We start from the raw sequence: 72,089 nt of genomic DNA, 5'->3' as shown, positions 1-72,089 counted from the left end.
ATGAAAACACCAGAACTCACTTTAGTGGATTGGTTACCATAAGTGCTACTTAAAAATGAATTGAAGAGAACCAACTTTATTAGATGAAATATGAATTGAAACAAGTTTACAGAGAACAGAAAGCATGGAAACTTTTGACGATTGCAAGTGAAAGGTTGTCAATTCTTCCCTTGGGCTTCGTTAGAGTTTGTCAGACTCCGGGGCGGATCCTCTACTCAATCTTCTCGTTGTATCTTCGTTATAGGGATGCGGACGGCCTCTACCAAAATGTAAACTAATAAGACCGAATCTAAACGCTACTGTGTTTGTAATTATCTTATAAACAATGTGTGTACACCATATTGCTTTTTACAGAATCGAACTCTAATCTCTGACTCATTTCTGAGTCAGAGTTTCTACATAAACTGTGCTCTAATCTAACTCTCTCAATATTACATTACATAACATAACATAACATGTTACATAACATAAAAACAACAACAACAACTTTTCTCTCCATATCAACTCTTTATTTATAGATGTTGAAGGGTTGTGATTGAAGTGATGTGTCCTTTGTGAAGAGTTGTATCCGTTGTGAAAGGACGTCTTTATCCACTTGAACGAACGCGTTTCTTGGATTTTCAGCATGTGTTAAATGCTCTTGGTGAATTTTCTGCACTTACCGAGGATAGTAATCCGCGGCCGTGAATGACGTAGCACTGAGCTGAGCAACGGACGAAGGGGAGAAAAGGTTATACCACGCGTGTCGCGGCCGCGGGTCTGGGATCCACTGTCGCGGTCCGGCAGGTTTCCTTTGTTCTTCGCTTTCGTTCGTGTCTTCGACTTGGTGCTTTCGATTTACGTCGTCTTTGACTCCTTTTGAAGAGTTTTTCTTCTGTTTTAGATCATTTTTCGTTCTTATTTGGATTTTACCAAATATTCAAGTACCTTGCAAGAAAGAAAGATATTCGAAAGTAAAAGTAATCTAAACAGATATAAATAACACAAATTCGTAATAAAAATGATGTAAATGTTAATGATATTTTAGGTATATTTTGGGAGTAACAAGTCTCCACACTTAATCTTTTGCTAGTCCCGAGCAAAATTTCACTGAATTTATTCCTTAACTAATCTCTTTATAAAAAATAAAACATATATCTTTGTGTTTACCTTTTAAATTAGTTAAGCCAAAAAGACTAGATTCACATGGCAAATTTATACGCAAAATATCAAACTAACTTAGTATAAATACGATATATCATTCGTCTTGTATTTCAATGTTTAAATTAAAGTATTCGGGACGATGTAAGCACGCATGTTATTGAGTTTTTCATCTCAAGGCATTTCAAAGCACCAAACTTCCTTTCCCAAACTTGAATTATTATATATGAGTATTTAGTTTAATTTACTTGCTTAGTTACGCCCGTGATAAGGGTGGTCTCGATCGTAACTTTATATGCATTTTACTTGTGTTCGCTTAAGAGGTACCGACCATGCCATGGGTGGACGCAATCGTTACTTTAAACTTTAAACACGCTTAATTTTTCTTATTTAAACGTTCCTTTCATACCTCGATTGTGATAAGGGTGGTCGCAACCGTGGCCAAAAGTAAACGGTACTTAATTTTTCTTCCCTTTCATACCTCGACTGTGATAAGGTGGGTCTCAATCGTGGCCAAAAGTTAAGAATACGATTTATTGATTAATTAATATGAATTGGGAAAAAGAAAGATAGCACATTCATCCTATATTGACTTAAAATTCAACATGTATTATGGCTAAAGTTTCCTTAAAAACTTCAATTGGTGTTAATGTAAGACAAAATCAAAACCGAGTTAAAAAATTGTTAGTTCAATTTAGTGCCTATAAACCTAATTGAAAATTTAAAATAAGATTTATTGTATCATGAATTGCATGATATGAAATAGAGATTAAAAATAAAGAATTTTTTACTTAAATACATTCACTCGAGACAATTTTCACTTAAAATCGTGTCGAAGATTTGTGAAAAATTTGAAAAATATTACCCGTATAGAAATATTATTTCTATAGATAATGATAACCTAAAAATAATCATAAGAAAAATGTTAAATAAATTGTGTTGCAATATATGTTGCATTTGCATAAAAGAAGTGTTGCATTTATAAATTATTCTTATTCGTTGCATTTATTCGTACTAAAAATGATATATGCAATATCTCCTCCCACACTTAAATTGGACCATGTCCTCATTGGTGCAAAATTTGATAAAACACGAAAAATGGTACGAAATAAGATATAGATATATGAAATTAAAGCATCCAACATAAGATATTAAAATTGAAAATTGTACCCAACTGAAAAAGTAAAGCAATATAAGAGATAAAATAATTAAGAAGAGATAAGATAAAACCTTTTCTTGTGAAGATGAATCCGGTGGAGATAGTGTGGTCACTACGCCTCGATGACGGAAAAATGATAATAACTGGCGTCGGGTTGACGTGTGTTCATTCCTTAAACTACTAAGGTTGGAATCCACCGAGGTAATTCATGAACACAAGTCTGGAAAGTTTGTACCAATATCATCTGATCATAAATTCATGTGCCGGTTCTGGTCATTCATTTGGATGAAATTTTATTGAAAATTAACGCAATCACCAACAAAGTGGTGCTCTTCCACAACATGCCATTTGTGCGTTGCTTCCTCTATATTGTCATCATCATAATGCAGATCGTCATCCCCACCAAAATAGGTCTGCTCATTACCATCCTCTTTAATACGAATCGCTTCATCCCCAACGCTACCCTTCTTATGTTTAGGCATGGTGTGGAAAACTGTGAAAGGTGTGGTTGGGAAAGAAGTATATTGGGTAGGTAAAAATTTGGTAAAAGTAAAGGTAATATGGTGTGGATTTAATTGTACGGGGAAGAGTATGGAGTGTGTAATTTGGGTAAAATGGAAGGTGATGTTAGGTTTGTGTAAGGGATAGGTACATATAGGGGTGAAATATAGGTGTTTAGGAGTTATTGAAGGAACATGAAAAAGTTGAAAAATTGTGCAAAATCGGAGCCTAATTCCGTCCTATAGATCGTGTGTCGTGACCGAGATTCATGACTCGCGATCGCTGAAATACGCGAACAAAACTCTGTTTGTGCAATTTTTTGAGTAAATATGTCCTATAAATGAAAACATGTATACCTGAAACTTAAAAGCACAAATGAAAACATTAAATTCAAGGTAAACCAAAGGTTTATCCTTAGGAAATTGGAGAAATGAAACAAATAAATGCCTTAACAGAGTTAATGTAGAATCAATGTTCATTAATTCACATAAGGTAAATTAATCTTCTAAAATATAATGAATGTAAATTCATATAGATATTTATTCATGCTTAAAATATGAACCTTATACAAAATAAGCCATCATTTAAATAATGAAACATTTAACCGTAGGCATTAACCTTATTCTAATTGATACAGGTTTATATGAAAAATTTGTATGTTTTATTTTAATAAGTTCATACTGATATATGCAATAATCAACACAATATAAGTTCATGATTTCATAATTAAATTTAAACTCAATGATTGCATGAAAATGAAAATTTATTAGCATGTGCAATAATTGATAATAATCATAATTTATTAGCATTAAAGTGATTCATACAGATTCAGGTGTTATCAGTGTAAAATCTGAATAGGCATAAATCAGAATGAAAAATTTTGATATATGAAATGAAATGAAGTTGTATTGCACAACACATGTGTACATAAATGAACAAAAACATATGTACAAGAAAGATTAAAAACAAACCTACATACAAAAACAAACAAATGAAAATGAAACAAATCAAATTATTAATCACTTATTTATATTAAATCTGAAACTTTGAAACTTATGTAGATGAATGAAATGATATACAGAGTCATTTTAACATCACATACACATTCATGTTTGAAGGTTATACTCACTCATTTTAATATTATATACAGAACCATTCTAATAACTTGCATAGTTAACATATACTAATCAAAAATAACCAAAGAATCAAAGTTGTATGCTATCAAAATTGAAAAATATATGTATAAAACAAAAATTAGAATTATCATATCAAATGAATGTTAATGAATTTGTTCAATATTTATTAATGAGTATACTGTATTAGTATGTAATATATATGAAAAGTCAGATTTTCAGAAACAGTTCTGAAATGAATACAGATTCATTAAAAATAATTGCAAATGCATGTTAAAAATTATATTGTTTCATTTAAACTTAAATTCGGATGTATTCGTATAACTTGATTGGTTAATGTATATTTAAGCAAAAAGAATCAAAGAATCAAACTTGATAATTTTATTAAAATTAGAAGACATATAAACTAGTTACAGAAAGAACAAACACAAAAACAAACCTATATACAAACGAAATATAACAAATAGGTTTATAATTTCTTCGTTCTTCATTATGTGTATGAATGGAAAACGGTGCACCATAGCATTCTGATAAATCAGGACGCTTGTTGCGTGCAGCAGTAATCTTCTTGGAAGATTTATGCTTGGTAGTTATGTGTTGGAAATAGGAAAACGTCTCTGGAACTTTTTGAAAGGTTTGAATAATTGAGAAGAAATCAGAATGGTTTGAAAGAGATGAAAAGTATGGAATCTGATTTGCTCTAATTATTTATAATGATGTTAGGAAGGATTAAAATGTCTGTTGTTGGTTTTGAAAGGAAAAAAAAGTTTCTGTAACTTAATTTTTAAATGTGTGATAACTGAGAAGAAATCAGATTTTGTTTGATAAAGATGAATAGAAAATGTAAGTAAAAAAATCTGATATTTTCCAATTATTTATAATCAATCCAAGACAAATCAATGTGTCTGTTGGGATTAAAAAGGTGTAAATTCACACCATTTGGACATGAAGAAACTTAATTTTTCAAAACTTTCAACAATGGTGCATGAATTTTTAAGGTACAGGTCTGATACACCCGTACCGCGACCGAGAATTCAGGAGCCGCGGTGGCGGCACGCTAATTTTAATTTTTTTTTTTGAATCGCTGAAGTTACCGAGAATTCTGATCCTTGGCCAAGGATTCTGATCCTCGGTAAGTTCAGAAATTTTTCTTTTCTCTTCCTTTCCCTTGAAATTTTAAAATCCTGAATTCTCAACTGAGAATTCAGATTCTCTATAAGTTCAGAAATTTTCAAGGCTTTGAAAGTAAAATTCTCAACTGAGAATTCACATTCTCAGTAAGTTCAGAAATTTATTTTTCTTCCTTTTGCTTGGACAAACTTAGAACATGACTTAAATAAATTTTTATTGATTTTAAACTCGAAAAAACTAAAAATTAAAAATCATAAACAAATGTAAATTAAATTTAAAACAAGTAAAGATAAAAATAAAACAACAAACAAGATTAAGGATAAACAACAAAAGGTTTAAAAACTTACCTGGAAATAATTTCAATTTGGAATCAAAAAGTAGAATTGCATCCCAAACTTTGAAATTATTTTTATATTATTTTTTTTTTCTTTTTGTTTTTCTATTTTTTTTAGCATTTTCTACTTTTTTAGCGCTTTCTTTTTTTTTCCTTCGTCTTCTCAATTTAAGGATCTAATGATTTCGGTTGAATGTCCGAACTTCTGGTTCAGCGCATGAAAAAAAACTACGCACATGAACCGAAACTTTCAAAACTATATTAAAAGTATACAATTCCTTCCTGGAGGATAAGGTAATTTCTTCCTACTTCCGGTATTTCTGTTGCGAAGATGTAGGAGTTTAAGGTAGTGATAAAAAGGAAATTATTTGGGTTTAGTGTAGGAATTAAATAAATTTCTTAACAAAGAGATAAGATTTTTGGTGAAGGGTTGAGTTTATAGAAAAGAGGTAAAGGTGTTTGGGAAAAGGTAAATTTTCTGGAAAAGTCATATGTCACGTCTGACATCCTGTTTCAAAAAATTTCTTTCCTCTCTGATGTATCTGCAAGCCGAATTTCTTTTCTATAGACTCCTTCTGTGAATATATTGATGATCAAATCTCCAGTTTATTGTTGAAAAGACTTGGATTTTTTATATCTGCAAACATCTAATTGCAAACGTTAAATATCAACGAGGATTTAGTCCTAGTGACCATCCTCAAAAACAAAATAAAAACTATAAAAATAAATAAATAGATGTATAAACCAAAATTCGAAATAAAACACGAAAAACATAAATTTTTGTTAAAAATTTGGCGTTCCCCGGCAACGGCGCCAAAAACTTGTTGAGGCAAAGTTGCGGGAACGGCACCATATACCGTATACTTAATTATTGTATCCCCGGCAACGGCGCCAAAAACTTGTTGAGCGATTTCCGCAAGTGCACGGTTTCGCTTATAGTAATAAAAAGATATCGATCCCACAGAGAACGCTTTTTAACGAAAAACTTATATTAATTCAGTTTAAATACAATTTAAGGTTTATAAAATAAATAAACGTTATTTGAAATTGGTTTGGTTTTGAAATTGATTGAACAAGAATTAGGGTAGAATGTGTAGAGTGTTAGAAATGTCTTCTGATTTAGGGATGAATTTACAAAACAGGAACATTTAGTTCTTTTTAGAAAGACGATTAAATGTATTCATTTACATTAAGCAAAGAAGTCAACTTTAAACTTTGTACATTATGAAAATGTAATATCATAAGCTTCTTCAATGTATTGGGCTTTGAACTGCTTTCGATCTTAATCCAAAGTATCGTGCCCTAATCAACCTGGTACTAATCTTTAACATTAAAAGTACCAACTCGTTTAGGTTGTTCAACAAAGTTTCCTTGTAATGATTTTGAATTTAACTACGTTTTAATGAAAACACCAGAACTCACTTTAGTGGATTGGTTACCATAAGTGCTACTTAAAAATGAATTGAAGAGAACCAACTTTATTAGATGAAATATGAATTGAAACAAGTTTACAGAGAACAGAAAGCATGGAAACTTTTGACGATTGCAAGTGAAAGGTTGTCAATTCTTCCCTTGGGCTTCGTTAGAGTTTGTCAGACTCCAGGGCGGATCCTCTACTCAATCTTCTCGTTGTATCTTCGTTATAGGGATGCGGACGGCCTCTACCAAAATGTAAACTAATAAGACCGAATCTAAACGCTACTGTGTTTGTAATTATCTTATAAACAATGTGTGTACACCATATTGCTTTTTACAGAATCGAACTCTAATCTCTGACTCATTTCTGAGTCAGAGTTTCTACATAAACTGTGCTCTAATCTAACTCTCTCAATATTACATTACATAACATAACATAACATGTTACATAACATAAAAACAACAACAACAACTTTTCTCTCCATATCAACTCTTTATTTATAGATGTTGAAGGGTTGTGATTGAAGTGATGTGTCCTTTGTGAAGAGTTGTATCCGTTGTGAAAGGACGTCTTTATCCACTTGAACGAACGCGTTTCTTGGATTTTCAGCATGTGTTAAATGCTCTTGGTGAATTTTCTGCACTTACCGAGGATAGTAATCCGCGGCCGTGAATGACGTAGCACTGAGCTGAGCGACGGACGAAGGGGAGAAAAGGTTATACCACGCGTGTCGCGACCGCGGGTCTGGGATCCACTGTCGCGGCCCGGCAGGTTTCCTTTGTTCTTCGCTTTCGTTCGTGTCTTCGACTTGGTGCTTTCGATTTACGTCGTCTTTGACTCCTTTTGAAGGGTTTTTCTTCTGTTTTAGATCCTTTTTCGTTCCTATTTGGATTTTACCAAATATTCAAGTACCTTGCAAGAAAGAAAGATATTCGAAAGTAAAAGTAATCTAAACAGATATAAATAACACAAATTCGTAATAAAAATGATGTAAATGTTAATGATATTTTATGTATATTTTGGGCTTAACAAAAGGCAATGTTCCATCTGTTAGATACTGGCGGATTGGCGATCGCCAATCGTTCTCCACAGGCATGAGTAAGGATACCATCTCCGAGGCGAATGTCGGGGCTGTTTTAACCTCAAACAGGCATTGCAGATCCGCCCAATGCTCTTTGCTTGAAGCCATTTTGGCCAGGTGATCAGCATCTGTGTTGGATCCTCGGGGTACATGGATTAACTCCCATTTGGTATCTTTAGCTTCGAGGTGATTTAGCAGTTTCTTAACCTCTTCAACATATTTGGCAAGAATGTCATCTTTGACCTCAAAATTTTTGATCACCTGGTTGACCATCAGTTTGGAATCGCTGTAGATCACGATCCGCTCAGGAGTGATCTCCTTTAGCAGGCGTAGTCCCAATATCAAGGCCTCATATTCAGCAGCATTGTTGGTTGCGAGGAAATCCAATTTTGCGGCATAGTGTCGCTTTATATATTGGGGACCTTTGATCACGATACCTATACCTGCGCCTTCTGTCGAAGAAGCCCCATCGGTGTACATTCTCCATTCCTCGACTTTAGTCTTGGGAAGATTCACTCCCTCTTCGGTGAATTCATTCACAAAGTCTTCCAAGACTTGGCTTTTCAGGGTTGTTCGGCTTTCATAACGAACATCGAACTCGCCTAGGCGGATTGCCCATTCCATCAACCTTCCTGAAGTTTCTGGCTTTTGCAAAACTTTCCTCATTGGTATACTTGTACGAACTATGACTGTATGAGCTTGAAAGTAAGGCCTGAGGCGTATGGAGGTGGTGACGACGGCCAGTGCCATTTTATCCAGCTTGGAATATCGGGTTTCAGCATCTTTTAATACTTTGCTAACGTAATAGATAGGATATTGCTGGCCCTCTTCTTCCCTTATCATGACCGTGCAAACAGCCTTATCTGTAATTGAAACATACATGTAGAGATTCTCACCTTTCAAGGGGCGACTCATAAGGGGTGGTTCCGTGAGAAACCGTTTGATCCCCTAGAAGGCTTTCTCGCAGTCCTCGCTCCATTCAAACGCCTTTTGCTTCTTGATTACTTCATAAAAGGGTTGGCATCATCGGGCTGAACATGAGATGAACCTGCCCAAGGCTACGATACGCCCATTAAGACGTTGCACTTCCCTAATATTCTGTGGCGCTTTCATCTCCAAAAATGCTTTGATTTTATCAGGGTTTGGGCTCACTCCCTTCTGGCTAATCATGAATCCCAAGAATTTTCCATACGTTGCCCCAAAGGTACATTTCTCCGGGTTCAATTTAATGTTGTGATGTCGGAGTACGCCTAGTACCTCCCTTATATCATCCGCATGCTTTTCTACAGTTGTACTTTTAATGATCATATCATCCACATAAACAGAAAAGTTATCACCTTTGCTTTCCTCGAATATTTTGTTCATCATCCGCTGATAGGTTACACCCGCGTTCTTGAGTCCAAAGGGCATGACTTTGAAGCAATAGGTGGCTTGGTGAGTCACGAACGAAGTTTTGATTCTATCCGAAGGCTCCATTTGGATCTGGTGATAACTTGACTTCACGTCAGTGAAAGAGTACATAGCGTGTCCTGCGGTCCCATCTACTAGGATGTCAATACATGGTAGGGGATAGTTGTCTTTGGGACAAGCTTTGTTGAGATCTGTGAAGTCAATACACATGCGGTATGATCCGCCTGCTTTTTTGACTAGAACCACATTCGCTAGCCACTGTGTATAAAGTACCTCTTCGATGGCGTCCGCCCGTTTAAGCTTGGCGATCTCTTCTTCTATCACCTTCTGCCTTTCAGGGCCATGGTTTCTCCGTTTTTGCGCTACCGGTACCGCGTCCTTGTCGATGTTGAGTTTGTGAGTGATCACATCTGGACTAATCCCGGGGAGAATCTCATCTTTCCACGCAAAGACATCTTCTGACTCATGGAGTACCTTGGTGATAGCTTCCTTAATTTCTCCCTTTAGCCCTTTAGTCATCCGTACCTGCTTTTCATCCGCCATGAGGTACATCTCTGTTTCACCTAAGGCCATTGTGACAAGCTCTTCCTCGTCCTTATCCTTAGACTGTGGGCGAATCATTAACGATGCTGAATACGTCTCCTGAGCCACTTTTTGGCTTCCTCTGATCATTACACCTCCCTTGGCCGTGGGGATGTAAAGAGTTAAGTGGCGTATGGAGATAAGAGCTGCTGCCTCGGAGATAAAGGGTCACCCAAGGATGATATTGTAAGCTAACTGGCCATCCAGGATAGAGAATTCCAGATCGCCTTTCCAGATTTGATCTTCATCTGCTAACTCACAGTCTAATGTTACCTGGCCCTTTATTTGGATGGTGTGCCCTGTTACTCCCAGAATGTCCACTATGGTGGTTTCCACTTGGATTGGGTCGACCATAAGCTTGGCAAATGCTCCTCTTGTGATGACATTGCACGAACTCCCGGTATCGATCATCACTCTTTTCATTTCCCAGCCTTCCACCATCATAGTAACGACCAGGGCATCCGCATGAGGAGAGATCTCCGGGCCGACATCTGCAAAAGGGCGATTAAGTGATGCCCTGTCTAGAGCAGTGGTTTTTTCCTTTTTCAACACAGGTTGGTACCCAGGTCCGCCTGCTATGACATTGATGGTCCCTTTTGCCTTATTCTTCTGATTATCTCTGGATCTATCACCATCTCCCTTCTTGCCATCATTTTGGACGAACCGGTCCAACTTTCCTCTCTCGATAAGCCTTTCTATCTCTCTAGCTAACTCCCAGCATGCGTCTGTGTCATGGCCATTTTTCCTGTGGTATTTGAAATAATTTTTGGGATTTTTCCCGGTGTTGGTGTACTCCCCCCCTTTTGGTTCGGGGTATGAAATGCTCCGCTTGTGTTGGCTGTTCTCAATCCACATTAGCACTTCGCTTTTAGAGGCATTGGGTGGTGTAAAGGACGACACAAATGCCGATTTGTTCTTAGAGCCCCTTTACCGGTTTCTAGAGGATGAATCCTGGTGCTTGTCCTTCTCTCTATCTCGATGGCGAGATTCGCCTTTATCCTTCCTAGGCGGAGACAGTGACTCTCGGCGAATGTCATCTACCTCCATAAAGTCTTTGCATCTTTCGATTAATTCTGCCATATCTCGGGGCTTCTTCCGAATTAAATCTTCTTGCAAGCTTTTGCACGTGGTGTTTTTCACTAGAGCTTCTACTGCTATGGAGACATCCACATCGACAATTCGTATACACAATTTGTTGAAATTGTTTACATATTCTCGGAGGGTTTCATTCGTCTTCTGCTTCAATTCAAAAAGCTTTCGTGATTTGACCACTAGAGGAATACATTCGACGAATTTAGCACAAAACTCCCTACTCAATTGATCCCAGCTGTCGATTGAGCCGGGAGGTAAAGATTGGAACCAATCATAAGCGGGGCCTCCTAAGGTGGTGATAAACATCCGGCATAAGACCGCCTCACTTGCAAGGTTAAGGCTGAGCAACATTCGGTACTTTCTTGCATGGGCCTCCGGGTTGTCCGCACCCATGTAAACAGGTATATTATGTATTTTAAAATGCCTCTCCGTTTCTTCAGCTTCGATCCATGCTGTAAAGGGCGAATCACGATTAGCGAATGGATTATGTCGAGCATTCTGTTCATTAATGCGGAGCACCGCAGCTCTAACACGATCATCAAAATTTTCCGGACCCGCCCTGGGGCGTCCGCTTCGTGGCGATCTACTCGGAGAAGATGAAGAGCTGGAGTCAGACAACGGATCTGATGGTGAACGCCCACCTCCACCACCCTGTCCTCCAGGAGGAGCTTGGCCGTTATCACCTCCGTGGTCTCCTGGAGGAACGCGTCTATCCTCTCCTTGGTTTGGTGGCGGTGGTGGCCTATCCGGACGCGGCGCCTCTACTGGCCACTTGCTTTGTCTATGACCAGTAGATGGGGGTGATCTGCCCATACGGAAAGATCTTTGTCTCAGGGGCGAAGGTGATTTTGACCGCCTACTTTTCCCCTTTCTCCGTTTTTTGTGCCTTCGACCTTCTGATCCGCCCTCCGGGAGACTCGACCGCGGTCGACTTGGGATACCTGATCCGCCCAGATTTATCCCCTGGCCTATGGATCCTCTAGGGATGATTTTGTCTACATAATTCCCGATTGATTGGTCGTTCTCCAAGCGGTAATGTGGTGGTCACCAAGGAGTCCGTAGTGTGAACTTGGAGAAATGAAGAGTTATGGGCATTCGATCCTACAGCCGCTTGCGGCCACTGAGATACCGTAGACGTGGGTGCCATGCTCCAAAGCGGAGGAATGATCATGAATGACCATAGGCGATTACCCATCTCAGGTCCAAACTCTCTTCCTATTGCTTCCGCACACATGTCGATGAATGCGTCCGGCGCCACACTCCCTTCAGCTTGCGTCGTAGGGGCACTTGAATCAGCGCGACCAACACTAGTTACAGGTTGGCTTGATGGTGTTACCAATGGCGTTTCAACCCCCGAGGTGGGGTTCTGTTCTCCATTCGTCATATCTTTTTAACGTGAATGAAAACCATTTATTTGATTAAGGAGTCCACGTTCACTGCACCAGTTGATGACTAGTGGATAATTTCCGATAGGTTTCCGTCTCTGTGGGGGCGTCGTTGGGTTCGACGGGGGGAAGCTCCGATGCCAAAGTCAGTATAGAAGAACAAGAGAGCAAACTGAATTGATAAAGGGTAAGTGAATGTGTACCTTGATAGCCTGAGATACAAGCTATATATAGTCATGAAGTTGTAACTTTTAGTAACTAGAAAGTCCCCATTAATGCTCCATTAATGGCGGTTACTGGTTTCCTTTAAGTATGTCGGTTAGCTTATTGATAGCTTATTAATGGTCTTTATTGCAGGATCGGCTCAGCTGTTTCAACAGCGGATTGAATGGTTATGGCGATTCGCCTCACAGGTTCGCCCGCGGATCTCTGGTGGTGAGGTGTTGGTGATCCGCCTGTCGGATCTCTTTGCTCAATACGCCGTGATACTCCGGTATCAAGTGATCAACACGTGGCGTTCTAGGTGAATATCCCTTTTGATCCTTGGGATAATATCACAATGTTATCAAAAGTCCTGTCTCTATAGCCTTCATTTACCAATCAAGTTCAAATTTATCAGTTAAATGGTTCATTCAAAGGTATATCAATGTTTTAGGGTTAATTACACTATGCTCAAATATCACGAATGGAATGTCAATGCAATAAAATTTAATTTAATATCATCAAAATTCATCTAACTTTCTTCTAGTTTATCCTATACTCCTTCCAGATTTTAACATTAACACTAGTACAATTATAGGAAGCAAACTCTTAAGACTTAGACTTGTATAGGAAGTCTTAAACCTATTTTATGTTGTAATCGGCTAGGTCTAACGTGTACTTGACCAAACCCATATTGTATAAATATGTGTGTAATCTTTATTGTTCAAACATCGAGATATATATTTTCCCCAATATTTACAGTGTTTACATGGTATTAAAACCAATTAGGATTTAAACACCAAATCAATATTATTTTTTTCTTCTTTCTCTTTCCCGGCTTCATAATGTCTTTTTCCTCTGCCACCATGAATTCGACCATATCTAATTCGATGAATTCAACTTCACACAACTCCTCGTCATCTAATTCGGATTTGTTCCAAGATAATCCCCTCACCTCTGCTTAATCGGGATCTATCACTCATAACCTAAACACAAAATTAACCTCCGCAAACTTCTTAATCTGGAAAACTCAAATCTCTCTAGTCCTTCGAGCCAATCGGATTCAACATCATGTTGATAAGAATCCTCCGGCTCAGGCAAGTGCAAAATTTAATGATTGGGAGTCTATGGACTTGAAGCTTGGGATATGCTTCATGAAACTTTTTCTTAGGGATCTCGCCCTCAAGTGAGGCATATTAGTCAGCAATTTGAAGTGTGAATCAGATTCTATTACTTCTTATATGACATGGGTGAAAGCTTTATTCAGTCAACTTGGTGTTCTTCAATGTCCCATGTCATAAGATGATTTTGTGGATTGCATCCTGGAATTTCTCGGGGTACAGGACATGGCAGACAACAAATAAGGGGCGTTCCTCTTTTCATCCACAAAATTTTCATTCTGATTATCAATCGCAACAACAGGGTTAGTCTCAACAGACTCAATCGACCCTGGTTGATTTTCTACTCTTATTTGTTATAACTACAAAGGTCGTGGTCATTATGCAAACAAGTATAGCTCACCTACCTTCCCATGCAAACAACGGTCTCCGTCGAACTTGGCATCGGGTTCAACTGGTCAGCAATGGGTCATGGACACAGGTCATACTCACCATCTAACCTCTGATTTGCAAAATCTCCAAATTCATTCTGAATATCAATGACCTAAACAAGTTCAAATTCGTAATGGTTCTCATATCCCTATCCACTCCATAGGTTCACTAACAGAATCTAACAAAAAATTTGTTGAATTATTTTATGATTCTTTTGTTATTAAGGATTTGGAAATGAGAGCAACAATCCTCAAGGGGTAGAGTAAGAATGGCCTATACTATCTTCTAGTGACCTCATCTTATCCAATTTAGATTAATTTTTCAACTCTTTCAACCTGGCAAGCATGTTTGGGTCACGTGGTAGCACCAGTAGTTAGGAAATTATTATCAAATAATGTTACTATTGCTTCAGATAATAAAAATCAAACTCTTTATGATACTTGTTGTTTAAGCAAAATTCACAAACTTTCTTTTGATAAATCATTGTTTGTGGCTAGTCAACCATTGTAATTAATTTGTTATGATGTTTGGGGACTTGCTAAAATTCAATCGCATGATGGATTTTCTTATTATGTGATATTTTTTTATCATTATACCACATATTCATGGGTTTATTTCTTTAAATGCAAATTTGATGCGTATGATATGTTTATCCGCTTTCGTACTCTTGTGGAAAAATTGTTTGGGTTACCTATTAAAACTTTTCAGTCTGATTGGTAAGGGCGAATTTCGTGCCCTCACAAACTACTTATCAGAAAATGGTATAGTTTAGAGGTCCTCATGTCCTTATACTCTTGAGCAGAATGGTTGTGCTGAGAGAAAACATAGGCACATTGTTGAGACTGGATTAGCATTGTTAAATCATGCTGGTTTACCTATTACTTTTTTGTCATATGCTTTTGATACAGTTGTTTATCTGATTAACCGTTTACCTTCATCTGTGGACAATTTTCATATACCTTATCATATGCTTTTTGGTAAAATGCCTGATTACACTAAATTGAAGGTGTTTGGTTGTTTCTATTATCTATGGGTGTCGAATTCACTAAAAATAAAACACATACTCTTGGAATCTAAAAATTGTAGTAAATATGGAGTAGGGTCGAATCCACAAAGATTGGTAGAATTATAACTTTTCAAAATTAACTATTAAAAGTAAAAGGGGGGGGGGGGGGTTGGTTTGTAGAATGAAATAAATAGGAAAAAACAAATGATAATAAAATATGAGAAAAATTCAATAGATGAGAAAATATGTATGAGAAAGATTCCAGCTAGAGGTTAGGTTTGAGTCTTGAATTGAACAATTGATCATCGATCCATAGAAAATATAAATTTCAACCCTTCAAATAAATTAACTATGGTTATTAAAAAGCATTAACAACCTATCTCTTCTTACCGATTGGACAATTAAGAAAAGTTCATTAATTTTTCCTAATCAATTAAACAATTCCAAACAAGCTTTAGAATTTAATTTGATTGAAATCATTAAAGTATGAAACAGATACCAATTCTACTCAATAATCACTAAAGCAGGATTATTTAAAGCATATCAATTACATTCACAACATAGGTTAAAAGTTTGTCCATAATTAACTATGTTATTTGCTACTTGCATTAGATGAATTAAACGTATTTAAACATCTAATTAGCGAAACGATTACAAGAAAATAATCAAATCAAGGATTCAATTAAATCATGCAATACGAATAAGAACATAATAGAAATTGATTACTTGAAATAGATGAAAAAGATTAAGTACATAATGATCTCCCAATTGATTATTCAAAACCTAAAAACCTCTAGCTAGAAATTGGAAAGTAGTTCATCTTGGAGGGAAGACACACAGAGAGAACAAGAAAAAATATTGATTGTGTTAAAATTGTGCCCAAATGATTGTATTATCTATTAGAGGGAATATTCTAATACACAAGATTATCCAAAATGTCACACTCCTAGGTGGAAGGCAAAGGGGAAAACGTACCTCATAATGTTTTAGGATACTTCCCCGTAAAACCTAGATTGCAAAGGTTGTTTATGTCAATAAAGACAGTAAAAGAGATGTGTTGGCATAAAGAGGAAAGGACCGATGATGGGGTAATGAGACATCCAATAGATTCTGTTGCATGGAAGTCATTTGATATGGAATTCGAATCATTTGCAGATGATCCTAAAACTGTGAGGCTTGGGTTAGCTGCAGATGGCTTCCAACCCTTTAATAATTTTGGGGGATCATGTCACAGTATTTGGCCGGTTATTCTTGCTCCTTACAATTTTCCTCTATATTTACTTATTGGTGGACCTAATTCTCAAGGAATGGATTTGGATCTCTATTTGCAGCCTTTGATAGAGGAGTTGAACGAGCTATGAGAGGTTGCTTTTGAAACATATGATGCATACACTAAACAAAATTTTGTCATGCACGCAAGTATCTTGTGGACTATAAGTGATTTTTGGGTATATGCAGACTTGTGTGGGTGGAGTACAAAGGGATCATTTGCGTATCCTTCTTGTCATAAGGAACCTGCATCATATCAAATTAAAAATAGGACACTTATATGAGACATAGACGTTGGTTGCTAATGAATCATAGACGGATAAAACTATGAAAAGCCTTTGATAATTCCGTCGAAAAAGGTACTGCTCCCCTTCCATTGTCCGGTGATGATGTATTGATGTAATGCAACCAATTTACTCAGGTTCTTTTGGAAAGGCTATTACAAAGAGAAAGTGAGATGAGATAAATAGCGTGTATGGATGGAGGAAAAATAACATTTTTTCACCCTATTGGAGTAAGTTGAAATTGCATCATAACTTAGATGTCATGCATATAGAAAAGCATGTTTATGAGGACATCATAGGGACATTTATGAATATAAAGGGTAAGACTAAGGGCACCATAAAAGCTCGATTAGATTTGGTAAAAATGGATATAAGGGAAGACCTACATCCAATTGTTGATCGAGATAAAGTGCGCATACATGTGGCATGTTAAACATTGAAAGGTGATGAGAAATATGCACTTTGTGAGGTGTTTCAAAATTTAAAGACTCCTGATGGGTATTGTTCAAACATCTCTCGATGCATAAAAGATAATGGTCGAAAGATGTCCTACATGAAAAGCCATGACCACCATCCAATTGCTATTCGTGGGGTCCTTCTAAAAAGTGTTTGTGAGCCACTGATTGAATTAAGCTCATTCTTCCTCAATTTATGCTTAAAGAGCTTGACCATGAAGGATCTTGATACTCTTAAAGGACAAATTCCTCATACATTATGCAAATTGGAAATGGTTTTTCGACCATCCTTCTTCTCCGTCATGTTACACTTAGTTATTCATTTGGTGGGAGAAGCGAAGATTGCGGGTCCTATAAGATATCGTTGGATGTATCCTATAGAGAGGTATATGCAAAATGACTATATTAAAGTTTTAACACTACAATTCAATCAATTTTTACTTTTATTTCTTGTCATAACTATAAACTTTCATATATCAGGTACTTGCGTACTTTGAAATCTTATGTTCGCAACAAAACATTCCCAGTAGGTTCAATTGCAAAGGGTTATTTGGCTGATGAATGTTTAACTTTTTGTTCTAGGTATATGGATGATATGACCACCAAGTTTAATCGTCAATCTCAAAATGATGATGGTGATAATGAGTTGTGTAACATAATTGACTTGGACATTTTTTGTCCAACCGTTCGTCCTTTAGGAAAGCCTACTCCTTATCATCTCACTTCGAAGGAGTTTGAACAAGTTCACTTATATTCTCTCCATAATTGTGATGAGCTTGTAGAACTTGTAAAGTAAGTTCAACTTAATTCTAAACCAAGAGCAATTTATTAGCCAAAGTATATAATTCCTTAATGATGTGATATTAATTGAAATATTAGGGAACATAAAGAGGTACTTGCCGTTGAAAATTCCGCCAGTAGGAGTGTATAGAGGACACATAAAGCTCAATTTCTAGAATGGGTTCGCAATCGTGTATGCCATCTCTTTATTTTATTTAGATTCCATGAATTTGTTTAGTTCGTCTATAACAATGTTTTGATAATGTTTTCTATGAATATGTGGACCATATGTATGAAGAAGGATCTGTTGATAAGGACCTGTACTATTTAGTTTGTGGGCCCTTGTGCATGGTTATACATTATAGTGGATATATTGTGAATGGGTTTAGGTTTCACACCATTGATCGACATCGATCGACAATAAAATAGAAAAACTCAGAATAGTGGTGTCATGGTTCGATGGGATGATGAGTTAGATAAAAAGTATTATGGTGTCCTTAGAGATGTGTATGAGATACAATATCCCGATGGACATCATATGTTTGTTTTTAAGTGTGATTGATATGATGTTCAACATCAAGGTAGAGGGTACAAAGTGGATGAATACGGAATAACTAGTGTATGTAGAGAACTATCTTTAGCCACATATGAGCCATTTGTATTAGAGTCGCAAGTGGAGTAGGTGTTTTATGTGCCTGAACTAAAAGACAACAATTGGCTTGTTGTGATAAAGAAAGAGCCTCGAGACTTATATAAGATGCCAGAAATCAACATTGATGAGAATGTGTTAGATCAAACTGACGTTAAAGCAATGCAACAAGAAAATTGTAGGGGTTCTAATACAATCACAACACAGCCAGGACGTGTAGAGAATATTTGTTTGGCTACTAGTCATTTTATGGTTGAAAGAGGAGCTGATGTTGTCAAATGGGTTAACAAAGAGTTGGAGAATATCAAACCATCAAAGCACAAGAAGAAAAGGAAGAAACCCATCGATTTCGATGATTTTGTTGTTGATGATGATGTTGTAGATTAAATCGCATTTTTCATGTTGCTCATATATTTCTTTTTTCTAATCACTTATTTTTAGTTATCTGCTCGTGTATTCCATATTTTTAGTTTTTTTAGTAATTTAGGTCTGAATGTCTATTTTAACTTAAGTGTCTCAATTGTGGTTTTTTGGGTGCTTTTGATATAATATTCACACTTGGTTTTTTTCTTAGTTTCATCATTATGCAATTCATGGTCCTATTAAGATATGGTGGTAAGTGTACTATATTTATTCTTGTGGTAAATCATTAGAAGAGAGTAGCATGTCTGAATAATGAAGTGATTTATAAGTTTTATTAGCTTCTATCTGTTTTTTGAATGCAAATATGGTGGTGCAAAGTCAAGCAAAGATACTGAAGAAAAGCATCAAAGGTGGACTTATAAAGTCTTTTAACCTTTGTCATAATGAGCTTCAACCCATTCGGGAAGGTAATACTAATATGTCTGATATTACCAATGCAAATATGGTGGGACGACATCAAGCTAAGGTAATAAAGAAGACAACTGAAGATGGAAAGAGAAGCCATATCAACTCTATCCGTAATGAGTCTCTAATAATTAGGGAATGTAATGTTATGGATGATATTGGCAATGGAAATAGGGTGGGACAAGGTCAGTTTAAGATAGTAAGGAACATTGGAGATGGAATAAGAACTCATATGAACTCTATCCATGGCCAACCTCTCCGTATTGGGGAAAGTGACAATAAGATGGATGATATTGGCTCTAGTACCCATAGTCCTATATATGAAGAAAATGTATGCAATGATCCAATACAACCTTCAAATGATCCATGTACATAACCTGAATATTGTTCCTTTTATGTTTTATTTTTTTACAACAATACAAAAGGAAACACATTTTTAGTAGAGATTATAATGTCCTTTATCTACTGGTTATGTTTATCTGATGGTTACACTTAGTAGAGATAAAATAGAGTTAGCATGCTAATGTAATTAGACTAAGATATGGCAGTGAGCAATAATAAACTCACATAAAAGTGAAGCTTAAGAAAAATGTATGTGCTATTTTTATTAAAATATTTATCTTGTATTAAAAAGGAGACCTGAAAACGATTGAGACACTGTGACGATAAAAAAGATCAAACCTTTACTTGCATATTATAGGACTTATTCTTTTCTCAAGTGGATTCTTTAACATGATAGTGTATTACATATGCCACTTCTTATAATTACATCTTGTTCCAACTTCTAATTGAACTGTGAATGTCTTAAGATTGGGCTAATTGGGCTGATGACTAATTTTTTATAATTACAAGTTATTAATGATGAGTTGAATTTTATGCACTTGTAGAACAAAGAGTTGAAGTTGATGCACTCTTATACAATTAGTTTGACAATTATTGAGTTTTAGCTTTAGATGATAGCAGATGCGTTAGCTTTTTGTTAGGACCCAAACAATTTTTGTTAATGTGAGTTAAATTAGTTAGGCTAGTGGCTAATGATTATGATTAGTATAAAATAGTTGTTAAGATCAACTAATCAATGACTAGGCAAATGATGCATGAATATGCCAATTCGTGGAATAATTTTTTATTTTTGCAAACCTGCATAATTTCACAGAAAGCAGCACAGTGACAAACCTAAATGACATAGAACTCAAAAACTTTTTAAAATTTCAGCAAAATATGATCAGTTGATACTTATATTGTTGACTTCCTTATATGCGTTGTTTGCTAATCAATTTGTTAAATGATGTATAAGGGGGGAATAAACGAAAATATGTAAGCAAGTTTGCAAGTAGACTTCAAACAGTTTTAAACGCTTATGAAGTAACATATCCAACTCATAATGAAGGTGATGTAGTAGAAGAAAACCCGCCTCGAAAGGTCAGATCTAAGTACTTGCATGAAAATAGGCCACTAAGAGATGGAACCCAACCGAATGATCGAGACAGTAGTCAATGTAAGTAAGGTATCATTTGTTCATTATTTCTCTTTTTTGAAATAGTTTGTAGCCTACTTCAAATCTTGGTTTTTTTTATGATACCATGGTACCTTTTCCACAAGTGCTAAAAGGAAAAAGGGGTTAGAGAGGCAAGTACATAAGCTTAACATTTGAAAAGAAGACTATGGGTGGTCAATTTAAGCTTGATGTTGAGATACCTAATTACGTTCTCCAAGCTATGGAGGAAAATGCCAAGTCCATGGTAAACTTTTATGGTTATATAGTGAGGACAATTGCTCTAGTGGATGCAGGCAACTGGTCTGATGTCTTTGCTAAATATGGTCCATCAATGTGGTTGCAAGTTAAGGTATAATTTATCATTTGAATGCAAGTTAAACACATTACATTTCTAAATTTTGTTAATGTTTTCTTGATAAGATGCTATAACATTGACCTAAAATAAACAGAACAAGTTCAACATTAAAGATTCTTGTACACAAGAACTCCGACTTCAAGCTTTTCCAACAGACGTAATGCAACGCTTTTACCGATTATGGAAATGTCGATTGCATTGTTATGACAAAAAAATATGGCAAGACGTATGAGCAGCGCTTAGAAAATCCTCCTCCTGATTTTCCAATTGCTAGTTGGAGAGCTTGTTGTGCTACATTTAATTCAAATAAGTTCAAGGTAAGCCCTTGTCACGACCCAACCCAGGCCATGACCGGCGCATAAATTAAATTAACTTTAATCTATGCTAACCTTAATTCTGAACTAATAGAAATTCCAAAATTTACTAACAGAATATCAAACTCATCTCAATTACATGAATAAACCTTAAAAGAATCAAATGTGCAAGTCTAAACCTCAATAATCAAAATTCTCCAAAGATAATATAAAGCTAATTTATTAGGCAATCTCCTTCAACATCAATCCAAGGGTTACCTCACGAACAGGGATCTTAATCTGAAAAAGAAAGATTCAACGTGGTATGAGATTTTCGTCTATACGAGCGAAAACCTCAGTGAGTAGTAGCTACAGCACACAACAGAAAGGGAACAGGCAGGCAAGCTGATACTTTTAAATCATGACAAATATAGTTCAAAATATAGTATTTCAAAATCAGTTAAACTAAAGGGGCAATATAAGACAATCAATTCCAAAACGCTGACAATCAATTGTCAAACATAACACTGAAACCTTTCAAAATATCAAATATTAGTATAATCAGAAAATAAGACAAAAGCTTTAAAACACGTGGTACAGTGTAACAGAGTGGTGATACTGCACACCACCAGGGCCAGATAAATGGTAAGCGCTACCAATAATAGATACAGATAACAGATAATCGCCTTCACCGATCTTATGCATGATTCTAATGCTGACACAACTGACGATAAACTGACAACTGACAACCTGACTCAAAGACAAATGCAAGGACCTAATGTTATGAAGATCGGTGAGAGGCCAGATAACAGATACTGATATACTGAGCACTTGTACCAGTTTGAAAACATATAGTATACATATATAAATCAGAAAAAAATCATAACTGATTGAACAAATTATCAGATTTCTAAAACAGAGGTAATAACTGCGATAAATCGCGTATCAGAAACTAGGAATTATATCAAACCAAATTTTAATAAATTCATTGTACCTGATAATAAAACAAATCAATATAAAGGTTTGTTCCCAGAATATACGCTCTAATACTACGGATATTTAGTAAACATAAGGTTTAAGCTATACGTTTTTAGAAACGAAAATATACAGTCAAACGCTAATTTTTTATAAACAGTTTTTCAGTCTAATATTTCAATCAAGCAGTGTCATGTACTATAATTACCACTCACCTGAAACTTAAGCCGATGTCAAATCCCGACAGCTCGTCTCTCAATCGACAGGAAGAATATCAGAATTTCCTATTGGTTCAATAACAATGGGGAATGAGCAAACTAATCTTAATCATATCTAAACTAACGGGGACAATTAACATTTTAGGGGGGAACTATAATAGAACATTTTACAAATACTAGGCATTTACAAGAAAATAATTATAAGGAATACAAGTTATTAAACCTTAATGAATAAAACTTAAAAAAATGACCAGAAATAAGAACCCATTTTAGAAAAACTAAAGATAATACAAAACCTATTAAATTCGTAGGATGTAATTAAAGTTCTAGGTTAATACTAAATTCTATAAGAAAGTAGAAATTAAGAAAGAGTAATAGTTGGAAACAGTAATAGTTAAAAATTAAGAAAAATAATAGTTGAATAGATTTCCTTTCAATAAATAAATCAAATTGATAAAAGAACATGAAACATGAATCATACCAAGTTGAAAAAGCAAAGTGGAGGGTGTTTATTATTAAAATAGTAAGGAAGATGATGCTGCAACAACTCAAATAAACTAGGAAAGACTTACTTGTATTTGGAAGAGAGGAGTCCAACTAAAAGCTTATCAAAAATCAACTGTTCAAGCAAAACAAGGGATGATTTCATACAGTAGAAAGAAAGAGTAAAAGGGGCGGCGTTCTTTTCTTCTAACTATATATATAGCTAGGTTTTGAAATTGGGGTATAGATGGAACAAAATTTTAGAACTTTAAAAGAATAAAACTGTATTGTCCGAAATACCTATCAAAAATTTAAATAAAATATTTTACAAAACCAAAACTAATTCTCTATGCATAATATACTTTAATTTATTATAGTTGAGTGTCAAATAATAATATAAATATAACCTAGGTTATAGTCATTATAATAATTAGTATCAGAGCCGACTCTCCATGTACGATGTGTGGTTCGGGGACGAACCAGGCGAAAGCTGGTGGGCCTGTAACGACCCGATCCGGAGTGGGTGGCACCGGGGTAAGAAGGCCTGAGCAAGGAGCGGCCCTAAGGGATGGCGATGGGGGCAGGAATGAACTGAATCCCACATCGGAAATGGAGAGGGAGTGATTGGGGCTTATTAGTAAGATGTGAATCCAATATATGTAGACGCGTTTTAAAGCCGTGAGGCCCAATGTGTTGGAATTGGGCCAGAGCGGATAATATCTACATGGTATTGGACCTGGGTGTTACAGCCCTCAATAATATTGTCCTTATTTTGCTATTTTTCATTTTTCTTTTTCAAATTCGTCTGAATAACTTATTTTAGATTTTGTTATATTACTGGTTGAAAAAACCATTAACATTATTGATATGCCTTAATGTACAAATAGAGCAAAGAAGTGCAAGAAATAGGAAGAATCGTAACTCAGAGAAATGGTGTAAACACACCACAAGAACTTGTCTTTTCCTGAGGTGGAACATATATTGGTAAGATTGCATAATGTAGTTGGTAAAATAGGTAGTATTATATAAATAAAAGCATACTAATACAAGCTAGTATTGGATTTAGACTAAAAAAATGATGGTGTGCTTCCTCCTGCGGATGTGGTGTGGCTAGCTGAACATACACGTGAAGGAAAATAGGCTAACGTTTGGCAGCGGAAATATAAAATTTTTAACCTATTTCCATTAACCCAAGATCCGGTAATCGGTATTTCATATAAAGAGGGATAAAAGGAAATACCTTTTGGAGTTCTATCTACCGTTGCCGTAGTGCCCACAACTCTTTCTCCGAGTTCCCGAGCACAAAACAAAACACAATTCAAAATCAAGTTAGAACTCAACCGTGTAAAACAACCAAAGTAGATTGTCTCTAATTAATCAACACAAGATCAAGAAAAAAAGAGAAAAAGATGAAATCAATTGAATCGGTAGGAAGCGGTGGATTATTTCGTCCTCAACAAGGGATGTCGAAATTCTCTCTCGGGATTGTCTGTGTTTGTCGAAATTTACCAATAGGGGGGTTATAAATACTCTCTTGTATCTAAACCCTAGTTAGATAGAATTAGGTTACTAAATAAGAATTTAATTCGGAATATAATTCTTATTTATTATTTACAATTATATCTTAAATATAAAGATAATAATAATAACCTTATAGGATAATAATAATAGGAGCAATTTAATCTCATTAAATTTTCTAACTTATTTATCCTTTAATTAATTTAATTCACAATTATAATCTAATTAGAATTGTTTAAAAATCAAATTAATTATTTATGTATTTTACTACATAAAAATCGCCCCCCTCATTTACTGGGCCTTAGTGGACTCAGTTGGGCTTCCATCAATTAATTAACATCTATTTCTCTTTTGGGCTCCAAGTCTTATGTGTGACCCATTAGGTTCTTATTGCTTCTAGCCGTATGCAACTATTAAATTAATTTTCTCATAATTATATTTAATCTTTGCATAACGGAATGAGTGCGCAAAATGTGATTAGCAAATCCGAAACATTCCCCCAGTGCTATAAGAAGACAAGTTGATTCTGTCGTTGACCTTTCCGTATTAGTTACAGTATAATTCAATCATTTATCAATTACATCCTTGAGCTGAATCTTATGACTATGGATAATGTCAAGTCATATATAGCGAGACGTTCGTTTTGCTTGTACAGGCCGAGTCAACTCCAATTAGATAGGTTAAGTGAAATCTGTATTTCAAGTCTTAAGCTATCACCTTGTAAGGATTTAGAGTCAAGTCTTCCACAAGCGATCCTTGGACGTATCTCCCATTTATCGAGAGTGACAAATGCTCAATCCAATGTATAACTATCTTGCAATTACTTCCTGTGACACCCAACGTCTGCCGTTCACACCCTAGAGTCATCTCTGTTATGGATCGTGTTACAACAGGATCAAAGCATCACATTCCGTAATCTAGAATCACAAATTAACATTCCTTTGAGTCTTAGGATTACTTATACCTATTAATACCAATGAGATGAACAGGTGACAAGGATGAATCTACCCATCCTATTATCTCAAGTCGGGTCCCCAATCCTAATGAACTCCCTTTTATTGGATCCATGCAACTATCCAGATTATCTGTATATTTGAAGCTTGTGAGATCAGCTCTCTGTCTTGACAGAAGACATTGTTACATGCAAGTCTCAATAGTGATATGTCAATCCTAAACATATTACTTGACTTGGGGTGGTTTTAAGTTTATTAGTTTATTATAAAGTTTCGTCTCACTTCATGCTTGTATGAACACTTTATAATCACTTTAAACAAACTTAGGGATTTCCTTTTATTAGACTTATTTAGTTCTTTAAAAGAGGTTGCCTTTATATAGTTATGAAACCATATCTTATTAAAACAAATGACATAAAGAACACTTCATTTATATTTAGTTCATATCCTAGAACAATTGTCTATAGGACACTAAACCCCAACATACTCCACACAAATGGTCAATGAGTGCTAGAGTGGGTTAATGATAGCGGCTCTAAGGAAATACATGTAAGTTGAATGATTTTGGCTTATGTTAATATCTTTATTTTATGGCTAACACTCTTGAATCTTATGCCATTAAAGTTCAATGAATGAATGTTGAATGCACTTAACCTACTAATTTTTTTGTAGAAACAACTCCATCAACTTGTGGAAGACAAAGATAAAGAACCTGAAGCGGATGAGACTCGTCCTCAAACACAAGAAGAAATGATTCTTCATGTACTTCGTCCAAGATCTAGCCACACTTGAGGCAAAGGCAGTGGGTATGGAGGCTCAGGTAAAGGAAGATTGCAGCAAGAAGAACAACAAAACATGCATAAACAATAAGATCATATTACTCATCTACAAAGTGAGTTAAAAGGAAGTCAAAATCAGATTACTCATCTATAGAGTGAGCTAGAAGGAAGTCAAATCAGACTGCTCATCTACAAAATGAGTTGGAAGAAAGTAAGAAGCAAATGGAAGAATATAAAGCACAACAGACATGTACTATGGCAGATATGGAGAAGCGTTTTATGCAAATGATAAAAAGGAACAACAGGTATGATGAAAAACTTACATATCCCTTTTTATTTTAGTATTTAACTCCCAATTACCACTCATTAGAAAAAAGGTGTTTGACATGAAAATCAACACTTGTATGTATGAATTGGTCATTCTGATGATGATAAGAATTTCCTCTTCTTGTTGCTGCCTGAAAATATGGTAGTGGATAGGACGGAGTGGAGGGAGCGAATCTGTGTCGCTGACACGACTTGATTTTCACGGTTTTATATGATGGTTCATGTTAGCCGACCCCGAATCATTTCGGGACTAAGGCTTTGTTGTTGTTGTTGTTGTTGTTGCTGCCTGAAAAGTTAACCGCTTATTCTGTTTTTATTTTTATTCTCTAGCATTTCAATCATTTAATTGCATCCTGTTGTGCTTTGCATCACTTTAAAGCATGTATTCTTAAAGAATGAATTGATGAAACAAATGACAATTATTTGTAGGTATAAAGGAAGTAATTTTGAATTATCTTTTCAATGTTGCTCATGTTTTATTGAGAGAAGGTGGACAATGGGATTGGTTTTTTAAATTTGGTTTGTTTCTTTTATTTTAAAGGAGTAAGGAATATGCTAGTCAATTTCATGATCACTTCTTGAAAGATATATGTTAATCATGTTCATTTTATTTTATCATGCCCTATTTATATATTTGTTTATCCTCTTTTCTTTTCTTGTTCTTATTTAGGAGGGAGTTTTATGATGACAGTGATGATCATTGAATGAAAGTGAAGTATAAAAGAGGAACGATGCTTAAGAGAATAGGCCTTTTTTTATAGTTAACTAACTTGTGGTTATAATTTTTGTGAAATTCATACTCAAGCTTTTTGCAATTTTTGAAAGTTTTTGCACTATGTAATTAGATATGATGGTTTATGTAGATAAGAATATATATTAACTTGGTATTTAATTATGGATATTAATTAACATTCTATTTATGGTAATTATTGTATTCTATTAATTAACATTCTATTTAAGTTTTATTTTGCAACAACAATTCATTGCCAAATATCAGTATATGGCAACAATAAAACTTGTTACAACATCAGAATATATAGCAACACCAAACGACTGTTGCTAACATCAAAATATATGGCAACAGAATACATTGTTGCGATAGATCATAATATATGGCAACGACAAACATTATTGCAAAACATTAAACTATATAAACTGTTCAAAAGCGTCATAATATTTGGCAACAACAACAGTTGTAGCTAAACCTCATATTTATGGCAACGAATTCCCTATTGCGAAAAGTAAACATATATAGCAACGTCATACACTGTTGTAAAAGATAAATTTCATCTCCCCTTATGCGTACCAAATTTGGCAACACTAGTTTTTTCGTAGCAGATATGTCATTGCGAAACCCTTTAGCAACAGATATTCTCGTAACGAGCAGTAGTCATTGCCAAAAAGGGTAAGTCATTGCAAAAAATATTTTTGGCAACGACTTTTTACGTTGCTAAAAATCAAATTTCTTGTAGTGAATTTTTTCACTTCGGCCTTAATGATTTTTTTCCTTTTAAGGTCGTGATTTCACTTATTCAACTTTACGACATTGGCCTTATGGGTGATGTCTAAAGAGTGGGTCATGACTTTAGGTGAAATCCCGACTACATCACCTGGGCACTATGCAAAAGCAGCGATGTTGTCTTTCAGAGTTTGGATTATATCTTCCTTTGTTGCCGATGGTACCTCTATAGAGACTTGCACTGACTTACCCTCTACGAGCCATTCTTATTCTAAGGCTCCTATTGGCTTCGCCCTCTCTCTTTCCACCTCAACAAGATCGGTATCTGATGGCTTCATTTCCAATTGCGGAAGTCCATCTATTGTGCTATAGTATGGTTCCCTTGAGTGATGGTCATCCCTCTAGTTGTGAGGATCTTCCATACCAAGTTCTGGATGGAGAGAGCACCTCTTGAGTCAGATAGCAAAGGTCTCCCAATTATCACATCGCATGATATGCTGATGTTTATCACCAAGAATTCAGCTTTCGATTGCTAGGTTTGATGACTGTCTTTGACCTCTATCTTCACAACTATACTTTCGAGTAAGGGAACACTGTGCCCACTAATATCCACTAATGGTGCTTGTATGGCGCTCAATTAACTTGGCTCTAGGTGCAACGCCTCATAGGCCTTATTCGTTATAATGTTCACGGAGTATCTAGTATCAACTAATACCCTAAATACCTTGAAATATTTGATTCAATTGCGATATTCTAAGGGTATCTTTTGTTTCGTCGAATGAAAAATCAGACCTAGACTCACCAAATCCCTATTTTTTCGATAATCTCTTCCTTTTGGACTTCTAGCCTGGAGCAGATTGTTGTGCGATTTCCGGAAGTGCACGGTATCGCTTGTAGTAGTAAGAATATATCGCTCCCACAAAGAACGTTTTGATAATAAAAACTACAATTCTGATTAAATTCGTTTTCTCGAGGTTAATAGAAAATTCATTAAATGGTTTGAAAGGATTCTAATTCTAATTTTGGTTATAGTTAAGATTACAATTTATAGAAATTATATTTAGATTAAAGTTCATTTCAAGGTTTATTTATACTAAGCGAAAACACAACTTATAACTTTGATTTGTTTAGAAAGATATAACAAATTATCGATTTACTCAATTTAAAAGCATTGAACTGTAATCAATCTTTCCTCTCGTAGGATTAACACCGTTGCAAAAGGTTTGCATTAAAAGTTCATCGGGTAAATTATGGTGTGGGCACAAACGTTGAAGTTCTTTGAATCGTTCTCATGCTTCATACAAGGTTTCATTTTCATTCTGTGTAAATGATGTAATTTCTTTAATATTTTAGCTGTTTTGGCTAGGGGAAAATATTTGAACAAAAATGCTTGGGCTAATTGGTTCCAAGTTTGGATTGTTCTGGTCGGCATAGAATTCAACCAAAATTTAGCCATGTCCTTCAATGTGAAAGGAAAAAGGCGAAGTTTGACTGCCTCGGCAGAAACGTCTGTTATCTTAAGGGTGTCACAAATTTCAAAGAAGTTAGTCAAATGGGTGTTTGGATTTTCATTAGGTAATTCATAGAAAGTAACATTGTTTTGTAGCATGTTCAATAATGCTGGTTTTATCTCAAAGTGGTTTGCATTAATTTGGGGTCTGACTACACTATTGGCAACTCCGTTAACTCTCGGTGTAGCATAATCCATAAGTCTAGGGCATTCTCCAGCCATTTCTACTACTTGTGGCTTTTGATTTTGTGTCTTTTTATTCATTTTCGTTTTAATTTTTTTCTTTTTCTTTAGCGTCTTTTTAATTTCAGGATCAAGTTGATTCCGGTTGAATGCCCGAACTTCTAGTACTGCATATGAACAGAAATTACGCGCACGAACTGAAACTACATTTAAAAAAATTAAAAAATAAAATTTGTAAGTATATATAATATATAATATAAGTATAAGTATCTATAAACCAAGATTCGGAATAAAATGAAAAAAAAATATAATTTTGAAAATCAAATTGGCGTTTCCCGGCTACGGCGCCAAAAACTTGTTGTGCGATTTCCCCAAGTGCACGATATCGCTTGTAGTAATAAAAAGATATCGATCCCACAGAGAACATTTTGATAATAAAAACTACAATTCTGATTAAATTCGTTTTCTCGAGGTTAATAGAAATATCGTTAAATGGTTTAAAAGGTTTCTAATTTTAATTTTGGTTATAGTTAATATTACAGTTTTTAGAAATTATATTTAGATTAAAGTTCATTTCAAGGTTTATTTATACTAAGCGAAAACACAACTTATAACTTTTATTTGTTTAGAAAGATATAACAAATTATCGATTTACTCAATTTAAAAGCATTGAACTGTAATCAATCTTTCCTCTCGGCCTTGATTGATTACTTTAATCAAATTCGATGTTTATATCCGATTAATCGATCTCTCGTAATGACCAAATATAAATCCGAATTTGCTTAAATGCCCAACAAGTTAGCATAAAAAATACCAAGATATTTTTATAAATACTTTGCATGAAACACCTGTTAGAACTACTTAAAGAATATCGCTAGATCAAACTTAAAATGAAACAACAGTAAAGATGGAATTGAATTAAAAGATATTCATTAGTTTGAGTTGAAACATTTCAAGTTAACAGAGGAAAAGAAGTTTGAATGGCATTTGACTAGGAAGAGTTCCAGGTTGTCAATCCTTTACTCAACTTCATAGGTTTGTCAGACTGTGGGTCGCCCCCAAAACTGGTTCTTCTCGCTGAATCCTCGAAATAGCACCTCTCGGTGATCTACAGAGTATAAACTCGACTTGAGTAAACTCTAATGTAAATAATAAAATATGTATCTTGTATCTATAACTATTTGTACTTTAGTCACAATTGACTAATTTGTGTAACTAAAAACAACCAACATGAATTCTAAGTTTCTTCCTCTATTTATAAATATTCCAAGAGGTATGCTGAAGAGACATGTCCATTGGTGAAGGATCGCCTCTATCCGGATGAAAGGATGTGTCACTTGGAGAAATAAACATGTTAAATGTGATAAGTGTCTTCACTGTCATTGTAGAGATTCAAGAAACTCGTACGTGATTTAGGGAAGAGGAAGGAAGGAAGGAATGCGTATCAGGCCGCCCCTTAGCGTGTCGCGATCGAGATTTTGAGAATCTCGATCGTGACAACAACTTTTCTTTTCTTCCTTGGTGGTGCACTGAATTTTCTGACGTGATTTCTGATTCTCGTACGTGATATTCACAAAATCTTGATTTCTCACTCATTTCTACTCCATTTTTGCTCCTATTTGGATTTTTCCAAATAATTAACAACTTGCACACAAACAACAAATACCAACGTGAAATCTTTCCAAAATAAATAATTAACATATATTTTTCATGAATTTTAATACATTTATACATGCTAATTTAGGTATATTTTGGGCTTATCAAATCTCCTACACTTAAGTTTTTGCTAGTCCCGAGCAAAATTATCATCAAATTTATCATTCAAATGATCTTAAAAATAGAATACATTTCCACATAAATATTTTTAAATTAGTTAAACCAAAAGATAAATCTCATACGGTAAATTTATATGCAAAACATCACACTAGTTAGGATTAAAGTGATTTATCATCCGACTTGTATTGCAATTTTTATAATGAAGCATTCGGGATGGGTGAAAGCACGCATGTTTTTTTATCTTCGGTCTTAAAGCATTTCTAAGTACAAAATTTTCTTTTCCCAAACTTGCACTATCTAATATATATATATATATATATATATATATATATATATATATATATATATATTTAATTTATTTGCTAGTCACGTCCGTGATAAGGGTGGTCTCGATCGTGACTTTATGAATTTATTTATTTTCTGTCCGTTTAAGATGTCCCGACCATGCCATGGGTGGACGGAACCATGACTTTAAACTTAGACACGCTATTTTGCTTTTAATTTTGTCGTTCCGTTCATACCTCGATCGTGATAAGGGTGATCGCAATCGTAGCCAAAAGTACCGTTTTATTATTTTTCTTCCCTTTCATACCTCGACTATGACATGGGTGGTTGCAATCGCGGTCAAAAGTTAAGATACGATTACTTAATCTAATTAATATGTGTTAAAAATAAATTTAATTTTAATATGGGAAAGAAAAGAGTACCTTCACTATGCCATTTTCCCTTTCACATGACACAAGATACATGACAAACATTTGTTTTCGTGTCGTCTGAATATTTTTCGTGATAGTATTTTAACTCTATGTCATCTGAAGGCGAAATAAAAAATGCGCTCGATTCTCAGATGACGTTACGATTACAGAATCCTCTCATCCAAAGAAAACACGCGTTTTTGTTAAATTTCACTTACTCATCAGATGACACCTACAATAAATGACTGTCATTGCATACGGAAAACAAAAAAAGGGCAAACGAAATTTCACTTACGCGGCCATATACCAAATTTAGGCTCTAGATGGTTTGACTGAAATTTCAGCTCGTATATAAACCCTGTATCTCACCCAAAACCCCATTTTCTAGGTTACGCAATCTTAATCCCCTCTTATCTCTCTCTATCTCCATGGTTGATTCATGCAATCAGTGAGCTCGAAACATGGTACTGGTAAGTATCTATTGATTTTCATTGTTCCTTACTCTCTCTTTTCCTCATCCGATTTACTTTTGTGTATGTCGATTTCAGCAGCTGGAATAAGGATCTATTGATTTTCAGACCTATCATTAAAAGGGTTAGATCTCTCGCTTAGATATACTGATTTTATTGTATTCATTGTTAGATTTACCGCTGAAAAGCTTGGGTCTTTATATTTTTTAACCTAGGGCAATACAGTGCTGGTTGCTGAAGATGTTCTGATTTCTTTTTATTTGAACATAATATTTGCAGGGATAGTAAGAATGCTACATGTGAAGGCTGACTGAAGAGATTGTCAATCAGTTCTTGCATTTAGCATATGGGAAGATTTCTTTAACTTATTGAGTATATATTGTTGTTATGTTGGTTTGAACTGATTGGTTACATGTATGATGTTGTTGTGGGTGGTGCTGCTGAGATAGGTTCGCAATATATATTCCAGTTGGCTTGTTATCTGAATGAGTATGTGTATGTGTATGAAGCATGTTGGCTTGTTCATGCTTGATGTTCTATTTAGGAAGCTAGAAGTGATTGAGTATGTTTGATGTACTGTTTAGGAACATAGAACTCATTGATTTAGGAAACTAGCCTGATTTTGAGTGTATATATATATATATATATATATATATATATATATATATATATTGTTATGTGAGTTTGAACTAAACGATTACATATATGTATGATGTTGTGGGTGATGATGAAATGATAGGTATGAACTGATTGGTTAGATATATAACTGTTTAGGAAGCTAGGACTCATTAAGCATGTGGCTGATTAGGCATACTCTAATGCTTTGAATGTTCATTGTGATTGGCAATACTCTTACACCTATGAGTTATACTGCTAGAAGTGATTGATATGTGTATGTCTATGAAACATGGCTTGTTTGATGTTCTGTTTAGGAAGCTAGACTGATTGAGTATGTGTATGAATGTTCATTTGGGCATGTAGCTGATTAGTTACATGTATGATGTTGTTGTGATTGGCCATACTCTTATGCTATGAATGTTCATTGAGTGAAATAATGTTCATGCCTACAACATATGGTTTGTGAAGCATAGTCATATGCTCAACCTAAATCTCCATTACTATGTATCATGTCACTTGGCTTGTTATGCTTATGGAAAAGTATTTAACATGGTAATGAAGTTGTATGATTCTAACAACACAAGTTTATGACTAAGCTTGTGGTGACAGTATCATACACTTCATCACCATGCTAACTTCATCATGAACTGTACAATCCAAGTGGCAGGTACATAGTGGTGGCTTTAGGCAGATACATAGCGATTGTAACAACACAAGTTTATGACTAAGCTTGTTATAACATGTTAGACATACTCTTAAACCTGAAAATGCTATGAATAAGTAAAGAATAGACATGCACGAATAAGTTGTCTACTTGATATTCTGTTTAGGAAGGTAGCTGATTAGGCATACTCTTAAAGCTGAAAATGATGAACTTGCCTGATTCCTTTCTATTTTAACATGAGTTATGCTGATGAGATAGGTTTATAATATATCTTCCACTTCTCTTGTTATCTGATTGAAACCATTCAGAATGGTGATGGGTTTTCGATGCTATCAGCATAAGTTATGAACTTGTGGCTAGAGCATCGCAGACTTCAGCATCGTGCTCACTTTGGCATGTAAAGGGTTATTTATGTGCATTGCTATTAATGTTCATTTTGGCATGTAGATATGAATGTGTATGTGTCTATGTATGAAGCATGTTGGCTTGTTTTATGTTCTGTTTAGGAAGTAGAACTGATTCAGTTTGTGTATGAATGTTCATTGGGCATGTAGCATGTTATGTGTCACTTGAATATATATATTGTTAAGCCCAAAATATACCTAAAATATCATTAATATTCACGTCAGTTTTGTCATGAATTTGTGTTGGTTATATCTATTTAGAGTACTTTTACGTCCGAATATGTTTCTTTCATGCAAGGTACCTAAATATTTGGTAAAATCCAAATAGGAACGAAAAGAGGTAAAAAAACGAAGGAAAAACCCTAAGTTAAGAGCAAAAGACGAAGAAAATCAACGCACCGAAACGAAGATGACGGAACGAAGTCGGAGTCGGGAAAAAACTAATCTCGGTCGCGACACGCTGATTTTAGCGACTCTCCCTTGCATTCCGAAGACTGAAATTTTACTCCTCAATCTCGGTAGTGATTCTCCCATCTCGGTAACATCAGAAACTCTGGCAGCACATCCCTCACATGTTGAAATTCAAAGAAATGCGTCCGTTCGGGTGGATAAAAATGTCTCTTCGCAGCGGACACGACCTCTAGACACGACTCTTCAACATCTATAAATAGAGAGTTGATTTCAGAGTTGTGGAGAGTTAGATTTTTAAGATTAGTACAGAATTTATGCAAAAAATCTGAGTCAGAAACGATTCAGAGTTAGAGTTCGATTTTGTAAAAGCAATTTGACGTACACACATTGTTCTTAAATTAATTACAAACACAGTAGCAATTAGATTTAGATTAAGATCTGTTCAGGACTAGTTTACATTTTGGTAGTAGAAGAACCATCTCTATTCCGAAGATTCATCGAGAAGATTAAGTAGTGGATTCGACCCCGGAGCCTGACAAACACTAATGAAGTTTGAGGAAGGATTGACAACCCGGACTCACTAAGTCCTCTTGAATGCTTCCATGCTTTTTATTCTCCGTAAACTTTAGTAAATGATCCGAAGTAAAGTGCATGCAATTCAATATATTTTTATGTAGTTACTTTAGTAAATGATCCGAAGTAAAGTTCTGGTGTTTTCATTAAAACGTAGTTAAATTCAAAATCTTTACAAGGAAACTTTATTGAACACTTGGGTAAATTCATTCTTACGGACGATATGATCGTTAGGTCGGCTTATCAGAATTAAGTGTAAATTTGGTCAAGGTAGAAATCCACTCAGAGCCAGGGGGGTTCTCTACGGTTCAAAGCCTTTTAATTGAAGGAGTTTACGTTTATTACACATTTATAATTTTTACAAAGTTTAAAGTTGTTTTCTTTGCTTAATGCAAACAAGTACAATTATTCTCTTGGTCTAAACACTAAACGTTTCTGTTTTGTATTTCAAACTCAAAACAGAAATGATTTCTAACATTCTACATATATTCTAATCTAATTCTTATTAATTCAATCTCAGAACCAAATTCAAATAACGATTTTCTATTAGATAAACCTTAAGTCGTATTTAAACTATATCTAAATAAGTTTTTATGAAAAAAAACGTTCTCTGTGGGATCGATATCTTTTTATTACTACAAGCAAAACCGTGCACTTGCGAAAATCGCTCAACACATATGTTTCATATCAATTTAGGAATAGACATAAAGGAATAAGTTGACTACTTATTGTAGCATGTTATGCGTCACTTGAATATACATATATATGTCTACTTGAATAAGTTGTCTACTTTGTATTGCCTATTAAAAAAGGATAGCGTGCTAGGGGGCATTATGATGTGACGTGCGAATAGCGTATAAGGGGAGTGTGATGCGCGAATAGCAACAAAATGAGATTTGGATGCTAAAGAAACACTAGAGCTGGATGGATGGAGTGGAATACTGGAGGGGCATGGAGCCAACATTGAAGATCAGATTGATTACCAAGTAGATTTGTAATCAGTAATCATTATGTTCTTCAAGAATGGCTATATGCCCATCCAGTAGTCCACATCATCTAGCTCAGTGTTTCTTTGGCATCCAAATCTCCTTTCATTCGCAAATCACGCCCCCTTGCATGCTTATGATGTGCATATGGTAACCAATGATATCTGGATGATGGAGAACCAGTAGAGTTAAATGGCGTCAAATACTGGAGGGGCATGGAGCCAACATTGAATATCAGATTGATTACCAAGTAGATTTGTAATCAGTAATCATTCTGTTCTTCAAGATTGGCTCTATGCCCATTCAGTAGTCCACACCATCCAAATCAATGGTTGTCCAGCATCCAAATCTCCTTGCTATTCGCACATCTATTGGGGTTTAGTGTCCTATAGTCAATTGTTGCAGGATACAAACTTATTGTAAATGAATTGTTCTTTATATCATTTGTTTTAATGAGATATATGTTTTATAACTATATAAAGGCAATCCCTTTTAAGCACTAAATAAAGTCTAATAAAAGGAAATCCGTAAGTTTGTTTAAAGTGATTATAAAGTGTTCATATAAGCATGAAGTGAGACAAAACTTTATAATAAACTAATAAACTTAAAACCACCCCAAGTCAAGTGATATATTTAGGATTGATATATCACAGTTGAGACTTGTATGTAACAATGTCTTCTGTCCGACAGAAAGCTGATCTCACAAACTTCACATATATAGATATCTGGGCAGTTACATAGATCCGGTGAAACGTTGTTCATTAGGATTGGGGATCCGACTTGAGATAACAGGATGGGTAGATTCATCCTTGTCAACTGTTCATCTCATTGGTATTAATAGGTATAACTAATCCTCAGACTCAAAGGAATGTTAATTGGTCATCCTGAATTACTGAATGTGAGACTTTGATCCTGTGGTCCCACGATCCTTAACAGAGATGACTCTGGGGTGTGAACTGCAAAGGTTGGGTGTCACAGGAAGTAATTTCAGGGTAGTTATACATTGGATTGAGCATTTATCACTCCCGATTAATGGGAGATACATCCAAGGATCGCTTGTGGAAGACTCGACTCTAAACCCTTGCACGGTGATAGCTTAAGAGTAGAAATTCGGATTTCACTTAACCTATCTTTTTGAGTTGACTCGGCCAATAACAAATAAAACGAACGTCTCGCTATATGTGACTTGACATTACCCATAGTCATAAGATTCAGTTCAAGGATGTAGTTGATAAAGGATCGTATTATACCGTAACTAATACGGAAGGGTTAACGACAGAATCAACCTGTCTTCTTAACGGACTCTGGGGGAATGATTACGGACTTGCCAATAACATACTATGTACATCATTCCGTTATGCAAGGGATTAAATATAATTCTTGAACAAATTAATTTAATAGGTTGCATACGGCCAGAAGTAGTAAGGACCTAATGGATCACACATAAGACTTGGAACCAAAAGAGAGATGGATATGATTAATGGATGGAAGCCCAATTAAGCCCAGTAAGGCCCAAATACTAGGAGGGGGCCGAAATTTATATATGTTAGGAAGGAATTAATTTTATTCCATTAATCCTAATTAGATTAGGATTATGAATTAAATTAATTAAGAGATAATTTAATTAGGAGTTTTAATTAGATTAATATACTCCTATTATTATCCAATTAGGTTATTTATTATTATCCTAAATGTATTTGATATATTATAAGATAATAATTAGGAATCCTATTACGAATGGAATTCCTATTAAGTAACCTATTCCTATCTAACTAGGGTTTAGATACAAGCTAATATATATACCCCCCCTATAGTGAATTTCGACTAGGCCTAATCCCTCCCCTATATGTGATTTTCGAAATTGCTATATTAGTGAGAGAAAAGAATTCTATTCCCAAGTTCGTGAACTAGAATTCATACGGCATTCCATCGATTGATTAATCTTATTCATCCCTCTTTCTCTTTGATCTTGTGTTGGTTTGTTAGAGGCAATCTATTTTGGTTGCATCTCATAAGGGTTGATTTCATCTTAGCCTCACCGTATTAATCTTTGTGTTTGGAATCTCGGAGAAGAATTGTGGGCGCTTCTTTAACAACAGAAGATTGTTCATCGAAAGGTATTCCTTCTTATCCCTCTTTATATGAAATAACGATTAACGGATCCTATGGTTAAAAGGAAGTAGGCTAAAATTTTTATATTTCCGCTGCTATACCTTAGCCTTAATTTCCTTCAGTGGTATCAGAGCCATCGTTAAATCCGTTATTTCATATATGAAAATATAGAAGTTTTCAATAGGATTGAATAAATATTTATGGTTAGGATTAATTGACAAATAGTATTGATTGATTAATTCTAAAGATAAATAAAGTTTTGATTAATTGTTAATTAAAACTGATTATGCTTATGTTCCTAATTATTTCGGTTGATAATCATTATAACAAAATCTATTAGTTTTATAGTTAGATTGATAAAATTAGTTTTATTAATTCTAAATGATAAAACGGAAATCTATTGTAGTTTTTCCTATTTCTGAAAATCGTTTTAAAATTGTTTTAGAACTGATATATATATATATATATATATATATATATATATATATATATATATATTTAATATTAAAAAAAAAATATGACAGCAGCCCGAGTCGTGCCTCACGGTGCGACTGCCCGCTGTCACGCGGCTGCTGCCAATCGGCAGCAGCCTGCCCTCGGGCCCGGCCCGATACCCACTTGTTTTTAAATGTGTTTAAAATCGTTTTATATTAAATGTAAATATATGTTTCAGAAATTAATAGTTTTCTGTTTTGATTATCGAATGAATAATTCGTTTAAGTGTTTGTTTTTACCAATATGTAAATCAAAGTGTTAAATGAATTAAAATCAAAATAAATGGGACGAGCATAATCAACGTTTTATATGGTTATATTAATCTAAGGATTAATATAAAGATACAAAACGATTAGAAGTAAAATTGGATGAAAGTTAATTTGACGAGTTAATGTGATTAACCTAAATATTACATAAGCCGGTTATGTAATCAACCAATTAAATTTATTTAATTGAGTCTATGCATGTTTGGAGTTATGGACATATTTGGACCCTCTTCTAGTCTTTTGGTATTTTTGAAATAGGGCTTGCGCGTCCTGCCTTTCTACTATCTATTGTAATTTCTCCTCTCATCTAATTCCCTTCAATTCAGTTGAAGTTTTCTTATAGTAGTATAGAAATTAATATGTAATTTCGAGGCGCCAAGGAGAAGACGGAGGACCTAAAGAGAAATATGTAATAGTTAGTATTTTCTTAGGTTTGGCCTTTTATTCCGTCTCTGGTTCGACGGAATAATTTAGATGATATGTCCATAACGCCAATGTATGTGAATGTATGTATGTCTGATGTATGCTAAAGCAAATCAATACTAAGTTAGATTATGAGACTTAAATAAAATCCCTCATTAAAAAGTTAAGTAAATAAGTAAGTTATTAAAATCGGTTGCCCCTCCCTAATATTATAATTCAGCCGACAGTACTGGGGGCCTTTGGGTTGTTGAGTAAACTCAAGCTCGGGGTCTTATGGTAACACCTGAATTATCGAAAATTATTTTTCATGAATATGGAGTAATACTTAAATTAGATTATGATAATTGGATGAGTAAACTCATGTTGTCATAAACTAATGGGCAAAACGGTTGGGATTAATATGAATAGCATATTAGTTACTAATGTGGTTAGTAACCCAATAACCTAGGAATCACATTAAAGATGTGATTGATTGTATGAATCTACCTAATGAATGAGACTAGCTTGTTGAGTAAACTCAAGGCGAAATCTCAGGAGTTAGGATCCTAGCTCACTAAAGGATTTGTGAAATTCTTCGAATTAATATGGAGGGTTATTAATTTGGCAAAATAGTGGGAGCAATCTGAAATAAATTAAAAGGCCTATAATTTTAGATTGTTAAACTTTAAAGCAAATGAATGACATACGTTTACTCTTTCTCACTCTCAGGTTTTGTTTAAACACACACTCTTAAAATCATGACTAACACCGATCTGCGTTACATCCTTACCGATAACAAATTGAATGGTTCAAACTTCACCGACTGGTTTCGTAACCTCAAAATTGTTTTGAAGTTCGAAAGGAAAGGGTATGTACTTGATACACCGATACCCCCTTACCCAATGGATGATGCTCCCTACCAAGAGGTTTATGCTTACTTGAAGCATAAAGCTGATGATGATCAAGTGGGGGACATCATACTTGCATCATTGACACCGGAAGTTAAAAGGCAACTACATTCAGATATGGATACCTCTTCCATGGTCAAGCACCTTAAAGAGCTATTTGTGATAGAAACTCGGTGCGAGCGCTTCGAAATAACCAAAGAGTTATATAGAAGCAAGATGCAGGAGGGCACATCTGTGATGGTACATTGTGCCAAGATGATCAACCTCATAACCAAGTTTTCTAGTATTGGAGATGCGATGGACCATGAACTAAGTGAAAACTTACTTCTACAGTCCCTCCCTGAGAGCTACTCACAGTTCATCATGAACTATCAGATGAGTGGCTTGCAAACCTCTCTTGTAGAGCTTGCACATATGCTCGAGTCAGTCGAGCCCATTATAAAAGAAAACGAGGAAATGTTGGCCCTTGCTATTGAAGGATCGAGAAAAAGGAAAGGGGTCGCTCCCGATCCAAACCATCCTGATAAATGCATGGGGGCTGTGCTCACCGAAACAAAGGGAAAGGAACCAAAGAAGCCCAAAGGAAAGTGCTACTATTGTGGTGACTTAGGGCATTGGAAGAGAAACTGCATGGAGTACCTAACCTTCCACGAGAAGGAAAATAACGGTGCTTCAGCATCTGGTATGTTCTATATTGAAATAAATACGGTTTCATTGTCTGAATCTTGGTTACTTGATACCGGATGTGGATCTCATATTTGTACAAATATGCAGGAGCTAAAACAGACTAAGAAACTAAAGAAAGGAAGCATAAACTTGCGAGTGGGAAATGGAGCAAGAGTTGCCGCCCTCGCAATTGGAGATTATGTTTTACTTTTGCCCTCTGGGCTTGTAATAGAATTAAGGAATTGTTTATACGTTCCTGAGATGTCTCGTAACATTATTTCTATTAGCCGTCTCGTTGACGACGGTTTTCATATTTCAATAAAGAACAATAGTTGCAATTTTTATAAAGATTCGATCTTTTATTTTTCAGGAATATCACAAAATGGGATTTATGTGTTAGATGATAAAACTCCTGTTTTTGCAATTGATACCAAAAGACATAAGCTAGATAATTCAACTTACTTGTGGCATTGTCGTTTAGGCCATATAAACAAGAGACGCATGCTAAAGCTACATTCAGATGGGCTTATAGATCCAATCGATTCTGAATCATTGGAAACATGCGAATCATGTTTAAAAGGTAAAATGACAAAGACACCCTTTAGCAATAAAGGTGAGCGTGTATCAGACACTCTAGGACTCATTCATTCAGATGTGTGTGGCCCTATGTCAGTCCAAGCAAGAGGAGGATTCAGATACTTCATTAGCTTCATAGATGGCCATACTCGCTATGGTTATATCTACTTGATGAGGCACAAATCAGAAGCTTTTGACAAGTTCAAATGCTTCAAGAATGAAGTGGAAAATCAATTAGGAAAGAAAATAAAAACACTTCGATCTGATCGAGGTGGCGAATATCTTTCTGATGATTTTCTGAATTATCTAACTGAATGTGGGATATGCTCACAGTGGACACCTCCCTATACACCACAACACAATGGTGTATCCGAGAGGAGAAACTGTACCCTATTAGATATGGTACGATCCATGATGAGCATGGCCTTACTTCCAAAGACGTTCTAGGGCTATGCCTTTGAAACTGCCCTCTTCACCCTAAATCGAGTACCAACTAAATCCGCTAGTTCCACGCCATATGAATTGTTCGTTGGTAGGAAACCCGTGTTCTCTTTCATGAGAGTATGGGATTGTTTAGCATATGTCAAACGCGTTGCGTCCGACAAATTAGATTCTAAATCTGATAAATGTTTCTTCATTGGATACCCTAAGGAAACTATGGGATATTACTTCTATCATCCAGATGATCAGAAAGTAATCGTATCCAAACACGCAACCTTCTTAGAGAAAGAGTTTCTCGAAGAAACACAAAAGGGAAGCGTGATTGAACTCGACGAAGTTCAGGAGGAAGAAACACCGACTGAAACAACGGAGGCGGTCGAGGTACCCGAAGAAGTCCCATTAGATGAGACTCCAGTGGCACCTATTCGTAGATCACGAAGAGTTCATGAACTCCCAGTTAGATATGGTTTTCTAGTGGGAGATGATGACGAGGTTCCCGTGTTAGACGACGAACCCGAAAACTACGAAGAGGCTCTTACTAGTCCAGATTCTAAAGCATGGCTTGAGGCCATGGATTCTGAAATGGATTCCATGTATACTAACCAAGTTTGGACTTTGGTTGATCCACCCGAAGGGATAAAACCCATTGGGTGCAGATGGATCTTCAAAAAGAAGACTGACATGGATGGAAAGGTTAGCACCTACAAGGCTAGGTTGGTAGCGAAAGGATATCGTCAAAAACAAGGTGTTGATTATGACGAAACCTTTTCTCCCATTGCTATGTCCAAATCAATCAGAATCATGCTTGCAATTGCCGCTCATTTTGATTATGAGATTTGGCAAATGGATGTGAAAACAGCTTTCCTAAACGGAAACCTGCTTGAGGATGTATACATGATGCAACCTGAAGGTTTCATATCAAAGGATGCAAATAAAGTTTGCAAACTTCAGAGATCCATTTATGGACTCAAGCAAGCATCTAGAAGCTGGAACAAGCGTTTTGACGAAACCATAAAAAAATTTGGTTTCGAACAAAATTGCGAAGAAGCTTGCATTTACAAGAAAGCAAGTGGGAGCTCTATAGAATTTATCATACTATATGTGGACGATATACTGTTAATGGGAAATGACATTGCTCTATTACAGTCAGTGAAAATATGGTTATCCGGTAACTTCTCAATGAAAGACCTCGGTGAAGCAGCCTATATACTCGGTATAAAGATCTACAGGGATAGATCACGTAGACTGCTTGGTCTTTCACAGGCTACATACATTGAAAAGGTGCTAAATCGGTTTAGCATGCTTGAATCGAAACGAGGTAACTTACCCATGGTACATGGAGTAAAGTTAAACAATCATCAATGTCCTAAAACTGATAATGACAAACGACGCATGGCTGTAGTCCCGTACGCCAGCGCGATCGGTTCGATTATGTATGCTATGCTATGCACTAGACCCGACGTAGCGTTCGCGTTATCTGTAATGAGTCGTTACCAAGGGAATCCGGGAGACGAGCATTGGATTGCCGTCAAGAACATTCTTAAGTACTTGAGAAGAACTAAAGATATGTTTCTAGTGTACGGAGAAGGAGATCTGAAAATACAAGGATTTTCAGACGCTAGTCATCTCACAGATGAGAATGATTTTAAATCCCAATCAGGATACCTGTTTATCCTAAATGGGGGCGCGGTCAGTTGGAAAAGTTCCAAGCAGGGAAGCGTAGCTTTCTCTACGACCGAGTCAGAGTACATCGCTGCTGCGGAAGCAGCAAAGGAAGCAGTTTGGATTAGAAAGTTCATTACAGAACTAGGTGTGGTGCCTGACATTGTCAATCCCATTACTCTGTACTGTGATAACAATGGAGCCATTGCGCAAGCAAAGGAACCACGGTCTCATAATGCATCCAAGCACTACCTAAAGCGATACCACATCATTAGAGAGATTGTGGCTAGAGGAGATGTGAGAATAGAAAGAGTACCTACAGAGGACAACGTTGCAGATCCGTTAAAAAAGCCTTTAACCCAGAAAGTACATGATCGTCATTTAACTTCTACTAGGATAAGTTTTAGAAACAATTGGCTTTAGTCCAAGTGGGAGTATGTTGGGGTTTAGTGTCCTATAGTCAATTGTTGCAGGATACAAACTTATTGTAAATGAATTGTTCTTTATATCATTTGTTTTAATGAGATATATGTTTTATAAATATATAAAGGCAATCCCTTTTAATCACTAAATAAAGTCTAATAAAAGGAAATCCGTAAGTTTGTTTAAAGTGATTATAAAGTGTTCATACAAGCATGAAGTGAGACAAAACTTTATAATAAACTAATAAACTTAAAACCACCCCAAGTCAAGTGATATATTTAGGATTGATATATCACAGTTGAGACTTGTATGTAACAATGTCTTCTGTCCGACAGAAAGCTGATCTCACAAGCTTCACATATATAGATATCTGGGCAGTTACATAGATCCGGTGAAACATTGTTCATTAGGATTGGGGATCCGACTTGAGATAACAGGATGGGTAGATTCATCCTTGTCAACTGTTCATCTCATTGGTATTAATAGGTATAACTAATCCTCAGACTCAAAGGAATGTTAATTGGTCATCCTGAATTACTGAATGTGAGACTTTGATCATGTGGTCCCACGATCCTTAACAGAGATGACTTCTAGGGTGTGAACTGCAAAGGTTGGGTGTCACAGGAAGTAATTTCAGGGTAGTTATACATTGGATTGAGCATTTATCACTCCCGATTAATGGGAGATACATCCAAGGATCGCTTGTGGAAGACTCGACTCTAAACCCTTGCAAGGTGATAGCTTAAGAGTAGAAATTCGGATTTCACTTAACCTATCTTTTTGAGTTGACTCGGCCAATAACAAGTAAAACGAACGTCTCGCTATATGTGACTTGACATTACCCATAGTCATAAGATTCAGTTCAAGGATGTAGTTGATAAAGGATCGTATTATATCGTAACTAATACGGAAGGGTTAACGACAGAATCAACCTGTCTTCTTAACGGACTCTGGGGGAATGATTACGGACTTGCCAATAACATACTCTGTACATCATTCCGTTATGCAAGGGATTAAATATAATTCTTGAAGAAATTTATTTAATAGGTTGCATACGGCCATAAGTAGTAAGGACCTAATGGATCACACATAAGACTTGGAACCAAAAGAGAGATGGATATGATTAATAGATGGAAGCCCAATTAAGCCCAGTAAGGCCCAAATACTAGGAGGGGGCCGAAATTTATATATGTTAGGAAGGAATTAATTTTATTCCATTAATCCTAATTAGATTAGGATTATGAATTAAATTAATTAAGAGATAATTTAATTAGGAGTTTTAATTAGATTAATATACTCCTATTATTATCCAATTAGGTTATTTATTATTATCCTAAATGTATTTGATATGTTATAAGATAATAATTAGGAATCCTATTCGGAATGGAATTCCTATTAAGTAACCTATTCCTATCTAACTAGGGTTTAGATACAAGCTAATATATATACCCCCCTATAGTGAATTTCGACTAGGCCCAATCCCTCCCATATATGTGATTTTCGAAATTGCTATATTAGTGAGAGAAAAGAATTCTATTCCCAAGTTCGTGAACTAGAATTCATACGGCATTCCATCGATTGATTAATCTTATTCATCCCTCTTTCTCTTTGATCTTGTGTTGGTTTGTTAGAGGCAATCTATTTTGGTTGCATCTCATAAGGGTTGATTTCATCTTAGCCTCACTGTATTAATCTTTGTGTTTGGAATCTCGGAGAAGAATTGTGGGCGCTTCTTTAACAACGGTAGATTGTTCATCGAAAGGTATTCCTTCTTATCCCTCTTTATATGAAATAACGATTAACGGATCCTATGGTTAAAAGGAAGTAGGCTAAAATTTTTATATTTCCGCTGCTATACCTTAGCCTTAATTTCCTTCAACATCATGCCCTCCCTTGTACGCTATTCGCATGTCACATCATAATGCCCCTTTGCTTGCTATTTGCACATCATATATCCCCTACATGCTCTTCAGTCCATCTCCTGGCAGTTGCTACATAACCTGCCATGTTGCTGATTTATCGTTCAACAATTCGCTCTCGGCCAAGAAATGGCCCTTCAATGAACGGCTCTACCAGCAGTCCATAAATATTCCACAACAGCTATAAAATGCATAGATAAATTAAATTAGACCCCAAACATGAGTAGATAAACTAGACCCCAAACATGAATAGATAAATTAGACCCCAAATGCATAGATTTATAGCATTATCTTACCGTGGCAATACTATGGGAAGGGCGATCAAGTAGCTGGGGCATAGATACATGCCCCAAGGGACAGATATTAGGATGATTAATTTTGGTCCTGAATATGACCTGCAAACAATAGTAATGTCATGAGTGTATTTGCATATATATGAACTGATTTCTATGTGTTAATAAGTTCATACATGTTCTTACAACTGGAGGTGTGGAGGGGAAATTGATACGGACTCTCCCTTGCATTCCGAAGACTGAAATTTTACTCCTCAATCTTAGTAGAGATTCTCCCATCTCGGTAACATCATAAACTCTGGCAGCACATCCCTCACATGTTGAAATTCAAAGAAACGTGTCCGTTTGGGTGGATAAAAATGTCTCTTCACAGCAGACACGGCCCCTAGACACGACTCTTCAACATCTATAAATAGAGAGTTGATTTCAGAGTTGTGGAGAGTTAGATTTTTAAGATTAGTACAGAATTTAAGCAGAAATTCTGAGTCAGAAACGATTCAGAGTTAGAGTTCGATTTTGTAAAAGCAATTTGATGTACACACATTGTTCTTAAATTAATTACAAACACAGTAGCAATTGGATTTAGATTAAGATCTGTTCAAGACTAGTTTACATTTTGGTAGTAGAAGAATCATCTCTATTCCGAAGATTCAACGAGAAGATTAAGTAGGGGACTCGACCCCGGAGCCTGACTAACTCTAACGAGGTTTCAGGAAGGATTGACAACCCGGACTAAGTCCTCTTGAATGCTTCCATGCTTTTTATTCTTTGTAAACTTGTATCAATTCACACTTCATCTAATAAAGTTCATGCAATTCAACATATTTTTATGTAGTTACTTTGGTAAATGATCTGAAGTAAAGTTCTGGTGTTTTCATTAAAACGTAGTTAAATTCAAAATCTTTACAAGGAAACTTTGTTGAACACTTGGGTAAATTCATTCTTACGGACGATATGATCGTTAGGTTGGCTTATCGGAATTAAGTGTAAATTTGGTCAAGATAGAAATCCACTCAGAGCTAGGGGGTTCTCTACGGTTCAAAGCCTTTTAATTGAAGGAGTTTACGTTTATTACACATTTATGATTTTTACAAAGTTTAAAGTTGTTTTCTTTGCTTAATGCAAACAAGTACAATTATTCTCTTGGTCTAAACATTAAACGTTTCTGTTTTGTAATTCAAACTCAAAACATAATTGATTTCTAACATTCTACATATATTCTAATCTGATTCTTATTAATTCAATCTCAAAACCAAATTCAAATAACGATTTTCTATTAAATAAACCTTAAGTCGTATTTAAACTATATTTAAATAAGTTTTTGTGAAAAAAAACGTTCCCTGTGGGATCAATATCTTTTTATTACTACAAGCGAAACCGTGCACTTGCGGAAATCGCTCAACAAGTTTTTGGCGCCGTTGCCGGGGAACGCCAAATTTTTTTACAAAAATTTAGATTTTTCGTGTTTTATTTCGAATCTAGGTTTATACATACTTATTTTAACTTTTATATTTATTTTATTTTATTTTACTAACATATTTAATTTTCAATTCTGTTTTGAAGGTCGTTTTGGTTCGTGCAAAAATTTCAAGTTCATGCGCAGTTCTCGAAGTTTGGGCATTCCACCAAACCCATTAGATCCAGAAATTGAAAAGACCATTAAAATGAAAAAGAAAAACAAGAAACAAAAAGAAAACCAAAATTCTGAGCTAGAAAATATGGCAGATCCACCAACACTTATGGATTACGCTAGGCCAGGAGTGGCCGGTGTAACCAATAGTATAGTTAGACCCAGAATAACCGCAAACCAATTTGAAATTAAGCCAGCTTTGCTTAATATATTGCAAAACAATGTAACATTTTATGGGCTACCTAACGAAAATCCTAACACCCATTTGACAAATTTCTTAGAAATTTGTGACACTTTCAAAATACCAGATGTGACTGCCGAAGTAATTAAACTTCGACTCTTTCCTTTCACTTTGAAGGATAGAGCCAAAGATTGGTTAACTTCTATGCCAGGCGCAACATTTACAACTTGGGACCAATTAGCCCAATCATTTTTATCAAAATATTTCCCTTTAGCAAAAACAGCAAGAGTCATAAAAGAGTTGACATCTTTTTCTCAAAATGATAATGAAACTGTTTATGAGGCTTGGGAACGTTTTAAGGAACTTCAACGTTTATGCCCACACCACCAACTACCTGATGCATTTTAATGCAAACATTTTATAATGGGATTAATCCTACAACTAGAGGTTCATTAGATGCTATGTCAGGAGGGTTATTTATGAAGAAGACATCCACCCAAGCGAGAGAACTTTTGGAGGAAATGGCAATCAACAGCAGTATGTGGCCCGCAGAACGTGGACACATACCAGTGGTGAAACCATCATCCTCAACCACATCACCAGTTAAAGGTATAGTAAATCTCGATCCAGTCTCGATGTTACAAGCCCAATTTTCTACCTTATCGCACAAAATTGATAGGTTTATGGCACCGTGTGATACCAATGGTAATCCAATCCCAACGGATGTGGATTACGAAGGTATGAGCGAGATTGAACAGGTAAATTTTGTCTAAGGACAAAACCAAACTAATAATCATTATTCTAGTACTTATAATTCTGGATGGAGAAATCATCCTAACTTTAATTGGAAAGATAATAATAATACTAATAATAATAAGGGAAAAATACAAAAATAAACCTTGTGGTTACACTCATTTTCGAACAGCACCCATGTGGTTTAAAAGTTTGCAAAGTGGTACCATGTACTTCATTTCGTTAGCAAACACATACCAAATTGACTAAGGGTGTTAAAAGTCAAAAGAAAAAGAGTTAATTTGGTCCTTATATTTATTTATTTTTATAAATTGACCCCTTTATTATCTAATTATCACAAACAAACCCCAAAATAAAAAATAAAAATCAAATATATCATCTTCTCCATCTGTTTTTAATTTTTTTTTCATATTTCTCTCTCTTGTCTCTGCTATGAATGAATATTTTGGCTATGACGAGGGTTCCTACTTCTCATATCGCGAATATTACTCTCTGTACTGTGATAAATCAGCATTTGGCGGCGATATAAGTTCATCTTTGCTCAATATTAAGCATTTGAGGTATTTGGATTTAAGCCGCAATAATTTCGAATTCATTCCCATTCCCCAATTTTTTGGGTCTCTTAGGAGTTTAAGATCTCTTAATCTCTATGGTGCGAGATTTGGAGGGATCGTTCCTCATGAACTTGGAAACCTTTCTAATTTGCTTTATCTTAATCTCAATGGTGATTATGGTTTTTATGGTGAGTATTCTCTTAGTATTGACAGTTTTGATTGGGTTTCTGGTTTTTCTGTGCTAGAATTTCTTGATTTGAGTTCTGTTGATCTTAGCGAATCTGAGTCGGTCAATTGGTTGGGAGTGTTGAACAAGCTTCCTTCTCTTGTAGAACTGCACTTGTCATATTGTCAAATTGTTCATATTCCACCACTGGTAAATCTCAACTTTTCATCTCTTTTGGTTCTTGATTTGTCTGAAAACTCTCTTGTTGAAACTTCAATTCCAAATTGGGTTTTTGGTCTTAAGAATCTGAAGACTCTTAATCTAGCATTTAATCAATTTGAAGAACCAATTAAAAAGAGTAGGAAGAGAGAGAAATAAGAAATAAAAATAAAAAAGAGAGAGAAAAGATGGTATATTTGATTTTTATTTTTTATTTTGGAGTTTGTTTATTATATTTAGATAATAAGGGGTCAATTTATAAAAATAAATAAATATAAGGACCAAATTAACTCTTTTTCTTTTGACTTTTAACACCGTTAGTCAATTTGGTATGTGTTTGCTAACGGAATGAAGTATATGGTACCACTTTGCAAACTTTTAAACCACATAGGTGCTGTTCGAAAATGAGTGTAACCACAAGGTTTATTTTTGTACTTTTCCCTAATAATAATAATACCAATGCTATTCAAAATCGTACCAATAATTATCAAAATCAGTCAAGAGATACGATTAGCACTTTATCTTCTAAAATCGACAAATTTATAGACGCTATCGGTGGAAAAGTAAGTAGCCACGATGATAGTTTTTAAACGTATCGAGAATAAATTCGATCAACTTATTAAAAACCACTCGTCTAGCATCCATAATTTGGAGGTTCAAATTGGACAAATTGCTAAATCAATTCCATCCCAAAAAGAGGAAAGTCTTCCCAGCCATACGGAAGAAAATCCGAAAGAGCATGTAAAGGCTATCACTCTTCGATCAGGAAAAAATTACTTAGGTCCGAAAATGCCCGGAGATTCTAATATTATACAGGGAACTGATTTACCAACAAAATCCAAAGAAGATACATTGAACACAAAAAGTTCACCTATCGACTCAAGTACAAAAACTTTTGTACCCAGACCACCTTTTCCACACAAAGTCCGAAACAAGGACTATGACAAACAACTTTTAACGTTTTTGGACAAACTTAAAAATTTGCATATTAATTTGACGTTTATGGATGCGATAACACAAATTCCTAACTATGGTAAGTTTTTTTAAAGATTTGATTTCAAAGAAAATCAATTGGGAAGGAATTTCATCCATATCGTTAACAGAGGACTGTAGTTCAATAGTATCAAGTAATTTGCCCACTAAACTCAAAGATCCTGGATGTTTCACCATTCCGTGTAAGTTGGGAGATATTGAATTCCCAAGTTGTCTTTGTGATTTAGGAGCAAGCATTAACTTAATGTCGTTGTCTATTTTTAACAAATTAGGTTTAGAAGAAGATATCAAGCGTACCAATATGGTTTTGCAATTAGCGGATCAAACCACTAAGAAACCATATGGTATAATTGAGGATGTTTTAGTTAAAGTTGACAAGTTTATTTTTCCTACCGATTTCGTTATATTAGACTTTGCATATGACGTTAATTGTCCACTAATTTTTGGTAGACCGTTTATGAATACAGGATGTGCATTAGTCGATGTATCGGAAGGGAAAGTAGTTTTAAGAATAGGTGAAGATAAGATCGAGTTTAATATGAACAAAGCGATGAAATATCCTATGAAAGAATTCGCTTGTATGAAACTAGACTTGGTTGAAGAATGTGTCAATGACATTGTTCAAAGAGACGAAATAATAGAACATATAGTGGGAGAAGAATTAGAAGATAAGGACCCAGAGCCTTTGATTCGAGAAAATGGACCAGTTCCGCCTTCAATTGTAGTGCCCCCTAAGTTAGAACTTAAAGAGTTACCAAACCATTTAAGGTACGCTTTCCTAGGCGAAAGTGATACTCTTCCTATAATTATCTCTAACAAGTTAACTAAAGATCAAGAAGAGAAATTGAAAGAAGTTGTTAGAAATAGGATAGGAAGTATGGGATGGCAAATTTCAGACTTAAAAGGAATTAATTCTAGTATTGTAATGCACAGAATTCATTTAGAAGAAGATAAGCCACCTAAAGCGGATAGGCAGAGACGCTTAAATCCGAACATGAAATAAGTAGTAAAAAATGAGATTACTAAGCTTTTAGACAATGGAATCATTTATCCTATCTCGGATAGTGAATGGGTTAGTCCAATCCATTGTGTACCTAAAAAGGGAGGTATAACTGTAGTAAGGAATGACGATGGTGAATTGATACCTACGCGAACCACCACCGGTTGGAGGGGTTGTATAGATTATAGGAACCTAAACAAGGCAACCAGGAAAGATCATTTTCCTCTACCTTTCATCGATCAAATGATCGAAAGGATAGTCGGTCATGCTTTCTATTGTTTTCTCGATGGTTATTCCAGATTCTTTCAAATATATATTTACCCGGATGACCAAGATAAAACAACCTTCACATGTCCTTATGGAACCTTTGCATATAGGAGAATGCCTTTTGGTCTATGTAATGCACCAACAACTTTTCAACGTTGTATGACTGCAATTTTTAACGATTTCATTGAAGATATCATGGAAGTCTTTATGGATGATTTTTCAGTTTATGCAGATTCTTTTGATGCATGTTTAGAAAACCCAGATAAAGTGTTGTCTAGATGTGAAGAAACGAATTTAGTTTTAAACTGGGAAAAATGTCACTTCATGGTAGACGAAGGAATTGTTTTAGGTCATAATATCTGAAAAAGGATTAGAAGTGGATAGAGCAAAAACTTCAATCATAGAGAAATTACCCCCTCCAACTATTGTTAATGGAGTAAGGTCATTTTTAGGACATGCAGGTTTTTACAGAAGATTTATTAAAAACTTTTCTGTAATTTCCAAACCACTTACTAATTTGCTTATGAAGGATTCAACGTTTGATTTTAATGAAGATTGCATTAAAGCTTTTGAAACATTGAAAACTGCCTTAGTCAGTGCACCTATAATTGCTAAACCCGATTGGGATTTACCTTTTGAAATTATGTGTGATGCAAGTGACTTAGCCGTAGGATGTGTATTAGGTCAAAGGAAGGATAAGAAACTTCATGTTATTTATTATGCAAGTCACACATTGTCCGGTGCACAGTTAAATTACACCACAACCGAAAAAGAAATGTTAGCAGTAGTATTTGCATGTGATAAGTTTAGGTCGTATCTACTAGGATCTAAAGTTATTATATATATCGATCATGGAGCTTTAAGGTATCTATTCGTTAAGAAAGATGCAAAACCGCATCTTATTAGATGGGTCTTGTTATTACAAGAATTCGACATAGAAATTAAAGACAAAAAGGGAGTAGAAAACCTTGTCGCTGATCATCTATCAAGACTTGAAGATGAAAACGGTCCTATCGATGAAACTATCGGTATACGAGATGATTTCCCCGATAAATATCTCAATCAAATAAAAAGTGTCATATCACCATGGTATGCGGATATAGCTAATTATCTAGCAGCTCATATTATCCCAGAAGGGTTAAACTCCCAACAAAAGAAGAAATCTTTTTCGATATTAAAATGTATTTTTGGGAAGATCCTTTCTTGTTCAAAACATGTGGCGATGGTATAATTAGGAGATGCGTTAGTGAAGATGAATATGAGTCTATAATGTCAGAATGCCATTCAAGCTCTTATGGAGGGCATAACGGCGTAAGTAAAACAGTAGCTAGGATATTAGAATGCGGATTCTTTTGGCCTACATTGTTTAAAGACATTCGTACGTTTGTTATTTGGTGTGACAAATGTCAAAGAACCGGGAATTTAGGAAGGAAAGATGAGATGCCTCTCACGAACATGTTGGAAGTTGAAGTCTTCGACGTGTGGGGAATCGATTTCATGGGTCCTTTTTGTTGAAACACCTTTCCACATAATTTTGATTTGACAAAATTGTTTAAGTATAATATTCTAAACACACTAAGTTTAAATGCTTTGATTTATTCTACTAATGTGTTTGTTCAATGTTGAGTTAAATTGTTTATAAGACACAAGGATTAAAAGGCCCAAGCCCAATACGGAAGTCAAAGCCCAAGTCAAACAGTTTAAAGCAACTTGGCCCGCGTATGTCAAAAACATTGTCGTTATGGACAAAATGCAACTCAGCGGAAGAAGGATCTAGAAGACCTTCAGGGAACAACTTCGGAACGAAGCTGCTGAGTTGATTCGACAAAGCGTACAAGACAGCAGCTGGCTAAGGAAAACTTCCAGACAAAGTGTTTCCACTTTGGGTAAAGTTCAGACGACACAGTATGATGTCTAGTTGACATTACCATAAATGGAGAGACACTCTGCCGAGCTGACCAAAAGCTGACCGAGGACAAAAGATACTCAAATCTGATTGGCCGAGAGCTCTGAGCAAGTCAGGATGACAACGACAGGAAGCCGTTTCCCTCCAACGGTTATTTCGAAATTCGAAATGACCGATGCCTCAGACGACTCTATAAATAGTGCCATCAGTTGCTTCATTCAAAACAGAACTTGATCAAGCCATTACGCTGACCAAATTTCTACGCAAGTTCTGCAAGCAAAAAGCAAAGCAATCTTACACTAAATTTCATATCTTTTGTGTAAAAGCCTAGAGTGATTATTCAATCATCTAAGGTGTCTTAGCAATCATTGTTTAGGACAAACACTTATCATTTCTAGAGATTAGAAAGGAGAGGCTGAGTACTCGGTTATAGTACTCAGCAAGAGATTAGGATTGAGTAGAGGTATAGAGGAAGGTACTCTTGTTATACTCAGTTGCTAAGATTGTAAAAGGTTTGAGGCTCTACCTTTAAAGAGCTCAGTAGAGGATTCGAAAGCTCGGAACGTGTTCCGGGGACAGGACGTAGGCTTAGAAGCCGAACCTGGATAAATCTGCTGAGTAACGCATTTCTTACCTTAAACTCCTTATATATATTGCTTGCTTAAATAACCAAAAACTGACCAAGTAAAGAGGTCAAGCTGAGTTGTGCGCATCGAACATCTGAGCTTAGGAATAGACTCTAAGTGCTATCTCCTGACTCAAGTTAAGAAACTGACCTAGTCACCAATTGACTAAGCCAGTATCTTGCTGTTTACTCAGCACCGCTGTTAAAACCTTTTCTCTTAAGAAAAGAAGTCTGCCCTAAACTTTAAAAAGTTTAAATAGTTCCTAACCCCCCTTGGAACTATACTTGTAACGTTATAAGGGACCAACAAGTGGTATTAGAGCCTAAAATCTCACTGTAAAAGGTTTAACAACCTTGAGCTGATCCCCACTATGGGCGAAAACAGTACTCGGTTTCTCCCAGGAAACCAAACAACTCAGATATTGCCTGAGGGGCTGTCCATCACTCGGCCTCCCCTATTCTTCGGGTCTAACTATACCTTCTGGAAGAATAGGATGAAAAATTTCATTTAGGCTACAAATATGAGTGCCTGGCTATCTATAGTGCAAGGCCCATTTGTACCTGTCGAAGTTGTGGCTGGCCAAACAGTTGTAAAAGCTGAGGCCAAATGGACAGAGGATGATCTCAAGAAGCTTCAAAATCATGCTTCGGCTATTAATATGCTTCACTGTGCGCTCGATGCTGCAGAATATAATAAAATTTCAGGTTGTGAGTCGGCGCAAGAGATCTGGAAGAAGCTGGAGGTCACCTATAAAGGAACCAATAAAGTAAAGGAGTCCAAGGTGAACCAGCAGATGAGACTGTACGAGCTGTTCGAGATGAACAATGATGAGGGCATATCTGACATGAATGCAAGGTTTACCAACATCATAAATGAGCTCAAGAGACTTGGGAAGATCTTCACTGAGGAAGAACAAGTCAAAAAGATACTCAGGAGTCTTCCTAAAGACTAGCAAGCAAAGAAGACCGATGTTGAGGAAGCTCAGGACTTAACCACCTACAAATATGACAAACTCATCGGCTCGTTGCTGACTCATGAGATATCAATGAAAAACTTCGAGGTGAAGGAAAAGTCTGAAGACAAGAAGTAGAAATCTCTTGTCATGAAAGCTGACTCCACTGATGGGAGCTCAACAGATGATGAAGAGATGGCTATGTTCACAAGGAAGATGAAAAGGCTGTTCAAGAAAAATGACAAATATTCTAAGAAGCCTTACAGAAAGTTTGATAAGTATAAAGCTGAGTCCAGCGATAGCAAATACAAGAAAGACAACTCAAAGCCCATTACATGCTTTGAATGTCATCAAACTGGCCATATAAAGTCAAGCTGCCCCACGCTGAGGAAAGATAAGAAGAACGGCAAAAAGGCAATGGTGGCTACATGGAGCGACAGTGATGAGTCTTCATCAACAGAAGCTGAGGCCACCGAGTCAGCGAAGATATGCTTCATAGCTGACGAACTTGCTGAGCCGTGCATCTCTGAGCATGCTGACCCCTCCGTTGCATCTGACGATGAGGAGCAATCAAATGAGGTAATACCACTTTCCCAGCTCAGAAACGAAATGGGTAATGCCTTGAGTGATCTCTATACACTTGTCAGAAAGTGTAATAAGAAAATTAGAGCACTCAGCAGGCGCTGTGATGAGGTTGAAGAGGGAAAGCTGAGTGACCTCAGATACCTTCTTTAGGACAACTCAACTTTGCATGATAACATGAAGATCATACATGAGTCTGTCTCTGAAGTCCAATCAGTTTCAAAGAAACTGAGAAAGGACGTCACAACTATCCAGAACCAATTAAAGGTTCCAAATAAAAGAAACATTCCTCTGAGAACTCAGTACCAAGGTACTCAGCAGAGATGGAATCCCCAACGGAATGTCCAGTGTGACTTCTGTGGGAAGAAAGGTCACACCACAAAGGTGTGCTGGCATGCTCAGCACTGGGGTGCTGACCAGTCGGTGAGACAACCTAAACAGAAGGTCAGCTGTGACTTCTGTGGAAAGAATGGCCATACTGTCAAAGTATGCCGCCATAAAATAAAATATGATGCTTTACCTGTTAAACCTAACAAGCCAGGACCCAAAAAGAATTGGGTACCTAAAAGCAACTAGTTACAATGCAGGTAAGCCTGAGGTGTGATGAGAAGTCAAAGATGTGGTATATTGACAGCGCATGCTCGAGGCATATGACTGGTGATGAAACTCAATTCATCACGTTTGAGCGTAAACGAGGAGGAAGCGTAAGTTTTGTTGACAACAAAAAGGGTAAGATAGTAGGGTCAGGAACCATTGGAGGTAATCCTATTATTGAATCTGTCTCCCTAGTCAGCGGACTCAAATATAACTTACTCAGCGTAGCTCAGCTATGTGACAATGGGAGAAAAGTTATATTTGATGCTACTGGATGTAAAATATACGAGGGTAAATCAAATGAGTTAATTTTAACTGCCCCTCCATAGATAATGTCTTTATGCTAGACTTAGAGAAAAAGTTTTCAAAAACTGTATGCTTAGTATCAAAGGAAGAAAATTCCTGGCTATGGCACAGGAGACTTGGTCATGTAAGCATGGACCTCCTGGCCAAATTAGCAAGAAAGCAATTGGTTGAGGGACTGCCTGAACTTAAATTTGAAAAAGATCAATTATGCCACGCTTGCCAAGCTGGAAAACAAACCAAACAATCTTTTCACAGCAAAAACATTGTCTCAACTAAGCGTCCGTTAGAGTTACTACACTTGGATCTCTTCGGTCCAATCCAGCCGCTGAGTCTGGGTGGAAGAAGATTTTCCTTGGTCATTGTAGATGACTTCTCTCGGTACACTTGGGTGATCCTGCTGAGTAGTAAGGATGAGACCTTTGAGACATTTTCAAACTTGGTTAGAAAACTTGAAAATGATAAAGACCTAAAATTGGCTCACATCCGAAGTGATAATGGTGGAGAATTCAAAAACCAAAAGTTTGTTGAATTCTGTGAAGCCAGCGGCATTGACCACAATTTCTCTGCTCCTAGAACCCCTCAACAAAATGGGGTTGTTGAAAGGAAGAACATAACTCTGGTTGAAATAGCCAGGACAATGCTGGATGAGCATAGGCTTCCAAAGTACTTCTGGGGAGAGGCTGTTAACACAGCGTGCTATATTCTTAATAGGGCTCTAGTTAGACCTATATTAAAGAAAACGCCCTATGAACTTTGGAAAGGACGAAAGCCCAACATTGGATACTTTCGTGCCTTTGGCTGTAAATGTTTTATTTTGAATACCAAAGATAGCTTAGCAAAGTTTGACTCAAAAGCTGATGAGGCTATCTTTTTAGGCTACTCAACAAACATCAAAGCATATAGAGTTTTCAATAAACGAACTCAAGTTTTAGAAGAGTCAGTACATGTTGAGTTCGACAAGACTAACCCTGCAGGTAGATACCAGCCACTGACCGAGGATGATCCACACTCAGTAACCGTTGACCAAGAACCAGTTGCTGAGTCATTCACTAAAAGGCTGACCAAGAGTAAGAGTGAACCTAAGATTGTTTTCACTGACCAGTCTACTTCTGCAGAGATTGTTGAAACACAAACAGCACAAGACATCAATCTACCTAAAGAGATAAGGATTCCAAGAGGGCACTCAGAGAGTGCAATCCTTGATTCTGCTGGGAATACCCTGATGATGAGGAATCAACTCAGGAGGTACCTCAGCAATGTAGCCTTCGTCTCAGTTCAGGAACCTAAGAACTTCGCTGATGTTGAGGAAGATGAATTCTGGATGAGCGCAATGCAAGAGGAACTTGACCAATTCAGAAGAAACGATGTATGGGAGCTAGTGCCACATCCAAGGAGTCAGAAGACCATTGGAACAAGATGGGTCTTCCGCAACAAGCTGGATGAGCAAGGAAACGTAGTCAGGAACAAAGCAAGGCTTGTAGCTCAGGCCTACAGTCAGTAAGAAGGTATTGACTACGGTGAGACCTTTGCCCCAGTGGCAAGGCTAGAGGCCATTAGGATTTTATGTGCATATGCATCTTACATGAACTTTAAACTGTTTCACCTGGATGTTAAAAGTGCATTTCTTAATGGAGTTATAAACGAGGAAGTTTATGTTAATCAACCTCCTGGGTTTGAGGATCCTAAATTCCCAAACCACGTTTATAAGCTCAAAAAGGCTCTGTACGGCCTCAAGCAAGCACCACGTGCTTGGTATGAGAGGCTGACCAGTTTCCTGCTGACTAGAAACTATGTCAGGGGCAAAGCTGATACAACCTTATTCATTAAGAGAAAGGGTAAAGATACCCTGCTGGCTCAAATTTATGTTGATGATATAATATTTGGTGCAACTAACGAATCAATGTGCAAGGAATTTAGCAAACAAATGCAGACTGAGTTTGAAATGTCGATGATGGGAGAACTCAACTTCTTCCTCGGACTTCAAATAAAACAAGGAAAGAATGGCATCTTCATCAGTCAAGCTAAATATGCCAAGGAGATATTAAAGAAATATGACTTGGAAAATTGCAAGCCAATATCCACTCCTATAGGCACTGACACTGTCCTCTGCGCTGACGAGAATGGTAAGTCAGTAGACAGCAAATTGTATCGAGGTATGATAGGCTCTCTACTTTACTTAACAGCCAGTAGACCGGACATTCAGTTCTCAGTATGCTACTGTAATAGATATCAATCTAACCCTAAGGAATCTCATTACATAGCTATAAAAAGAATCCTTAGATACTTGCAAAGCTCAGTGAACGCAGGTTTATGGTATCCCAACACTCATGGCTTTACACTCATTGGATACACTGACGCTGACTATGGTCGAGACAAGCTAGAACGAAAAAGCACCTCTAGAGGATGTCATTTCTTAGGAAGCTGTCTTGTATCTTGGTTCAGCAAGAAACAGGCGTCAGTAGCCTTGTCTACCACTGAAGCTGAGTACATTGCTGCTGGTCATTGTGTTGCTCAAGTCCTATGGATTAAGCAACAGCTTGAAGACTATGGTGTTCAAACAAAGACAATTGAGGTCAAATGCGACAACAAAAGTGCAATTGATCTATCAAAGAACCCAATTCAACACAGCAGAATGAAGCATGTCAGCATAAGGCATCACTTCATTAGAGACCATGTACTCAAAGGTGAGATAAAGCTGACCTACGTCCCAACGGATGAGCAGCTTGTGGATATCTTCACAAAGCCACTGGCTCCTGAACAGTTCAGCATACTGAGAGAAGCCATTGGTATGTTTAATCCTCTTCAGTAAATTCCTGCTCTAAAATGTAAACTTATGCTGAGTGAATTACTATGCTGAATGATTTATGCAAATGCATGCTGAGTGATTGTTATGTTGAGTACTTAACACAAAATACACATCAATATTGAGTCAATATGCACACCGAGTAGTAATCTTAAACTGAGAAATCATCTACTACTGACCACTCAGAATCCAAAACGCTTAGTATTCTAAACGCTGAGTGTTAGATCTGTTGCATTAAATGCAAAAGCACGCGTATAGCCACCTAGGATGACGTATGCGCCGAATGTGTCGTAAAAGCCAGGATCTTTATCGGTTGACAATCCCAAGGCAAAACTGACACATGGATTCGATAAGATCCACTCTTCACCGCTATAAATAATGGGTAAATCCCTATTCTTTATCTTCTTTACACCTACCAAATTCTAAGGCAAAGCTTTCTCTCTAAAAACTCTCAAAGCTTCCCAAACTTGTTCTGAAACTATGACTAAAGTTTCCGTCAACATCTCCGGTGCCGGTCACCCTAAGACCAGCTCCGATGAACCCTCCAGGCAAACTTCTGTGCCTGAAATTACTAAGGTCACTACGCCGAGCAAAGGCAAAGCTGGGCAAGCTGCCTCCTCCAAAGGAAAACCGACCAAGGCCAGAACCTATACCAAGGTTTTTTATAACATTAGCGAATGGAAAGTGGACTTCTCACGATGGGTTTCTGAGAACTTCGTGACATCCGAGCAACCCTTCTGCGAATGGATATCGAAGAATAGGTGGACAGAACTGTTCTCCATTAGAGATACACCTATCCTGACCTAGTAAGGGAGTTCTACCACAATCTCCGAGTTGGTGATGATAACTAGGACTATCTGGCAACTGTGGTAAGAGAAAAGACCATTTTCATAAACCCTAACTATCTGGCAAACTTGCTGAAGTTGAAAAATGAAGGAGCAAAGCTGAGAAGATCTGGAGATCATGACGGTACTGGGTACGAAGTCACCTTCTGTAAACCTGAAGGCCACTCTGGAGAAGTCTCAAGTTCCTCTATGGGTCAGCATCAAAAGATGGCTCACTATCTGCTGACATACTTCATTTATCCTAAGATCAACTGCACCACCTCAGCAACGAACTTTGAGCAATGCTTCATATGGCATATGCTGACATACAAACCGATTAACATGCCAGTATTTCTAATTGCTGGGTTCCTACGGAGCACTGGAACTCTAAGGCTGGGCTCGCTCATCACCAGGATCCTCATTGATCATCAAATAGACCTGACTGATGAAGTTAAAGCTAGAGGATCTGAGATCACAGCTGCTTCGTTGAGGGCATTAAAGTTCAATCAGCCCCTAAAGAAAGCAAAAACCGCTGCTGCTGGTGAACAACAAGCTGAGGGAACAGCTCCCAAGCAAAGAAGAAGGACAAAGGCTCCAGCTGCCCGTAAGAGAAAAGCTGTTGAGACTCCTTCAAAGAAGGCTGAGCCTAAGGCAAAGAAGCCTAAGTCAGTTGCTGAACCAGGTCAGGAGAGACCTAAGTCAACTGAGAAAAGGAGCAGGCAAGATGAGCCTGAAATTGAGGAAAGACCAGATGCTGATGAGCAACCTCAAAAGAAGCAGAAGTCTTTTTCACTGACTCCAATTGACGCAATCCCTACTGACGTCATTGTTCCTGGTGATTCTCACTACACACAGTGTCTAGGAACTGAGGCTGTACAGTAAGAGGATGATGTGCAACTGGACGATCAGTTCATTACACAAGTTGAGGAAGAATTGGATGGGGAGGATGAAGAAGATGAGGAACAGGGAGAAGAAAACAGTGATGAAGCTGACTCCGAGGAGACAGCTAGTGAGATTGAAGCTGAGCAAGCCAATACTGAGTTGGCTGCTGGAGAAGAACAAGAACATGACCAACACAATGTTGATCAAGTACAAGAACAAGTTGACCAGCTTAATGCTGATCAAGAAGCTGATCAAGAAGAAACTTCTCCATCTCACTCAGGCGAGTCTATCCAAGCTGATACTCCTCCTCCTCGCTGAAGAAGATTGGTTAAGGCAAGTCAGAAGTCAGTAATTGACATTCCGGTTCATCCACCAACTGTTCCTGACTTTGTCATTCAAAAGCCGACCCAAGATCCTTCTAAACTCAAGCTAAAATTCTTCAGAAAGCAACCATCCTCTACTCCACCGGCTTCTCTAGAAAAGCAAGACTCTGTTTCTTCACTAAAGGAACATGCCGACTTGAATGCTTCCGCAAATTCTACGAGTCAAGTGGAATCAATTCCCGTCGATGCTGTCAATCCAAGCATTGTGCTGACTCAGAACATTCCTGTCTCAGTTAGCACCGACAGCATCCGGATTACTTCCGCTCCACTCAACATCTCTGCGATCAAACTCTTTCCCAATCTAACCTAGTGCAGATTGAAAACACAACTCCAGTCACTGACCAGGTCATCCCACTCAATCCTCTTCCAACCGGTCATACTGATGTCACTGGACAACTTAATGAAGGCTCTCAAAGCTACATAAATGTCACTGAGTCTGGTAAACGAATCATTGACTCAGTGCAGACATTGATCAAAGACCTTCAACAAACTACTCCTCCTGCTGATGGGTCTTCTACTGTTGAGACTACTCAGCTCTCCCAAGTAACTCAGCTTCTCAACGAAGTTAAGGGATTCAAGGACTTGCTGAGTATCATTATTACCTTTCAAGCACAGCAAGCTAAGCAGGATTCCATCGCAAAGCTGGCTGAGATCCAGCTGACAATAGTTCAACATCTCAACGCTCTTCAAGAACAAGTTCAGACTTTGTCAGCTGCGAACACACGCTATGCTACTTCTGATGAAGTTAAAATGCTCTTTGCTCAGCTTCACACCGAGCAAATAAAAACCAACGAACAAATGGTCTCCTATTCTCAGTGCTCAGTGGAGCAAATTGGTGAGGCCGTTCGATTGCTGAATCTGAACAAGCAAGAGATGGATACTGACGCTATGAAGCAAAATGAAATGTTGTCTATCACCAGACAAACCTTCAACCACATACGTCACAGCAATATTCAGCGTCAATACTATGACACCTCCTTACTCAAGACATTCCATCAAGTCGTTGCTGGTCTGACTGATGCACTTACTTGGGTAGGTAAATCTCAAGCTTTCATAATCAGCATGATCAGCGCTGTTGAGCTTAATATTCCCTCCGAGGTCTCAGATAATGGAGTGGCTATCTTTGATGGTGTCAATGAAAGCGCCAATAGACTTAAAGCGCTGTCCACAGAACTGACCAGAGCCGTCTTAACCGATGCCTTTAGGATTCCTCCTCCCGATGCTAACAAAACGGGGGAGAAAGAAGTAGCGAGAACACAGCACGAGTCTAGTCAGTCCAAACAGAAGAGAAAGAAATAGATATAGGCTAGCTCAGTATAGGCTAAGTATGTAGTCTCTATGTATGTCTTGTTCTTGTGTTTGTAAACGCTGACTACCTATATTAATATCAATACTTGCATCTTCTGTTCAAACCCTGAGTTATGAATTATTTTTATGCGATGCTGTGTATTAAGTCATTATGTATCTTCAATTGAATCAGCTATGTTTAATGCTTATAAAATTTATTGATTGAACCAAATGCTGATAACATGTTTGACATGGACCTATATGTTTATAAAACATTGTCTTATAAAACTCATTGAACAACAAATTACTCAGCGCTCTCTGAATGTTAAAACTTCTGCTTAAACACTAAGTAAAATAGAATATGTTCCATGAGCTAACCTATACCTGAAAACTGACCTTAGAATTACTCGATTAAACCTTTAAATGTTTAGAGTAAAACTAAGTCAGTAGCTCAACCCTTACGGGGGAGTTTGCTAAGAATATTAGGTCAACTATCATGGAGGAGCTCAATACTGAGTTCTTCGCTGAATAGTTTTGCCAACATCAAAATGGGGGAGTTTGTTGAAACACCTTTCCACATAATTTTGATTTGACAAAATTGTTTAAGTATAATATTCTAAACACACTAAGTTTAAATGCTTTGATTTATTCTACTAATGTGTTTGTTCAATGTTGAGTTAAATTGTTTATAAGACACAAAGATTAAAAGGCCCAAGCCCAATACGGAAGTCAAAGCCCAAGTCAAACAGTTTAAAGCAACTCGGCCCGCGTATGTCAAAAACATTCTCGTTATGGACAAAACGCAACTCAGCGGAAGAAGGATCTAGAAGACCTTCAGGGAACAACTTCGGAACGAAGCTGCTGAGTTGATTCGACAAAGCGTACAAGACAGCAGCTGGCTAAGGAAAACTTCCAGACAAAGTGTTTCCACTTTGGGTAAAGTTCAGACGACACAGTATGCTGTGTAGTTGACATTACCATAAATGGAGAGACACTCTGCCGAGCTGACCAAAAGCTGATCGAGGACATAAGATACTCAAATCTGATTGGCCGAGAGCTCTGAGCAAGTCAGGATGACAACGACAGGAAGCCGTTTCCCTCCAACGGTTATTTCGAAATTCGAAATGACCGATGCCTCAGACGACTCTATAAATAGTGCCATCAGTTGCTTCATTCAAAACAGAACTTGATCAAGCCATTACGCTGACCAAATTTCTACGCAAGTTCTGCAAGCAAAAAGCAAAGCAATCTTACACTAAATTTCATATCTTTTGTGTAAAAGCCTAGAGTGATTATTCAATCATCTAAGGTGTCTTAGCAATCATTGTTTAGGACAAACACTTATCATTTCTAGAGATTAGAAAGGAGAGGCTGAGTACTCGGTTATAGTACTCAGCAAGAGATTAGGATTGAGTAGAGGTATAGAGGAAGGTACTCTTGTTATACTCAGTTGCTAAGATTGTAAAAGGTTTGAGGCTCTACCTTTAAAGAGCTCAGTAGAGGATTCGAAAGCTCGGAACGTGTTCCGGGGATAGGACGTAGGCTTAGAAGCCGAACCTGGATAAATCTGCTGAGTAACGCATTTCTTACCTTAAACTCCTTATATATATTGCTTGCTTAAATAACCAAAAACTGACCAAGTAAAGAGGTCAAGCTGAGTTGTGCGCATCGAACATCTGAGCTCAGGAATAGAATCTAAGTGCTATCTCCTGACTCAAGTTAAGAAACTGACCTAGTCACCAGTTGACTAAGCCAGTATCTTGCTGTTTACTCAGCGCCACTGTTAAAACCTTTTCTCTTAAGAAAAGAAGTCTGCCCTAAACTTTAAAAAGTTTAAATAGTTCCTAACCCCCCCTTGGAACTATACTTGTAACGTTATAAGGGACCAACACTTTTCCCCCTTCTTTTGGTAAAACTTATATATTAGTTGCCGTAGATTATGTTTCAAAGTGGGTTGAAGCAATTGCAACCCCGACGAATGATTCTAAGGTTGTTGTTATGTTTCTTGATGACATATTTTGTAGATTTGGAGTCCCTAGAGTCATGATAAGTGATGGAGGTACCCATTTCATAAACCGAAGTTTTGAATCGCTTATGAAAAAGTATGGAGTACACCACCACGTATCTACGCCATACCATCCTCAATCGAATGGTCAAGCGGAGATATCTAATAGAGAACTCAAGTGGATATTACAGAAAACAGTTTCGTCTTCAAAAAAAGACTGGACACGTAAACTTAACAATGCGTTATGGGCATACCGTACTGCATTTAAAATACCTATAGGAATGACACCGTACCGACTCATATATGGAAAAGCTTGTCATTTACCAGTAGAATTGGAACATAAAGCTTATTGGGCTATTAGAGTACTTAATTATGATTTGCAGAAAGCAGGAAAGAAGCGTTTATTCGACTTAAACGAGTTGGATGAATTATGCCATTTATCCTACGAAAATGCGAAGATATATAAAGAGAAAGTGAAAAAATGGCATGATGCCAAAATTAAAGTCAAAAGCTTTAATATTGGAGATAAAGTGTTACTGTTTAATTCTCGACTCAGATTATTTCCAGATAAGCTTAAGTCTAGATGGTCAGGACCATTTTTAGTCGTTAAAACTTTCGACTATGGATCTTTAGAACTAGAAAGAACTGATGGAGTTCGTTTTAAAGTTAACGGTAATAGATGCAAAATTTATTATGAAAACGCTCCAATTCAGGAAATTAAGTTTGTGGACGAATTCTATGAAGATTAATTCATTAATTTTCATACATATTCTTGTTTTCCTTTTATTTAGTTTTAAGTTTAGCTTTTATTTTTATTTGTTTTTAATTTAGTTTTAATTTATTTATTTTTACAAATTTTATTTTTATGATTTTTAGTTTTTAGGTTTGTGTGTATCAAGTTTAAAATCCATAAAAATTTATTTAAGTCATGTTTTTAATCAGTTTTCAGGAAATTCATATGTATTTGTGAAATTTCAGGAATCTCAGTTGAGATTCCAGGGATTCAATTATTCAAGGAAAGGTGAACGAAGTTTCTGAACTTACGAGATGATTTAAATCTCGGCCGAGATCAGCGAAATAGGGTTTCGATGCACGATTCCCAAGAGGGAATCAGCGTGTTGCGACCGAGATTCACCAATCTCGGTCGCGACACGGGTCTTTTTCTGACCTGTAGCTTTCTTTCTCCTTTAGTTCATGAACCTTTGCTGTACATATTCGAAAAATCAGGTTAGTTCATGTCTAAATGGTGTGAATTTACACCTTTTTAATCCCAACAGACACATTGATTTGACCTGGATTCATTATAAATAATTAGAGAAGATCAGAATTCTTTTTCTTCCCATTTCTTTTCGTCTCTATCAGACAATTCTGATTTCTTCTCAAATTATCCTACCCTTTTCTAATAAGTTACAGAGACTTTTTCATTTTAACCAAACATGACTACCAAGCATAAATCTTCCAAGAAGAATGCTGATGCACGCAATAAGCGTCCTGATATGTCAGAACACTATGGTGCATCATTTCCCATTTACAACCATGATGAAGGACGAAGATATTATCGATTCCGCTACGTAATTTTTTTCGGAATGTTGTACATGGATGAGTTCTTAAACGATGAACTCGGAGTTAGCGAAGATATGGATCGCTACTAGAGGAATTTAAGCTGGTCTAAATTTGCCTACATGAAGTTTTCGATAATTGGAGACTGGATTCTGGAATTCCTCTGTACAGTACTCTTTGTGAATAAGCGTCGTGTTCATCTAAGTTTTCGAAAGGATGGCGAAACTTTCACCTTCGGTTACCCTGAATTACATGCCTAGTTTGGTTTCCCGCCTAGGGATACAAAAAATTACCACCCTGGCAGAGATATGACATCCAAAGATATTTGGAGGATGTTAAGTAGTTTCTGGCGTTTCAATCCAAGTCTCGCCTACAACAAGTCCATCCAATTTTATGCTTTATTTGCACAAGTTCCTGTAGTTTGTTTGGATGAACTGGAAGCAGTGTTGTCAAAGACACGAACTTGTATGTGTTAGGTGATATTTTCCAAGGCAACACCGTCAATTCTTCAAAAATATTGATGGAAAGTCTGGTTGCCGCTTCTCGATCCAAAGATAAGAAGATTGGATATGAGAATATTATCTGTGGCATAATCCTCGGGGCAAAAGGAGCAAGTTCTGTTCCATGGACTGATGCTGAACCCTTTCCAATAATGGATTATGAATTTTTGGAAAGTGAGGGCCTCATGAAGCGTATTTTTAGAGTCGGCCCAAGATTTCTTTCTACGGAAGAAATATAGATCTTCGTACAAGCGAAGATTGATCGTTATCGGGCTATGAGAATCCCAATTCAAAGCGATGAAAATTTGGTTTAAATTTTTTTCTTTTGTTTAATTTTAATCTATTTGTATATTTTTGTATATAGGTTTGTTTTTTATTTTCCTTGTATATATGTTATTGTCAATTTATGTAAATATATGTTCATGCAATAAAACTTTAATTTCATTTCATAATTTCATCTTTTGTTCTGGTTTATGTCTGTTTAAATTTATAAATCATTATCAATGAATCTGTATATATATATTAAATGCTAATAAGTTATAATCATTATTAACTATTGAACAAGATAATGAATATTCATTTTATATGATACTTCTTAATTTTGTTATGTATATAAATGTTTTTCATTTTTAATAAATTATCAAGTTTAATTCTTTAGTTGTTTTTTATTCATATATGTTAACCATGCCAATTCTTAACATGTACCAGTATAAACTGATAAATTGAAACAGTATATCTTTTCACATGAATCTGTATAAATTTTAATTAATTTGCTTAAGTTTTAATGTTTAAAGTTTTAACATGAATAAGTGATTAATTTTCAAATCAATATACATTTATTACTTCTTCATTATTACCTCTTAGAAGATTAACTTAAATGCTTATTCATTTAACTTACATAAATTAATGCACATTGATTTTACATTAAACTCTAATTAATGGCACTTAATGATTCATTAACCAAATTTAATAAGGATAAACCTTTGGTTTACCTTGTATTTAATGTTTTATTTTGTGTTTTTAAGTTTCAGTTATACATATATTCAATTATAGGACATATTTACACAGACAGTGCACAAAACAGAGTTTTTTTATACGGGTTTTTTCAGCAACCAGGTCCGAATCTCGGTAGGGACTAGCAAATCCCTACAACTTCAGCAAGACGGTCGAATTTCTAGAGAAATAATCTCCAGAAATTACCGTGTCGTGATCGAGATTCGTGAATCTAGGTCATGACACGCGACCTGTAGGGGTGGGATTCTGATTTTTTTTTTACTTAAAAATTTGCCAATTCCTATTCCTATACTAACTCTACATTCCTATATTCAACCCTATACATACCTACTCCTTACACAAACATCAAATCACCTCCAATTGATTTGAGGATGATTTGGAACCAAATGAATGCACATAATCGGCAATTAAATTTGCGATTAGACGACATGGTTGAGAGCAACAATATGATGAGTTCACGAGTCACCGAGGTGGACCACAATATCAACACCTTGCGGAGGGAGCACAAATCCATACGGTGTCGGGTATTATCCTTCTTCCGTCGTTAAAATGTTGAGACCACCCCGACACCACCGGATTCACCAACTCATACTTATGTTTTATCTTTTCCTTATTATCTATTTTTATTTTGTTTCAATTTAAGTTTGGTACAATTTTATATTTCCTATTATGTTTGGTACAATTTATTTTCTTTTTAATTTATGTTGGATGATCTTTAATTTGCTAATTTTTACTATCTTCGTTCGTATGACTTATTTTCGAATACTTTTTCGTGTTTTATCAATTTTTGCACCAATGAGGACATGGTCCAAATTAAGTGTGGGAGGAGATATTACATATATCGTTTTATTTTAGTACGAATGAATGTAATGAATAAAGATAAAATGACATCCATATTAACATAAATGTATGTTAATAATTTTTAAGCAACATTTATTTAAAAGCAACACTTGTTTTATGCAAATACAATATATATTGCAACAATTTTTCAAAAATAACATATTTTCAAAAATAACATATCTCTAATGTAAACAATATTTTTATTTAACATTTTCATATGTTTTAAATAACATTTGACTTAAGATTATTTATTTTTAGGTTATCATTAGTGATAGAAAATAAAATTTCTATACGGGTAATATTTTTCAATTTTTTCACAAATCTCCGATACGATTTTAAGTAAAATTGTATCGAGTGAATGTATTTAAGTAAAAAAATTCTTTATTCTTAATCTCTATTTTATATCATGTAAATTTATGATACAATAAATCTTATTTTAAATTTTCAATTAGGTTTATAGGCATTTAATTAAACTAACAATTTTTAGCTCGGTTTGATTTTCGTCTTACATTAATACCAATTAAAGTTTTTAAGGAAACTTTAGCCATAATACATGTTGAATTTTAAGTCAATATAGGATGAATGTGCTATTTTTCTTTTTCCCAATTTACAATTTTAATTTTATAATTCATGTTAATTAAATCAATTAGCCGTATTCTTAACTTTTGGCCACGATTGAGACCAACCTTATCACAATCGAGGTATGAAAGGGAAGAAAAATTAAGCAAACGGGACTTTTGGCCACGATTGCGACCAATCTTATCACAATAGAGGTATGGAAGGAACGTTAAAAGTAAAAATTAAGCGTGTTTAAGTTTAAAGTAATGATTGCGTCCACCCATCACATGGTCGGTACCTCTTAAGCGAACACAAATAAAATGCAAATAAAGTTACGATCGAGACCACCCTTATCTCGGGCGTAACTAAGCAAATAAATTAACCTAAGTACTTAATTATTTAATATATTTCGTATAATAGTTTAGGTTTGGGAAAGGAAATTTTTGGAGTAAATTACACCAATGGTACCTGAACTTTATCCTAATTCACACTTTGGTACCTAGATTATATTTTATCTCAAAAATATACCCGAAGTAACGATGACCGGACAATTAAGTATATTTTATCGGTTAATGGTCGGTCAATGCGATTTTGACGAGTAAATTACACTGATGGTACCTGAACTTTACCCGAATTCACATTTTAGTACCTAGATTTTATTTTGTCCAAAAAATACACTTCAAGTGAATATGACTCAATATTTTAGTATATTTGACCGATCAGTGATTGATCAACCCGAGTTTGACCATTTTAAATTAAAAATTGAGACCAATCATACACTCAATTAACATAAAATTATAATACTGTCATTTAGCTCATAAATGACAATATTATAATTTTATGTTAATTGAGTGTATGGTGAGTCCCAATGTTTAGTTCATGTTACCCGGTCACTAACCGATCAAATGAACTAAACCTTTCAGTAACCTTTACTTGTATTATGTTTTTAGGATAAAATAAAATACAGGTACTGAAGTGTGAACTATGGTAAAGTTCGGGTACCATTAATGTAATTAACTCATGAAACTCGCGTTGACCGGACATAACCGGTAAAAATACCTTGAGACGAAAGACTCAATAACATGCGTGCTTATATCGTCCCGAATACTTCAATTTTAAAATTGAAAATAAGAGACGAATGATATATCGCCTTTATACTAGTTAGTTTGATATTTTACGTATAAATTTGCCATGCGAAGTTAATCTTTTCGGCTTAACTAATTTAAAAAGGAATACAAAGATATATGTTTTATTTTCATAAAGAGATTAGTTAAAGGATAAATTCAATGAAATTTTGCTCAGGACTAGCAAAAGATTAAGTGTGGAGATTTGTTAAGCCCAAAATATACCTAAAATATCATTAATATTCACGTCAGTTTTGTCATGAATTTGTGCTGTTTATATCTATTTAGAGTACTTTTACGTCCGAATATGTTTCTTTCATGCAAGGTACCTAAATATTTGGTAAAATCCAAATAGGAACGAAAAGAGTTCAAAAACGAAGGAAAAACCCTAAGTTACGAGCAAAAGACGAAGAAAATCAACACACCGAAATGAAGTCGGAGTCGAGAAAAACTCCTGAGTCGCGACCGAGATTCCCTAATCTAGGTCGCGACACGCTGATTTCAGCGACTCACCCTTGCGTTCCGAATACTGAAATTTTACTCCTCAATCTCGGTAGAGATTCTCCCATCTCGTTAACATCAGAAACTCTGGCAGCACATCCCTCACATGTTGAAATTCAAAGAAACGCGTCCGTTCGGGTGGATAAAAATGTCTCTTCGCAGTGGACACGACCTCTAGACATGACTCTTCAACATCTATAAATAGAGAGTTGATTTCAGAGTTGTGGAGAGTTAGATTTTTAAGATCAGTACAGAATTTATGCAGAAATTCTGAGTCAGAAACGATTCAGAGTTAGAGTTCGATTTTGTAAAAGCAATTTGATGTACACACATTGTTCTTAAATTAATTACAAACACAGTAGCAATTAGATTTAGATTAAG

The 72,089-nt window shown here is 36.0% G+C and overlaps 2 non-coding genes across 2 annotated transcripts; one reads left to right on the top strand and one right to left on the bottom strand.

Moving 5' to 3' along the window:
- The first annotated feature begins 29,490 nt into the window (after positions 1-29,490).
- On the top strand, positions 29,491-29,596 carry LOC136210253 (small nucleolar RNA R71). Its single transcript, XR_010677961.1, has one exon. It is a non-coding gene; the product is annotated as a small nucleolar RNA R71 (small nucleolar RNA).
- Positions 29,597-48,794: 19,198 nt separating this feature from the next.
- Positions 48,795-48,901, bottom strand: LOC136210062 (small nucleolar RNA R71). Its single transcript, XR_010677773.1, has one exon. It is a non-coding gene; the product is annotated as a small nucleolar RNA R71 (small nucleolar RNA).
- Between the last annotated feature and the right edge of the window lie 23,188 nt (positions 48,902-72,089).

Source organism: Euphorbia lathyris, chromosome 10 (genome assembly GCF_963576675.1).
Source record: "Euphorbia lathyris chromosome 10, ddEupLath1.1, whole genome shotgun sequence".
NCBI lineage: Eukaryota > Viridiplantae > Streptophyta > Magnoliopsida > Malpighiales > Euphorbiaceae > Euphorbia > Euphorbia lathyris.
The sequence above is the reverse complement of the archived record's forward strand: the minus strand, read 5'-3'. Positions and strand labels throughout refer to the sequence as shown.